Source organism: Triticum urartu, chromosome 1A (assembly GCF_056163025.1).
Source record: "Triticum urartu cultivar PI428250 chromosome 1A, HENAU_Tu73, whole genome shotgun sequence".
NCBI lineage: Eukaryota > Viridiplantae > Streptophyta > Magnoliopsida > Poales > Poaceae > Triticum > Triticum urartu.
This window is the reverse complement of record NC_141873.1, coordinates 324,830,170-324,902,258: the sequence shown is the minus strand read 5'-3', so window position 1 is coordinate 324,902,258 and position 72,089 is coordinate 324,830,170.

Sequence of the window (72,089 nt, the reverse complement as noted above, 5' to 3'; positions counted from 1 at the left end):
AGCGGTTCCCCAGATGACCACGGGTCCCCCGGCGACCACGGGTCCCCTGCAGGGGGCAGGCCTTGGGGCACCTCCCCGACAGGGGGCCTACCTCCTGAGAACGCCTTGCTCCGACCGCCGTGGTGACGAACCCGAATCTCGGCCCCTCTCCTGCAGCCCCCTGCGCCCTCCTCCTGAGGGGTATGAGGCTGCAGAATTGGGGCAGCCACCTGCTGCGGAGACCTGTATCTCCTGCGACCCATGGTTAGCATAAGCTTGCTCCTGAGGGATGAGTGGTACCCGATAGTTGCCGGCGACGGTGTGGTCGTCGAGGTTCTCCTGGGGTTCCTGAAAGAGCTCAGCTCCTGGCGTCTCCTCGCCCCAGCCTGGCCCGAGGAATGAGCCATGATCTTCTTCCAGTGCGCACCCTGATCCACCATGCGGGGCACATAAGCTTCTGGGGTCACCGCCCCGTGCGCCTCGCCGTAGCATCCCGTATGCCATGCAGCCTGGCTTGGAGCGCCGTCTTGGGGGTGATGGCGCGGTGGTCCGCCGAGGCCGAAGGCCGCAGCGTGCACCCCCTCGCCGGCCTGAGAGGGGGCTGGCGTGACTTGTCGCCCGGTGCCGGCGGAGGTGTTGGCGCTCGACGGGCCCTGGAAGGTGCGCGCATGCGCACGATGCCACCATGCGGCCCACCTTGGGTCTGGGGTGGCAGCTGGACGCAGAAAGGAGGTGTTCCTGAGGCGGCAGCGTCCAGGAGCTCGGCTACTCGCTCCAACAACACGTCGCGGCCGCCTTCCAGCAGTCGGCACCGTAGCAGCTCTCGGGCCACCGTGAGCGCGGCTCTGGAGTTTGCTTGCTCCCGTCGGGAGTACGGCGCTGCGGCCGCGACGTGGTCTGAGGCCCTTGCTGCGGCCCGCACCTGCCGTGGTGTGAGGGCAGGCGGCGTCTGGCCGCGTTACCCGTGCCCCGCAGCACCTTGCGGAGCACGGGCTGCATGCGGCGCAAGGTTGAGGTCGCCCTGGGCTGGTGCCACGGCGTGGACGGCCCACGCTGCCCAGCGGTCGGCGGTGGCAGTTGGGTCGCCTGACATCTGAACGGCGAGGCGACGGAACGTGATGCGGAGGAAGAAAGATTCCGGCGCACCCCTACCTGGCGCACCAAATGTCAGATTTCGGGTTCCGGTAGACCCTTGAGGTTCGAACACTGGGGTGCGCTTGGAGATCTCTCCCCTACCGATCTACGCCCAATCTCCTCGCGTGATTTGAGCTGGAAACAATGAACAACACAAGAGACACAAGGATTATACTGGTTCGAGCCACCGTTGTGGTGTAATACCCTACTCCAGTGTGTGGTGTGGTGGATTGCCTCGGGGGCTCATGAGGATCAGTACAAAGGAAGAACAGCCTCGCAAGAGGTGTTCTTGAGCTGGGGCGATGAACTGCTAGGGTGAGTTCAGTCGCCTCTCTTTCTCTCTGCTCGGGTTCTACCAGATTTCCAGCGATCTTCTCCCTAGATGTCCCTACTCTGTGGTGGCTAGCTCTATTTATAGAGGCCTTGGGCCTCTCCCCAAATAATGAGCGGGAAGGGTGCCAACAATTGGCCATTTTGAAGGGGAATAGGTAGTACAAGTTATCCTAAGCAAAGGTGGTCTTCGGCTGCCAAAAGTACTGGTGATGACGCCGTCTTGGGCTCCACGGTGACCTCCATCCTGCAGCTCTGCTGGTCTTGGTCTCGTTGCACCGGAATGGCAACCTTTGCCTGATGCCTTGGCCTGTGCCTGCCCCCTTTGCTCCAAAGGGGAAACAAGGACACTACGCAGGCCGGCGCCCGCCTGGTCTCGATCGTCATGGCTTGCGTCACGGGTTCCTCGCGAGGTACCCCTGCCTTGATCTCTCCGCCTCCTTGCGAGCCCGCCTGATGAGGCTGCCTCTGAGGAAGCTTCCTGTCGTTCGCCCCGCGAGGCTTGGCCCCTCGCGAGGGTCTTGAGCTTGAGCTAATGAAGATGGGCCGCGCTGGGCCCCCACTTGAGCCACGCCGCAGGCCGCAGGCAAGCAAGTCTGGGGACCCCCGTTCCCAGAACGCCGACAGTAGCCCATGGTTATTGTGGCCTAGTTTTAAAAAATAGGTTATTGCGGCCACTAGCAAACTACGGAAAAAGAACTGCACTGACTACAAGCAAACAAATAAACAAGACAACAAGGAAATAAATAAGCAAGCAACTTACGCTAGGCTATCACGGCTATTACACATATTACATCCACTGGGCATCAAAGTTCGCCACCAGTGCAAATATAGGGAACAAAACCGCATATCATATACACTGGTTGTCGAAGTTGGCAACGAGTGCAAAAAAACACCGCAGCAAAACAAGTCCAGAACTGAAACCACTTCAGAAGAGCTCAAGAAACAATATCTTGGGTACCCATAATGCTGGCAAGATGCTTAGCAAGCTTATTAACTTTCTCTTGTTTGGCGCTTAAATCCTCCAGCACATGTTGTTGCACCAGAAATTATGCATCTGAATTCTGCAGGGACTTCCTCAATCCTTCGGCTTCCTGTCGCATAACATCTGATCGATGTCTTTCAACTTGAAGTTGAGACTCAAGAAGCCGAACTGATTCAGGCAGCGAGTTAAGAGTTGGTGCCAGCAGTAGTAGCCAGTAACTTGAACACTACTTCAAGACAGGACTTTGTTGTCTCAGTGTCTTCAATATAGTTTTTATCAGCTTTCTTAGAGATCAACAGGGATGTCTCATGATACGTCTCCAACGCATCTATAATTTTTGATTGCTCCATGCTATTATATTATCTGTTTTGGATGTTAATGGGCTTTATTTTACACTTTTATATCATTTTTGGGACTAACCTATTAACCGGAGGCCCAGCCGATATTGCCGTTTTTTGCCTATTTCAGTGTTTCACAGAAAAGGAATATCAAACGAAGTCCAAACAGAATGAAACCTTCGGGAACGTGATTTTCTCAACAAACGTGATCCAGGAGACTTGGAGTGGGAGTCAAGAAACAATCAAGGAGGCCACGAGGCAGGGGGGCGCGCCCACCCCCTGGGCGCGCCCTCCACCCTCGTGGGCCCCTCGTTGCTCCACCGACCTACTTCTTCCTCCTATATATATCCACGTACACCCCAAACATCCAGGAGCACCACGAAAACCTAATTCCACTTTCGCAACCTTCTGTACCCAAGAGATCCCATCTTGGGGCCTTTTCCGGAGATCCACCGGATGGGGCATTGATCATGGAGGGCCTCTACATCAACTCCATGGCCTCTCCGGTGATGTGTGAGTAGTTTACTTCAGACCTTCGGGTTCATAGTTATTAGCTAGATGGCTTCTTCTCTCTCTTTGGATCTCAATACAAAGTTCTCCTCGATCTTCTTGGAGATCTATTCGATATAATCTTATTTTGCGGTGTGTTTGTCGAGATCTGATGAATTGTGGGTTTATGATCAAGTTTATCTATGAACAATATTTGAATCTCCTCTGAATTCTTTTATGTATGATTGGTTATCTTTGCAAGTCTCTTCGAATTATCAGTTTGGTTTGGCCTACTAGATTGATCTTTCTTGCAATGGGAGAAGTGCTTAGCTTTGGGTTCAATCTTGCGGTGTCCTTTCCTAGTGACAGCAGGGGCAGCAAGGCATGCATTGTATTGTTGCCATCGAGGATAAAAAGATGGGTTTTATATCATATTGCATGAGTTTATCCCTCTACATCATGTCATCTTACTTAAAGCATTACTTTGTTCTTATGAACTTAATACTCTAGATGCATGGTGGATAGCGGTCGATGTGTGGAGTAATAGTAGTAGATGCAGAATCGTTTCGACCTACTTGTCGCGGACGTGATGCCTATATACATGATCATACCTAGATATTCTTATAACTATGTTCAATTCTATCAATTGCTCGACAGTAATTCGTTTACCCACCGTAATACTTATGCTCTTGAGAGAAGCCACTAGTGAAACCTATGGCCCCCGGGTCTATTTCCCATCATATTAATCTTCCAAAACTTAGCTATTTCTATTTCCATTTATTTTACTTTGCGTCTTTATTTCTCTTTATCATAAAAATACCAAAAATATTATCTTACCATATCTATCAGATCTCACTCTTGTAAGTGACCGTGAAGGGATTGACAACCCCTTTATCGCGTTGGTTGCGATGTTCTTATTTGTTTGTGTAGGTGCGCGGGACTCGAGCGTGATCTCCTACTGGATTGATACCTTGTTTCTCAAAAACTGAGGGAAATACTTACGCTACTTTACTGCATCACCCTTTCCTCTTCAAGGGAAAACCAGCGCAGTGCTCAAGAGGTAGCAAGAAGGATTTCTGGCGCCGTTTCCGGGGAGATTCGTGCCAAGTTAAGTCAAGATTTGACTCCCGACAACGAGCCATTTCTGGCGCTGTTACCGAGGAGTCTACGCACAAGTCAAGACATACCAAGTACCCATCACAAACTCTTATCCCTCGCATTACATTATTTGCCATTTGCCTCTCGTTTTCCTCTCCCCCACTGCACCCTTGCCGTTTTATTCGCCCTCTCTTTTCTGTTCGTCGCTTTCTTGCTTGCCTTGTCATTATGGCTAGTCCTCTATCTTCTCCGTTGTCTCCCGAGAATGAAGTTCTTAATTTTAAGCAAAGGGATGGATAAAATCTAAAAGACGCTTGGTATAGAATTTGCAATGCTCAAAATCGATCTACCAGGAAGCAATCTACTTCCGTTCTTCTCCGCAATTTTTATGTAGGCGCTACTCCTTGGTAAAAATATATTCTTGATACCATTACCGGTGGGAATTTCTTGGGTAGCCATACTTTTGATTCTTATAACGCTATGATAGATTTGTTTGGCTCACCGCCTCTTTTGGTTAATGGAACTATGTTAACTTTGGAACATTTGATGCAAAGGCTTGAAAGTATTGAGAATAAAGTTGCTACTGTAGAGTTGATTGAGAATTTGGATAAAAAGATCCACAACCAAATTACCCAATATGGATCTAAGGTGGGAGTTATCTGAAAAGTTTTAAGGAAAAATAACCCATAGTTAATGAAAGAATAGATTAATATTCTACTAGAATCGATAAACTTGAGGGAATTGTCACCAACTTGGGGTCCACTTTTTCTTCTGTTAAAAGTACTCCAAATCCTCCTACCAAAATTGCCAAGCTTGTTTATGTTCCTAAAAATAAGGGTGAATCCTCTAGTAAGGAAACTGCGGATTTAAAGTCGATAAGCAATCTTTTTGCTATCATTAAGGAACCGTTTGCTACAAATGATTTTCTTGATTTTGTGCCTAGGAGTTTGATAATTAATAAAATGAAAGAAACTCCTAGGGGTTATAGGTGTCTTATTGAAGAATTGGCCACCAAAGATGACAATACCTAGATCTATCCTTGCTTTTACGCCTAGCACGGGGCATTAAACGATAGCGCTTGTTGGGAGGCAACCCAATTTTTTTTATTCCTTGCTTTTTGCTCCTGTTTAGTAATAAATAATTTATCTAGACTCTTTTTTGGTTCTGTTTTTTGTGTTTAATTAGTGTTTGTGCCAAGTAGAACCGTTGGGAAGACTTGGGGAAAGTCTTTTTGATCTTGCTGTAAAAAACAGAAACTTTAGCGCTCACGAGAATTGCTGCCTCTTTTATTTTGAGAGTGCTATTTAGTTAATTATTTTTGCATATGATTAATAGATAAATTCCTCACGTCCAGCAATTTATTTTAGAATTTTTTGGGGTCCAGAAGTTTGCGTTAGCTACAGATTACTACAGTCTGTTCTGTTTTTGACAGATTCTGTCTTTTTTGTGTTGTTTGCTTATTTTGATGAATCTATGGCTAGTAAAAGAGCTTATAAACCATAGAGAAGTTGGAATACAATAGATTTAACACCAATATAAATAAATAATGATTTCATTACATTACCTTGAAGTGGTGTTTTATTTTCTTTCGCTAACGGAGCTCACGAGATTTTCTATTTTGAGTTTTGTGTTGTGAAGTTTTCAAGTTTTGGGTAAAGTCTTGATGGATTATGGAACAAGGAGTGGAAAGAGCTTAAGCTTGGGTATGCCCATGGCACCCCAAGGTAAAATTCAAGGACACCAACAAGCCTAAGCTTGGGGATGCCCCGGAAGGCATCCCCTCTTTCATCTTCGTCTATCGGTAACTTTACTTGGAGCTATATTTTTATTCACCACATGATATGTGTTTTGCTTGTTGCGTCTTGTATGATTTGAGTCTTTGATTTTTAGTTTACCACAATCATCCTTGCTGTACACACCTTTTGAGAGAGACTCACATGATTTGAAATTTATTAGAATACTCTATGTGCTTCACTTATATCTTTTGAGCTATATAGTTTTTTGCTCTAGTTCTTCACTTATATCTTTTAGAGCACAGCGGTGGTTTTATTTTATAGAAATAATTGATCTCCCATGCTTCACTTATGTTATTTTGAGAGTCCTTTAGAACAACATGGAAATTTTCTTTTAGGAATAATATAAAAACTTTTATAGAAGTGCATTGAATACTATGAGAAGTTTGATACTTGATAATTGTTTTGAGATATGGAGATGGTGATATTAGAGTCATGCTAGTAGAGTAGTTGTGAATTTGAGAAATACTTGTGTTGAAATTTGTGATTCCCGTAGCATGCATGTATGGTGAACCGTTATGTGATGAAGTCGGAGCATGATTTATTTATTGATTGTCTTCCTTATGATAGGCGGTCGGGGACGAGCGATGGTCTTTTCCTACCAATCTATCCCCCGAGAAGCATGCGCGTAATACTTTGTTTTGATAACTAATATATTTTTGCAATAAGTATGTGAGTTCCTGATAACCCAGAAGTATAGGGGATCGCAACAGTTTTTGAGGGTAGAGTACTCAACCCAAATTTATTGATTCGACACAAGGGGAGCCAAAGAATATTCTCAAGTATTAGCAGCTGAGTTGTCAATTCAACCACACCTGGAAACTTAATATCTGAAACAAAGTATTTAGTAGCAAGGTAATATGATAATAGTGGTAACGGTAGCAAAGTAATATTTTTGGGTTTTGTAGTGATTGTAACAGTAGCAACGGAAAAGCAAATAAGCGAAGAAGAATATATGGAAAGCTCGTAGGCATTGGATCGGTGATGGAGAATTATGCCGGATATGGTTCATCATGTAACAGTCATAACATAGGGTGACACAGAACTAGCTCCGATTCATCAATGTAATGTAGGCATGTATTCCAAATATAGTCATACGTGCTTATGGAAAAGAACTTGCATGACATCTTTTGTCCTACCCTCCCGTGGCAGCGGGGTCCTAGCGGAAACTAAGGGATATTAAGGACTCCTTTTAATAGAGTACCGGACCAAAGCATTAACACATGGTGAATACATGAACTCCTCAAACTATGGTCATCACCGGAAGTGGTCCTGATTATTGTCACTTCAGGGTTGCCGGATCATAACACATAGTAGGTGACTATAGACTTGCAAGATAGGATCAAGAACTCACATATATTCATGAAAACATAATAGGTTTAGATATGAAATCATGGCACTCGGGCCCTAGTGACAAGCATTAAGCATAGCAAAGTCATAGCAACATCAATATCAGAACATAGTGGATACTAGGGATAAAACCCTAACAAAACTAACTCGATTACATGATAAATCTCATCCAACCCATCACCGTCCAGCAAGCCTACGATGGAATTACTCACGCACGGCGGTGAGCATCATGAAATTGGTGATGGAGGATGGTTGATGATGACGACGGTGATGGATTCCCCTCCGCGGATCCCCAAACAGACTCCAGATCAGCCCTCCCGAGAGAGTTTAGGGCTTGGTGGCGGCTCCGTATCGTAAAACGCGATGAATCCTTCTCCTTTATTTTTTCTCCCTGAACACGAATATATGTAGTTGGATTTGAGGTCGGTGGAGCTCCAGGGGGCCCACGAGGCAGGGGGCGCGCCCCCACCCTCGTGGCTAGGGTGTGGGCCCCCTGGCCTTGATTCTTTGCCAGTATTTTTTATTATTTCCAAAAATAATCTCCATGGAGTTTCAGGTCATTCCGAGAACTTTTGTTTCTGCACATAAATAACACCATGGCAATTCTTCTGAAAACATCGTCAGTATGGGTTAGTTCCATTCAAATCATGCAAGTTAGAGTCCAAAACAAGGGCAAAAGTGTTTGGAAAAGTAGATACGACGGAGACGTATCAACTCCCCCAAGCTTAAACCTTTGCTTGTCCTCAAGCAATTCAGTTAACAAACTAAAAGTGATAAAGAAAAACTTTTACAAACTCTGTTTGCTCTTGTTGTTGTAAATATGTAAAGCCAGCATTCAAGTTTTCAGCAAAGATTATGAACTAACCATATTCACAATAACTCTTAGGCCTCATGTTTACTCATTACAATAGCATAATCAACTAGCGAGCAATAATAATAAATCTTGGTTGACAACACTTTCTCAAAACAATCATAATATGATATAACAAGATGGTATCTCGCTAGCCCTTTCCGAGACCACAAAACATAAATGCAGAGCACCTTTAAAGATCAAGGATTGACTAGACATTGTAATTCATGGTAAAAGAGATCCAGTCAAGTCATACTCAATGTAAACTAACAGTAATGAATGCAAATGACAGCGGTGCTCTCCAACTGGTGTTTTTTAATAAGAGGATGATGACTCAACTTAAAGGTAAATAGATAGGCCCTTCGCAGAGGGAAGCATGGATTTGTAGAGGTGCCAGAGCTCGATTTTGAAATAGAGGTGGATAATATTTTGAGCGGTATACTTTCATTGTCAACATAACAACCAAGAGATGGCGATATCTTCCATGCTACACACATTATAGGTGGTTCCCAAACAGAATGATAAAGTTTATACTCCCCCTCCACCAACAAGCATCAATCCATGGCTTGCTCGAAACAACGAGTGCCTCCAACTAAGAACAGTCCCGGGGGAGTTTTGTTTGCAATTATTTTTATTTGAGTTGCATAAAGCATGGGACTAGGTATTCCGGTGACCAGCCATTTTCTTGTGAGTGAGGAGCGGAGTCCACTCCTCTTGAGAATAACCCGCCTAACATGGAAGATACGGACAACCCTAGTTGATACATGAGCTATTCGAGCATACAAAACAGAATGTGTATTTGAAGGTTTAGAGTTTGGCACATACAAATTTACTTGGAACGACAGGTAGATACCGTATATAGGTAGGTATGGTGGACTCATATGGAACAACTTTCGGGTTTATGGATTGGATGCACAAGCAGTATTCCCACTTAGTACAGGTGAAGGCTAGAAAAAGATTGGGAAGCGACCAGCTAGAGAGCGACAACAGTCATGAACATGCATTAAAATTAATCAACACCAAATGCAAGCATGAGTAGGATATAATGCACCATGAACATAAATATCATAGAGGCTATGTTGATTTTGTTTCAACTACATGCACGAAAATGTGCCAAGTCAAGCCACTCGAATCGTTCAAAAGAGGATACCACCCTATCATACCACATCACAACCATTTTAACAGCATGTTGGCACGCAAGGTAAACCATTATAAGCTCCTAGCTAATTAAGCATGGCATAAGCAACTATAATCTCTAATTGTCATTGCAAACATGTTTATTCATAGTAGGCTGAATCAGGAACGATGAACTAATCATATTTACAAAAACAAGAGAGGTCGAGTTCATACCAGCTTCTCCCATCTCAATCAGTCCATCATATATCGTCATAATTGCCTTTCACTTGCACGACCGAATGATGTGAATAATAATAACAGTGCACGTGCATTGGACTAAGCTGGAATCTGCAAGCATTCAATAAATAGGAGAAGACAAGGCAATATGGACTCTTGGTTAAATCAACAATAATGCATATAGGAGTCACTTCAACAATTTAATTATGGTCTTCTCCTATCGACCCCCAAAGAAAAGAAAAGAAAAGAAATAAAACTATTTACACGGGAAAGCTCCCAACAAGCAAAAGAAGAACATGAAATCTTTTTGGGTTTTCTTTTTAATTACTACTATAAGCATAGAAATTAAAACTAGCTAAAAGCTACAACTAATTTTTTGGTTTTTTCTTAAGGTTTATCAAACACACAAGAAGAAAGCATAAAAAGGAAATAAACTAGCATGGATATTACAATGAAAAAGTATGAGCACCGACATGTAGCAATGAGTGTGTGAACATAAATGTAATGTTAGTGGGAAATACGTACTCCCCCAAGCTTAGGCTTTTGGCCTAAGTTGGTCTATGGCCACGGCTGGCCTGGCGGATATCCAAAGTTGTAACTGGGGTCGTACTGTGATGGATACTCAGATTGCCACTGGCTGGCAATCACCTCCGGATCCCACTGGTAATCAGACTCTCGTGGAGGCTCAAATTGCGGTTCCGGCTCTGGCTATGCAACTGATGTAGGGTTCCGGTAGGCATGAATGGCCTCGAACGGAACAAGGTACTTGCCTGCAGATAAATCAAACAAGGAAGGAGCAGGCAGGGTAATAGTCTCAGGATGATGTTTATCAAAGAACAATTTGTATTTAAGCTCATTTTCCCTATTCTTAACAATAAAATCATGTGCTACCATACTCTTATAATCTAAATAAACAGTAGGCAGCAATTTTTCTTCCTTTTCGTAGTGCCTAATAGGTATGTTATAGTATGCAGCAAGGCATGAAGCATAGACACCTCCAAAGATGGGGCCCTTTGTACGGTTCAGGCTTAACCGTTTGGCAATAATACCGCCCATACTAACAGAGTTGTCACGGAATAAACCATGGAACAAAATAATAATATCAGGAACACTAAGGTTTCCACAATTTCCGCGGCCAATTAAGCAACGACTAGCAAATATTGCAAAGTAGCGTAAAATAGGAAAATGTATGCTAGTGGTTCTTGCATCAGAAACTTTCCTAGTTTACCTACAGTAATAGTGTCAATAAATCCGTCCACATCTCTACGATGTGGTTCCTCTAAGCTACCCTAGAAAGGTATTTTGCAAACCCTACAGAATTCATATAGTGACATCTTCTTAACCACATCATATAAATGAAACTCTACTGAAGGAGGTGATTCCCTAGGATAATAGTAGAAGTTTTGCACAAAAGTATTGGTGAGTAAGAGATACTGTTCGCGTTGGTCGCGGAGGAAGTCGGTGAGGCCTGCATTCTTAGCCAATTCATAAAAATCATCATAAATCCCGGCTGCTCTCAAGAAATCATCGGAAGGCCATTCACACGGCCAAACCTTCGCGGTGCGAGGCAGATTATATTGGGCCTCTCTGCTTCTTCATTTTCCTTTTTCCTTCGAGCTTCGACTCGATGAGCCCCTCAAAAATCTCTTCATTATTTTATGAAAAATTCTGAAATTTTTAGTAACTTCAAATAAAAGTAAACCAAGCTCAACAAAATTGATAGCAACTACTCCTACAAGTGCCTAGGACCTATATCATGCATTAGAACTAATTGGAACCATATAAATTTGACATGCAAGCTCAAGAACATGGTCACCTCAGCAGCACAAATTTGCAATGAATAAAGTACTAGAACAAAAACTAATTGGACCAATGGAGGAGAGTCACATACCAAGGAACAATCCCCCAAAGCAGTTTTGTGAGAGGTGCTTTGAGCAAGGAGATCGAAAATCGCAGCAAAATGAGCTAGAACTCGTGCTTGAGCTGGATGGTGATTTTTTGGGAGGAAGAAGAAGTGTGTGGGTGCAGGAATAAGTGGAGGGGAGCCACCGTGGGCCCACGAGGCAGGGGGCGCGCCCAGGGCGGTGGGCGCCGTGGACCCTCGTGGCCAGGTGCTTGCTCCCCTGCCGTGTTCTCAGTGCCAGATATTCTCAAATATTCCAGAAAAATCATATTAAATTGGCAGGGCATTTGGAGAACTTTTATTTTTGGGGTATTTTTATATTTCACGGATAATTCAGAAAAAAGAAAGAAATTATTATTTTTGCTTTATTTAATATAAATAATAGAAAGTAAAAATAGGGTACAGAGAGTTGTGTTTTCTAAATTCATCCATCTCATGCTCATCAAAAGGAATCCACTAACAAGGTTGATCAAGTCTTGTTAACAAACTCATTCCGAGTAACATGGAACCGGAGAATTTTCGAATAACACTAGGTTACCTCAACGGGGATATGCACATCCCCAACAATAAGAATATCATATTTCTTCTTGACAGTAGGAAGAGGAAATTCAAAATCTCCAAAAATAATCAATGGAATTTTTCCAATAGAATTGATACTGTGGACTTGAGGTTGTTTCCTCGGAAAGTGTACCGTATGCTCATTACCATTGACATGAAAATTGACATTGCCTTTGTTGTAATCAATAACATCCCCTGCAGTATTCAAAAAAGGTCTTCCAAGAATAATAGACATACTATCGTGCTCGGGAATGTCAAGAATAACAAAGTCTGTTAAAATAGTAACATTTGCAACCACAACAGGCACATCCTCACAAATACCGATAGGTATAACAGTTAATTTATCACCCATTTGCAAAGATATTTTAGTGGGTGTCAACTTATTCAAATCAAGTCTATGATATGGAGAGAGAGGCATAACACTAACACCGGCTCCAAGATCACATAAAGCAGTTTTAACATAGTTTCTTTTAATGGAGCATGGTATAGTTGGTACTCCCGGATCTCCTAGCTTCTTAGGTATTCCACCCTTAAAAGTATAATTAGCAAGCATGGTGGAAATTTCAGCTTTCGGTATCTTTCTTTTATTAGTAACGGTATCTTTCATGTACTTAGCATAAGGATTCAGTTTAAGCATATCAGTCAAATGCATACGCAAAAAGATAGGTCTAATCATGTCAGCAAAGCGCTCAAAATCCTCATCATCCTTTTTCTTGGATGGCTTAGGAGGAAAATGCATGGGTTTCTGAACCAAAGGCTCTCTTTCCTTACCATGTTTCCTAGCAACAAAGTCTCTTTTATCATGGCGTTGATTCTTTGATTGTGGGTTATCAAGATCAACAACAGGTTCAATCTCTACATCATTGTCATTACTAGGTTGAGCATCAACATGAACATCATTATTAAAATTATCACTAGTTTCATGTTCATTGCCAGATTGTGTTTCAGCATCAGAAATAGAGATATCATTGGGATTCTCAGGTGTGTCAATAACAGGTTCACTAGAAGCATGCAAAGTCCTATCATTTTTCTTTTTCTTCCTTTTAGAAGGACTAGGTGCATCTATATCATTTCTGTGAGAATCTTGCTCAATTCTCTTAGGATGGCCCTCAGGATACAAAGGTTCCTGGGTCATTTAACCACCTCTAGTCATAACTCTAACAACATAGTCATTTTTCTTACTATTTAATTCATTGAGCAAATCATTCTAAGCTTTAAGTACTTGTTCTACTTGAGTGGTAACCATAGAATCATGTTTACTAATGAGTTTAATTTCACCTTTAACTCTAGACATATAATCACCCAAGTGTTCAATCATATAAGCATTTTGTTTCAATTGTCTAACAAAGTAAGCATTGAAGTCTTCTTACCTAACCATAAAGCTATCAAACTCATCCAAACATTGGCTAGCAAACTTAGTAGGAGGGGTTTCAGCTTTATCATATCTATAGAGAGAATTTACCTTTACTACCTGTGTCGGGTTATCAAGACCATGTGTTTCTTCAATAGGTGATGGATTAAAACCATATATTTCTTCAACAGGCGGTAAATTAAGACCATGTATTTCTTCAATAGGAGGTAAATGTTTAACATCTTCAGTTTTAATACCCTTTTCTTTCATAGATTTCTTTGCCTCTTGCCTATCTTCAGGACTGAGAAATAGAACACCCCTTTTCTTCGGAGTTGGTTTAGGAATAGGCTCAGGAGTTGGCTCAGGAAGTGTCCAATTATTTTCATTTGTCAACATATTATTCAATAGAATTTCAGCTTCATCCGGTGTTCTTTCTCTGAAAACAGAACCATCACAACTATCTAGGTGGTCTCTGGAAGCATCGGTTAGTCCATTAAGATATCAAGTATTTCATTTTTCTTAAGAGGATGATCATGCAAAGCATTAAGTAATTGGAGAAGCCTCCCCCAAGCTTGGGGGAGACTCTCTTCTTCAATTTGCACAAAATTATATATATCCCTTAAGGTAGCTTGTTTCTTATGAGCAGGGAAATATTTAGGAGAGAAGTAATAAATCATATCCTGGGGACTACGCACACAACCAGGATCAAGAGAATTAAACCATATCTTAGCATCTCCCTTTAATGAGAACGAAAATATTTTAAGGATATAAAAGTAGCGAGTTCTCTCATCATTAGTGAACAGGGTGCCTATATCATTTAATTTAGTAAGATGTGCCACAATAGTTTCAGATTCATAGCCATAAAAAGGATCAGATTCAACCAAAGTAATTATATCAGGATCAATAGAGAATTCATAATCCTTATCAGTAACAAAGATAGGTGAAGTAGCATAAGAAGGATCATATTTCATTCTAGCATTCAGAGTTTTTTGTTTAAGCTTAGCTAATAATTTCTTAAGATCATTTCTATCATTGCATGCAAGAAAGTCTATTTTAGTTTCTTCATCCATAACATAGCCCTCAGGCACAACAGACAATTCATATTTATTAGGAGAGCCTTCATCATCACTTTCATCAATATTATCAGTTTGAATAATTTCATTCTCTCTAGCCCTAGCAAGTTGTTCATCAAGAAATTCACCAAGTGGCACAGTAGTATCAAGCATAGAGGTAGTTTCATCATAAGTATCATGCACAATAGAAGTGGCATCATCAATAATATGCGACATATCAGAATTAATAGCAGAAGCATGTTTAGGTGTCGCAAGCTTACTCAAAACAGAAGGTGAATCAAGTGCAGAGCTCGATGGCAGTTCCTTAACTCCCCTCGTAGTTGAGGGATAAATTTTTGTTTTCGCATCTTTCAAGTTCTTCATAGTGACCATCAGATATAAATACCAAGTGACTCAAAGAATAGAGCTATGCTCCCCGGCAATGGCGCCAGAAAATAGTCTTGATAACCCAGAAGTATAGGGGATCGTAACAGTTTTCGAGGGTAGAGTATTCAACCCAAATTTATTGATTCGACACAAGGGAGCCAAAGAATATTCTCAAGTATTAGTAGCTGATTTGTGACGCCCGAGTAATTAAGCTATAGTAACCCCCTTGTAATGATGCCATGTCACCTCGGTTACTGTGCATAAACTCGCGTTAATTCGAAACCCAGTTCAAAATTTCAAATTTAAAACAAAGGCAAACAATAAGAGTTTTCAAAAGTCAAAACTAAAATGTTCTAAATGTAGCAAGTAATTCATAATAAATATTGGTGGAGAAACCAAACCTTTAAAACATGTTTAAATGCTCAAAAGTAATTAATCGAGTGGCTAAAACAATTAAATAAATGACTTTCGTATTTTATAAATCCTAAACTAATTTATTTGGAAGTCAAGCTTTTATGGCAGAGGCTTAATTTACAACACTAATTTAGGCACTAATTATTTATCTTAATAGAGTTAAAATAAATTGGAATTAAAAGAAAACAGAAAAGAAAATAAATAAAAAGGTAAAAGACAAACAGAAAACAATAGAAAGAGAAAAGGAACCCCCCGACTCACCATGGGCCTCGGCCCACCCCACCCAACCAGCCCGTCGGCCCGCCTGCTCCCCACTGGCCTGTGACCTAACCCCTGTACCCCAAAAACCTAGCAACTACCCACTCCCCCACATGTTTCTCTCGCCCCCGCTGGATCTGGAACGAGCCACGATTCCCCCCACTCCTCCCGCACGAAGCCCCCTCTCCTCGCACTCCCTGCCCCCCCGCGACCGTTGCCGCGCCTCGCGCGCTCCGCCCCACGGCCGCTGGCCGCTCCGTTGGCCGCGCCCAGGCTCACCCTGGTCGCGCCCGCGACGCGCTCACCGCACCCCGACCTCCTCTCCCTCGCGTGGCGCCTGCCTGACGCCGCGGCCTCGCCGGCGCCTCGACGCCACCGCCGTCGCTGGACCTCCCAGCGCCTCTCCCTCGCCAGACCTCCCCGCGCCTCGCCGCCCTTCTTCGTCCTCCTCCATGACCGGAGCTCCTCTGCCTCGTCGCGCCTCGCCGACTCCACCTCACTGGCCTGCCTCCTCTTCGTCACCGTCGTCCCCGACGACCTCCTTGCCCCCGCTGCCCCGTCCCTACAAATCCTGGTGAGGCCACGACCTCCGCCCTCCTCCTTCCCCTGTCCCCGCACCGTCCGTGCCTCCCTCGGTGCGCCACCACGCGCACTCGCGCCCGCATGCCGGAGCTCACGCTCTGGGCAGCACGCGCTGACCCCGCGCACTCCGGCGCTCCGCTCGCTCCCAGCACTTCGGTCGGGGTCGAGCCCCGCCGCTGCCACTGTGCGCCCACACCCCCGCTCCCTTGGCCTCGTCCGCAGCCCCCCCGGTGCGCTGCCCAGCATCGCCGCCGTCCGCCGGTGCCGTCCGTGGCCGGGCTCCGGCGAGCCACCCGCCTACTGCCCACTGGCGCCCGTCGCCTGTTCGGGTGTTACCGATGCCCGCATGCCCGTTTGGCCCCTGGCGCTATGACAGCCAGGGCCCACGTCCCCTTAGAACGTTTTTATAAAAAAGAATTAAATATATATATAAAATAAAAATAAAAATAAAAATAATTAATTAATTAATTAAAGAAATAATTAACTTAATTAATTTTGATTAACTAAACTAAACCACTAACTAGACTAATTAAACTTTAGTTATCTAACTAACCTCGTTAGTTAATTAGCTAATTAATTAGTATGACCAGTGGGGCCCACCCCCTAATTAATACTAATTAGGTTAATTAAAATGTTAATTAAAATGAGTCACTAACCAGTGGGACCCACTGGTCAGGTTGGCTAGTCAACCCTGTTGACTGCTCATGTCAGCATGACCTCATGCTGATGTCATAAATCCATTTTCAAATTAAATTAAATAATTAATTAAATTCCAGAAATTAATAAAATCTTTAGAAAATCATATCTTTTAATCCGTAACTCGGATGAAAATGTTTTCTACATAAAAGTTGCTCAGAACGACGAGACAAACCCGGCTACGCAACCCGTTCGTCCGCCACACACCCTAACATATCAAACTCGCAACTTTCCCCCTCCGGCTCCTCTGCCTGAAAACGCGAAACACCGGGGATAATTTCCCGGATGTTCCCCCCTTCACCGGTACCACCTCGTACCATGTTAGGGCACACCTAGCATCACACTTTGTCATGTCATGCATCGTCATGCATTTGTTTGCATTATATTTATTGTTTCTTGCCCCTCTTCTCTCGCTACACCCCGAGACCGACGCCGCTGCTACCCAGTACGACTACGGTGTTGACGACCACTCTCTCTTGCCAGAGCAACCAGGAAAGCCCCCCCCCCCCTTGATCACCAAATCTCGCCTACTCTCCTCTATACTGCTTGCATTAGAGTAGTGTAGCATGTTAGTGCTTTCCGTTAATCCTATCCTGATGCATAGCCTGTCATTGATGCTCCAGGTGTTGATACCTTACCTGCAATCCTAAATGCTTAGTATAGGATGCTAGTTTACCATCAGTGGCCCTACATTCTTGTCTGTCTGCCATGCTATACTATCGGGCCGTGATCACTTGGGAGGTGGTCACGGGTATATACTTATACATAATATATGATACTTGTGGTGATTAAAGTCGGGTCGGCTCGTAGGAGTACCCGCGAGTGATTCCGATGTTGGGGGCTGAAGGGGCAGGTGGCTCCATCCCGGTAGAGGTGGGCCTGAGTTCCCGAAGGCCCCCGACTGTTACTTTGTGGCAGAGCAACAGGGCAGGTTGAGACCACCTAGGAGAGAGGTGGGCCTGGCCCTGGTCGGCATCCATGGTTATTTCATAATAACACACTTAACGAGATCTTGGTATTTGATCAGAGTCTGGCTACTGGCCTATATGCACTAACCATCTACGCGGGGACAGGGCACTCGACGTCGTGGTATCAGCCGAAGCCTTCGTGACGTCAGCAACTGAGCGGCGCGCGCCGGATTGGACTGGAACGCCTGCTAGGCTAGGTCTACTTCCGGCCACCCATGCAACGTGCAGGTGTGCTAAGGGCGATGGGCCCAGACCCCTGGGCGCTTAGGTTTAGACCGGCGTGCCAACCTCTCTGTTGGTCTAGGTGGGGCTGCGACGTGTTGATCTTCCAAGGCCGGGCATGACCCAGGAAAGTGTGTCCGGCCAAATGGGATCGAGCGTGTTGGGTTATGTGGTGCACCCCTGCAGGGAAGTTAATCTATTCGAATAGCCGCGATCTTCGGTAACATGACGACTTGGAGTTGTACCTTGACCTTATGACAACTAGAACCGGATACTTAATAAAACACACCCTTCCAAGTGCCAGATACAACCGGTGATCGCTCTCTCACAGGGCGACGAGGGGAGGATCATCGGTTAGGATTATGCTATGCGATGTTACTTGGTGAACTTACCATCTACTCTCTTCTCCTACTGCAAGATGGAGGTTACCAGAAGCGTAGTCTTCGAAAGGACTAGCTATCCCCCTCTTATTCCGGCATTCTGCAGTTCAATCCACATATGATAGCCTTATTCCAGTTGATACCAATGCATACATATGTAGTGTAGCTCCTTTCTTGCGAGTACTTTGGATGAGTACTCACGGTTGCTTTTGTTCCCCTTTTCCCCTTCCCTATATCCGATTGCTGCAACCAGACGATGGAGCCCAGGAGCCAGATGCCACTGTCGATGACGACTACTACTACTCGGGAGGTGCCTATTACTACGTGCAGCCCGCTGACGGTGACCAGGAGTAGTTTAGGAGGATCCCAGGCAGGAGGCCTGCGCCTCTTTCGATCTGTATCCCAGTTTGTGCTAGCCTTCTTAAGGCAAACTTGTTTAACTTATGTCTGTACTCAGATATTGTTGCTTCCGCTGCCTCGTCTATGATCGAGCTCTTGTATTCGAGCCCTCGAGGCCCCTGGCTTGTAATATGATGCTTGTATGACTTATTTTATTTGTAGAGTTGTGTTGTGATATCTTCCCATGAGTCCCTGATCTTGATCATACACATTTGCGTGTATGATTAGTGTACGATTGAATCGGGGGCGTCACAAGTTGGTATCAGAGCCAACTGCCTGTAGGAATCCCCCTTCCACACTCCTTGGCCGAAGTTGAGTCTAGTCGATGAAAATTGTTTTACTAACTTGGCTATGCGGCCCGTGGGCCCACATCGCCATTGGGTGGTATTAGGATCTTATATTCCTCGTCTATACTCTGGGACTCTGATCTCTCTTCTATTCGGGTTAAAATAAAATTTGCTAAATCTAACATTAGGATCTCGTTATCACTTTCACCCGGAGATCACCTTATTACTGATGATCGTCTGCTGCATGTGAAGACCCTGAAGATACTCTCCGCTGTTAACCCGAGAACTTGTGTTCATCGCGTTTGCAATTCCCCTTCCACCGTCAACCCTTATGGATAACTACATGCAGTTGTTATTCTTACAATCATCCCCAGTTGGTCTTGTTATTACAAGATACCCCGAAATACTCGTCGTTGTTTTGATAATCCTTTGAGCTTACTACCTTGCTGTTCTTTGTCACCTGAATACCCCTACGGATAATTCTCGCACTTATCGAGTATCCGCTCATCCCCTAGTTGTTCATGTGTTTCACAATGGTCTTCGAAATACTATTCGATCCTCCAAAAATCCTTAGTAGCTTATTGCTCTACAATACTTGTCTGGCAATATTCGTTAGTATCCTTAGGCAGCGTCATTTTGATCCTATTGATTCAACATGAGTGCGAATGCATGCAATCATCAGTTGACCCCTTTTATATTATCTTTCCATCTCAGACGTCATTTTAAACATGAGCTGGTTCTTAACCAATCCAATTGCCATCGATTGTACCCCTTAGGCTATTCAACTTATCCATCCCTGATCAGAGCGTCTGCTTCTGATCCTTCAATTTGGAAATCATAATTCCTTTTATATCTAAGCATCGAATCATTCAGATGTCTATAATCTGATGCCCTTGCATCCTTTCTTCAACTGGTTGTGTGCCGATGCTCACATCAGCTCCGCTATGGACCGTCAGACCATTTATTGGATTATTATTCGACTGTGTCCTCCTTATTCAATAACCTTGTGAGCCTTTCCTCAGATACACAATGCCTTTGGTAAATTGTATCCTCTGCTTTGGCAACCATGCTATACTTTCAATGCTAGTGATATTTACTATTGAAGCTTGTGGTATATATTTCCATGATACGCTGATGGGTTGAACCTATGCCTTCCTTAATATGTGCGAACTCGAAAGTTCTCACGAGTCATACTCTTCTGGTATTTTGCCAGATAAAATTTCAACACTACCACTTCTTCGAAAGTGAGGAGTGAATGAAAGATTATGCATTGAAGAAGTGGGAATCGACCTTGAACTTTATGTTCATGCCCATGGACCCGATGTAGATCTTATCATTAAAGCTTCTCTTAAATTAATTATTCCTTTGGTATAAGTTCATCTTATATCTGGGATCTGGCGTTTTGCAATCGTGGTTCCGGCCATATTCACCTTTAAATGCCATTTCTTGTGCAAGTTTAAACACTTGTCTTTTGCAGAGCAATACCCCAGTCCAACCTCTACTTTGATTCGTCGTCGAGTATTACCCCCCTGGTATCTCGAGATTATCTTGGAACTGCATAACTTCTTGTGATTTCCTCATCAAGTACTATATTCTCACTAAATACAGTTTTTCACGGGCTTCGAGTTATTTAACACTCAAGGACATCGATAACTGAATCGAGTCCGCGACGCGATTAAACAACTCTTAGTTAATCTTATTTACTTGCGAGTTTGTACTCGATCACGTCATTTCCAAGCCTTATCGGCTATATCATTATCGTGCAAACTTTTAACTGTGCTACCTGGTCCTTCTTCCTAGAGCAAAATTTCGAGGTGAGCTAATCTTACGTCAATCTTCCTCATCATAGCAATTGTCCTTGAATGACAAGCTTGATTTCAAGTTTGTGTCGTACCTATGGTTTCAATAACTTCTCGCTTCATCATTCCGTTGACTTGATGTCATCACCGATCGGTTACATCTTCTTGAAGCCTCTCGACAAATGTGTCATCATCATCATCAACATTTTGACCCCTTCCAGGATATCAATTGAATTCATGATGAGAAGTACCCTCCTTGCCCTCGATGATTTGTGTTATCATCGACCACTTTATTGCCTTCCGTTCAACACAAACTTGTTCGTGTTTCTAGCAACCCTATTGCTTTCAAGTTAATGGTCGATAATTCATTCTTAGACTATTGGTTGTTGAATCACCTTTCTAACATTGGTCATGCTACCTAAGGCCATATTTTGGGTGCACTTTTCAACCAATGCTTAATTGTGTATGTTTTCCTCGAGCATACATCCTTATATCATTTGATCCGACAAATGTTATCTCCTTGTTCACATAAGTGTGGAAATCCATCTTTTGAAAATCTCAATGAATTGTCGCTGAGTTCATCAGCCACCTCTTCATCCTCTCCTTGGTTTTAATGATGAACTCTTGTTTCGGAACTCGCTACCATAGTAAATTTCCCGAGAATCTTACAATGTCATCTCGTCAATTGTGTTGCACCTTTTCTTCTCAGGAATCCTGAGTCTGAGGTATCCTGACACCAATCAGATCTAAATCTCGGTCAGATATGATGGTTGGAACATTTTTCAAGAGACATATCATTGGTCCTTATATGACCCGGTAAGGTGATGTCATGCCTAGCCCACCTGACCGGAGGACCTAATGTTTTAGTTTCCTTTTTAGCAAGGTTAACCATTCTTCCATGAGGAAATGGAATGAATTTCTTTATAAATTGTTCCTGATGAATCCTTTGTATATCCAAAGCCCGACCTTTGTTTGAAGACCATGTCAGTGCTATCTCGAAGCATGTATGTGGTACTCCTATCATCGATAAGAACACTTGAAGCACAATGCTAAATTTTCTTAATCAAATTATCCAAACATCGTTGTATGGATAATGTCATGAAATTTCTCTCCCCTACCTAAAAGGTTTTCTACATTATATCCTGTCATGGATATCATGCTCTGCTTGTCCTTGGGAAGGGTATACCCCTGGTATATGTGTCAAACACATTATCCTTTCCATTGTTCTGTTTGATCTGATGATCACATTTTCCTTCCATTGGTTTGTTTAAACCTCCTTGTGATCTATAATATATAAGCAGTAATATTTCCCTGCTTATGTAAACACCTCGTTGTACCACTCTGTCCGCAAGACCCTGTTGCGATTGTTGATGACATTTCGGTAACCACCGATGGGCGAGAACTTTGCCTATTGGTCCGCCTCGTTTCAACGAGCAGGAGAATGGTTCTCTTCGTCCCTCGCCCTTAGTACCGATGTTGTTGTTGACATAACCGATGGACTATCCTCTGACATGCCTTGCTCACATGATCGTGCAAGATGTCCTCGCCCTTCATACTTTTAACCCACATGGTGGGCCCATAACCCATAGTTCCACAGGATCGAAACCTGACTCTCCTGTACAACCTATTGTCAAAGTTATTCCTCGTGCTTGACTTCATATGTACTTCACGGGCCACTTGCTTAGTGATCTATTATGGTATCAGACGCAATACTTATTCCCATTGCTCTGAACCCCTGTCACCCTTCATTTTAGGCAACGAACGAATGCCTATGCGCTTGAAACTTCTATTTTGCGCCTTCTTACTTTGCTCTCGATATTTTCTTAAGTTTCAATTCTAGAGTTACTATCCGGTATCCGCCACCTTTCCTGATGTTGTCGATTAGATAGTCGACCTTGCAGAGGTTTGTTCTCCCGGAATGCCCACCCTTTATCCTTTCGGAAGTACGATGGAGTTCCTGAAGAAAGGATGCCGACTTCATCATGATGACCTGAAGCAGAGAAATGAAGACATCAATGTATTGGACCGGCCTACTCAAGAAGAGCAAGCCAGGATGAGAAGACCCGCTAGATTCGTTACCAAACCTCCTCCTTTCACTACCTCTTAAATCTCGGGACGAGATTTCTTGTAGTGGAGGAGATTTGTGACGCTCGGGTAATTAAGCTACAGTAACCCCCTCGTAATGATGCCATGTCACCTCGGTTACTATGCATAAACTCGCGTCAATTCGAAACCCAGTTCAAAATTTCAAATTTAAAACAAAGGCAAACAATAAGAGTTTTCAAAAGTCAAAACTAAAATGTTCTAAATGTAGCAAGTAATTCATAATAAATATTGGTGGAGAAACCAAACCTTTAAAACATGTTTAAATGCTCAAAAGTAATTAATCTAGTGGCTAAAAAAACTAAATAAATGACTTTTGTATTTTATAAATCCTAAACTAATTTATTTGGAAGTCAAGCTTTTATGGCAGAGGCTTAATTTACAACACTAATTTAGGCACTAATTATTTATCTTAATAGAGTTAAAATAAATTGGAATTAAAAGAAAACAGAAAAGAAAATAAATAAAAAGGTAAAAGACAAACAGAAAACAATAGAAAGAGAAAAGGAACCCCCCGACTCACCATGGGCCTCGGCCCACCCCACCCAACCAGCCCGTCGGCCCGCCTGCTCCCCACTGGCCTGTGACCTAACCCCCGTACCCCGAAAACCTAGCAACTACCCACTCCCCCACATGTTTCTCTCGCCCCCGCTGGATCTGGATCGAGCCACGATTCCCCCCACTCCTCCCGCATGAAGCCCCCTCTCCTCGCACTCCCTTCCCCCCCTCGCGACTGTCACCGCGCCGCGCGCGCTCCGCCCCGCGCTCACCATGGCCCCGCGCCCGCTGGCCGCTCCGTTGGCCGCGCCCAGGCTCGCCCCTGGTCGCGCCTACGACGCGCTCACCGCACCCCGACCTCCTCTCCCTCGCGTGGCGCCTGCCTGACGCCGCGGCCTCGCCGGCGCCTCGACGCCACCGCCGTCGCCGGACCTCCCCGCGCCTCGCCGCCCGTCTTTGTCCTCCTCCACGACCGGAGCTCCTCCGCCTCGTCGCGCCTCGCCGACTCCACCTCACTGGCCTGCCTCCTCTTCATCACCGTCGTCCCCGACGACCTCCTCGCCCCCCGCTGCCCCGTCCCTACAAATCCCGATAAGGCCACGGCCTCCGCCCTCCTCCTTCCCTTGTCCCCGCGCCGTCCGTGCCTCCCTCGGTGCGCCACCACGCGCACTCACGCCCGTGTGCCGGAGCTCACGCTCTGGGCAGCACGCGCTCACCCCGCGCACTCCGGCGCTCCGCTCGCTCCCAACACTTCGGTCGGGGTCGAGCCCCACCGCTGCCACCATGCGCCCACGCCCCCGCTCCCTTGGCCTCGTCCGCAGCCCCCCCGGTGCGCTGCCCAGCATCGCCGCCGTCCGCCGGTGCCGTCCGTGGCCGAGCTCCGGCGAGCCACCCGCCCACTGCCCACCGGCGCCCGTCGCCTGTTCGGGTGTTACTGATGCCCGCATGCCCGTTTGGCCCCTGGCCCTATGACAGCCAGGGCCCACGTCCCCCTAGAACGTTTTTATAAAAAAAATTTAAAATATATATATATATATAATAAAAATAAAAATAATTAATTATTTAATTAATGAAAGAAATAATTAACTTAATTAATTTTCATTAACTAAACTAAACCACTAACTAGACTAATTAAACTTTAGTTATCTAACTAACCTAGTTAGTTAATTAGCTAATTAATTAGTATGACCAGTGGGGCCCACCCCCTAATTAATACTAATTAGGTTAATTAAAATGTTAATTAAAATGAGTCACTAACCAGTGGGACCCACTGGTCAGGTTGGCTAGTCAACCCTGTTGACTGCTGAAGTCAGCATGACCTCATGCTGATGTCATAAATCCATTTTCAAATTAAATTAAATAATTAATTAAATTCCAGAAATTAATAAAATCTTTAGAAAATCATATCTTTTAATCCGTAACTCGGATGAAAATGTTTTCTACATAAAAGTTGCTCAGAACGACGAGACGAACCCGGCTACGCAACCCGTTCGTCCGCCACACACCCCTAACATATCAAACTTGCAACTTTCCCCCTCCGGCTCCTCTGCCCGAAAACGCGAAACACCGGGGATAATTTCCCGGATGTTCCCCCCTTCACCGGTACCACCTCGTACCGCGTTAGGGCACACCTAGCATCACGCTTTGTCATGTCATGCATCATCATGCATTTGTTTGCATTATATTTATTGTTTCTTCCCCCTCTTCTCTCGCTAGACACCGAGACCGACGCCGCTGCTACCCAGTACGACTACGGTGTTGACGACCACTCTCTCTTGCCAGAGCAACCAGGCAACGCCCCCCCTTGATCACCAGATATCGCCTACTCTCCTCTATACTGCTTGCATTAGAGTAGTGTAGCATGTCACTGCTTTCCGTTAATCCTATCCTGATGCATAGCCTGTCATTGATGCTCCAGCTGTTGATACCTTACCTGCAATCCTAAATGCTTAGTATAGGATGCTAGTTTACCATCAGTGGCCCTACATTCTTGTCTGTCTGCCATGCTATACTATCGGGCCGTGATCACTTGGGAGGTGGTCACGGGTATATACTTATACATAATATATGATACTTGTGGTGATTAAAGTCGGGTCGGCTCGTAGGAGTACCCGCGAGTGATTCCGATGTTGGGGGCTGAAGGGGCAGGTGGCTCCATCCTGGTAGAGTTGGGCCTGAGTTCCCGAAGGCCCCCGACTGTTAGTTTGTGGTGGAGCGACATGGCAGGTTGAGACCACCTAGGAGAGAGGTGGGCCTAGCCCTGGTCGGCGTCCGTGGTTATTTCATAATAACACGCTTAACGAGATCTTGGTATTTGATCTGAGTCTGGCTACTGGCCTATACGCACTAACCATCTACGTGGGGAAAGTTATGGGCACTCGACGTCGTGGTATCGGCCGAAGCCTTCGTGACGTCAGCAACTGAGCGGCGCGCGCAGGATTGGACTGGAACGCCTGCTAGGCTAGGTCTGCTTCCGGCCGCCCACGCAACATGCAGGTGTGCTAAGGGCGATGGCCCCAGACCCCTGGGCGCTTAGGTTTAGACCAGCGTGCTGACCTCTCTGTTGGTCTAGGTGGGGCTGTGACGTGTTGATCTTCCGAGGCCGGGCATGACCCAGGAAAGTGTGTCCGGCCAAATGGGATCGAGCGTGTTGGGTTATGTGGTGCACCCCTGCAGGGAAGTTAATCTATTCGAATAGTCGTGATCTTCGATAACAGGACGACTTGGAGTTCTACCTTGACCTTATGACAACTAGAACCAGATACTTAATAAAACACACCCTTCCAAGTGCCAGATACAACCGGTGATCGCTCTCTCACAGGGCGACGAGGGGAGGATCATCGGTTAGGATTATGCTATGCGATGTTACTTGGTGAACTTACCATCTACTCTCTTCTCCTGCTGCAAGATGGAGGTTACCAGAAGCGTAGTCTTCGAAAGGACTAGCTATCCCCCTCTTATTCCGGCATTCTGCAGTTCAGTCCACATATGATAGCCTTATTCCAGTTGATACCAATGCATACATATGTAGTGTAGCTCCTTGCTTGCGAGTACTTTGGATGAGTACTCACGGTTGCTTTTCTTCCCCTTTTCCCCTTCCCTATATCTGATTGTTGCAACCAGACGATGGAGCCCAGGAGCCAGATGCCACTGTTGATGACGACTACTACTACTCGGGAGGTGCCTATTACTACGTGCAGCCCGCTGACGGCGACCAGGAGTAGTTTAGGAGGATCCCAGGCAGGAGGCCCGCGCCTCTTTCGATCTGTATCCTAGTTTGTGCTAGCCTTCTTAAGGCAAACTTGTTTAACTTATGTCTGTACTCAGATATTGTTGCTTCCGCTGACTCGTCTATGATCGAGCTCTTGTATTCGAGCCCTCGAGGCCCCTGGCTTGTAATATGATGCTTGTATGACTTATTTTATTTGTAGAGTTGTGTTGTGATATCTTCCCGTGAGTCCCTGATCTTGATCGTACACATTTGCGTGTATGATTAGTGTATGATTGAATCGGGGGCGTCACCTGATTTGTCAATTCAACCACACCTGGAAACTTAATATCTGCAGCAAAGTATTTAGTAGCAAGGTAATATGATAATAGTGGTAACGTAGCAAAGTAATATTTTTGGGTTTTGTAGTGATTGTAACAGTAGCAACGGAAAAGCAAATAAGCGAAGAACAATATATGGAAAGCTCGTAGGCATTGGATCGGTGATGGAGAATTATGCCGGATATGGTTCATCATGTAACAGTCATAACATAGGGTGACACAGAACTAGATCCAATTCATCAATGTAATTTAGGCATGTATTCCGAATATAGTTATACATGCTTATGGAAAAGAACTTGCATAACATCTTTTGTCCTACCCTCTCGTGGCAGCGGGGTCCTAGCGGAAACTAAGGGATATTAAGGCCTCCTTTTAATAGAGTATCGGACCAAAGCATTAACACATGGTGAATACATGAACTCCTCAAACTATGGTCATCACCGGGAGTGGTCCTGATTATTGTCACTTCGGGGTTGCCGGATCATAACACGTAGTAGGTGACTATGGACTTGCAAGATAGGATCAAGAACTCACATATATTCATGAAAACATAATAGGTTCAGATCTGAAATCATGGCACTCGGGCCCTAGTGACAAGCATTAAGCATAGCAAAGTCATAGAAACATCAATATCAGAACATAGTGGATACTAGGGATCAAACCCTAACAAAACTAACTCGATTACATGATAAATCTCATCCAACCCATCACCGTCCAGCAAGCCTATGATGGAATTACTCACGCACGGTGGTGAGCATCATGAAATTGGTGATGGAGGATGGTTGATGATGATGACGGTGACGGATTCCCCTCTCCGGAGCCCCGAACGGACTCCAGATCAGCCCTCCCGAGAGAGTTTAGGGCTTGGCGGCGGCTCCGTATCGTAAAACACAATGAATCCTTCTCCTTTATTTTTTTCTCCCCGAACACGAATATATGGAGTTGGAGTTGAGATCAGTGGAGCTCCAGGGGGCCCACGAGGCAGGGGGCGCGGCCCCCACCCTCGTGGCTAGGGTGTGGGCCCCCTGGCCTTGATTCTTTGCCAGTAGTTTTTATTATTTCCAAAAATAATCTCCGTGGAGTTTCAGGTCATTCCAAGAACTTTTGTTTCTGCACATAAATAACACCATGGCAATTCTGCTGAAAACAGCTTCAGTCCGGGTTAGTTCCATTCAAATCATGCAAGTTAGAGTCCAAAACAAGGGTAAAAGTGTTTGGAAAAGCAGATACGACGGAGACGTATCAGTTCTTTATGACTAATGTTGAGTCCATGGATTATACGCACTCTCAACCTTCCACCATTGCTAGCCTCTCTAGTATCGCACAACTTCCGCCGGTACCTTAAACCCACCATATACCTTCCTCAAAACAGCCACCATACGTACCTACTATGGCATTTTCATAGCCATCCCAAGATATATTGCCATGCAACTTTCCACCGTTCCGTTATTATGACCAGCTTCATCATTGTCATATTGTTTGCATGATCATGTAGTTGACATCATATTTGTGGCAAAGCCACCGTTCATAATTCTTCATACATGTCACTCATGCATCATTGCACATCCCGGTACACCGCCGGAGGCATTCACATAGAGTCATATTTTGTTCTAAGAATTGAGTTGTAATTCTTGAGTTGTAAGTAAATTAAAGTGTGATGATCATCATTATTAGAGCATTGTCCCAAGTGAGGAAAGGATGATGGAGACTATGATTCCCCCACAAGTAGGGATGAGACTCCGGACGAAAAAGAAAAAAAGAGGCCAAAAAAAGAAGAGAAAAAGCCCAAATAATAATAATAATAATAATAATAAATGAATGAGAGAAAAAGAGAGAAGGGACAATGCTACTATCCTTTTTCCACACTTGTGCTTCAAAGTAGCACCATGATCTTCATGATAGAGAGTCTCCTATGATATCACTTTCGTATACTAGTGGGAATTTTTCATTATAAAACTTGGCTTGTATATTCCAATGATGGGCTTCCTTAAAATGCCCTAGGTCTTCATGAGCAAGCGAGTTGGATGCACGCCCACTTAGTTTCTTTTGTTGAGCTTTCATATACTTATAGCTCTAGTGCATTCGTTGCATGGAAATCCCTACTCACTCACACCGATATCTATTGATGGGCATCTCCATAGCCCGTTGATACACCTAGTTGATGTGAGACTATCTTCTCCTTTTTTGTCTTCTTCACAACCACCATTCTATTCCACATATAGTGCTATATCCATGGCTCACGCTCATATATTGCATGAAGATTGAAAAAGTTTGAGAACATCAAACGTATGAAACAATTGCTTGGCTATTCATCGGGGTTGTGCATGATTTAAATATTTTGTGTGGTGAAGATAGAGCATACCCAGACTATATGATTTTGTAGGGATAACTTTCTTTGGCCATGTTATTTTGAGAAGACATGATTGCTTAGTTAGTATACTTGAAGTATTATTATTTTTATGTCAATATTAAACTTTTATCTTGAATCTTTCGGATCTGAACATTGATGCCACAATAAAGAAAAATTATATGGAGAAATATGTTAGAAAGCATTCCACATCAAAAATTCTTCTTTTATCATTTACCTACTCGAGGACGAGCAGGAATTAAGCTTGGGGATGCTTGATACGTCTCCAACGTATCTATAATTTTTGATTGCTCCATGCTATTATATTATCTGTTTTGGTTGTTAATGGGATTTATTTTACACTTTTATATCATTTTTGGGACTAACCTATTAACCGGAGGCCCAGCCCAAATTGTTGTTTTTTTTGCCTATTTCAGTGTTTCGCAGAAAAGGAATATGAAACGAAGTCCAAAAGGAATGAAACCTTCGAGAACCTGATTTTATCAACAAACGTGATCCAGGAGACTTGGAGTGGGAGTCAAGAAACAATCGAGGTGGCCACGAGGCAGGGGGCGCGCCCACCCCCTGGGCGTGCCCTCCACCCTTGTGGGCCCCTCGTTGCTCCACCGACCTAGTTCTTCCTCCTATATATATCCACGTACCCCCAAACATCCGGGAGCACCACGAAAACCTAATTCCACCACTGCAACCTTTTGTACCCGAGAGATCCCATCTTGGGGCCTTTTCAGGAGCTCCACCGGAGGGGGCATTGATCACGGAGGGCCTCTACATCAACTCCATGGCCTCTCCAGTGATGTGTGAGTAGTTTACTTCAGACCTTCGGGTCCATAGTTATTAGCTAGATGGCTTCTTCTATCTCTTTGGATCTCAATACAAAGTTCTCCTCGATCTTCCTGGAGATCTATTCGATGTAATCTTCTTTTGTGGTTTGTTTGTCGAGATCCGATGAATTGTGGGTTTATGATCAAGTTTATCTATGAACAATATTTGTATCTCCTCTGAATTCTTTTATGTATGATTGGTTATCTTTGCAAGTCTCTTCGAATTATCAGTTTGGTTTGGCCTACTAGATTGATCTTTCTTGCAATGGGAGAAGTGTTTAGCTTTGGGTTCAATCTTGCGGTGTCCTTTCCCAGTGACAGTAGGGGCATCAAGGCACGTATTGTATTGTTGCCATCGAGGATAAAACGATGGGGTTTATATCATATTGCATGAGTTTATCCCTCTACATCATGTCATCTTACTTAAAGCATTACTCTATTCTTGTGAACTTAATACTCTAGATGCATGCTGGATAGCGGTCGATGTGTGGAGTAATAGTAGTAGATGCAGAATCGTTTCTGTCTACTTGTCGCGGACATGATGCCTATATACATGATCATACCTAGATATTCTCATAACTATGCTCAATTCTATCAATTGCTCGATAGTAATTCGTTTACCCACTGTAATACTTATGCTCTTGAGAGAAGCCACTAGTGAAACCTATGGCCCCCGGGTCTATCTTCCATCATATTAATCTTCCAACACTTAGCTATTTCTATTGCTGTTTATTTTACTTTGCATCTTTATTTCTCTTTGTCATTAAAATACCAAAAATATTATCTTATCATATCTATCAGATCTCACTCTCGTAAGTGACCATGAAGGGATTGACAACCCCTTTATCGCGTTGGTTTAAAGCATTGACTTGGGGTTCGGAGTGGTGGTCCTCGTGCTTTGGGCACTGCAGTTGCATTACTAACTAATCGTGTTTGGGTGCTTTGTGGTGGAGATGGTGTTGTGTCAACTGGAACTGGGTTACTATCTGCTGGGGTTGGGGTTAGAAGGGGTGTAGCTGGTTCTCTGTCCAACTGGGTAGGGGTACAATCTGCGTGAGTCCGGGTTATGTGTGGTGGGGCTGGTTCTTGGGCAAGTACAACTGTGGTTCTATCTGCATCGATAGGTAGCATGATGTTTTCCGAAGACCGTGTTTTTACTCCCACAGATACTGCCATCACCCCCTCCAATTGAAATGGCTTATAAACAAGAAAAGTAATTGAATGTATTAGACATTGTAAGACATGTGCAATGGACAGTAGGGAAGAAAAAAAGGCATGAAATAATTCACATTTATGTTGTCTAACCAAACAGAATAGCAGGACATAGTTTCACATATATGATGGCTAATTAAATAGGATATCATGACACAATTTCACATGTATGATGGCTAACTAAACAGGATAGACTGACATACTTCAAAATATGATGACTATGTAAACAGGGTGACATGATATAACTATACGATGTGTCTATTAAAGTGGTTGGCATGCCATAAATCACAAACATGTCGTCGATGGAAACATGATGGCATGATATAATTCACGGATAGAATGACATAATTCAAAATATGATGACTATGTAAACAAGACGAGATGATATAACTATATTATGTCTTTAGAAAATGGGTTGGCATGCCATAATTCAGATACATGATGTCTATGTAAACATCATGGCATGATATAATTCAAATATATGATTTATATACTAAGCAAGTGAGCAGAGGGCAATCGCATATATGATGTGTCAACTAAGGAGATGGCATTCAATATTGTGTATATGATGTAAAAACTAAGCATTGCAATACAACATATGCATGATATGAGTAATGTAACCCTGCCAAGTTTGAGCATACACCTCAGGGGGATAATAGGACTGGTCATCTGCCTCTGAATCCTCCTCTGAAGAGCTATCTGTAACCAGCAAGATATCTGCTTCAACAGGTAGCATTGTCTGCTCTGAAGACCTTGTTTTCACTCCAGATTTCTCCATCACCAATTCAAAAGGCTGATGCATAGGAAGAGCAGTTGAATATACAAACATTGTCGACAAATGCAACAAGAAATACAAAAAAGGACGGCATGATATAATTCACATATATGACGCTTGGCTAAACTGTATGGCTGCATAATTCACATATATAATGCCTTGCAACAAGATAGCATTGCATAATTCACATATATGATGTCTTGCAACAAGATGGCATTGCATAATTCACATATATGGTAATTATACACTAAACATGTGGCATTCACACAAAGCATGTCTAAACTAAGCAAATGACATAGCAATGCAAGATACCATATGCACGATATGAGCAACATAACCCTGCCAAGTTGGAGCATGCATCTCGGGGGGGGGGGATAGGATTGGTCATCTGTCTCTGAATCCTCCTCTGAGGAGCTATCTGTAACCAGCCAGACATGTGCTTCGTCAGACAACATTGTCTGCTCTGAAGACCTTGTTTCCACTCCAGATTTTACCATGACCATGCCGAATGGCTGATGCACAGGAAGAGTAATTGAATGTACTAAAATTGTTGACAAATTTAACACGTAATAAAAATGATGGCATGATATAATTCACATATAAGATGACTGGCTAACCAGGGTGGCATTGCAAAATTCACATATATGATGCCTGGCTAAACAGGATGGCATTGCATGATTCACATATACGATAAAGAAACTAAACATATGGCATCGCACAAAGCATGTCTAAACTAAGTAGATGACATATTTGATGTATAAAGTAAGCAATGCAAGGCACCATATGCATGATATTACCAACATCAGCATGCCAAGTTAGAGCGAAGACCTCAGGGGGTAAATACGAGTGGTCTTCTCCTTCTGAACCCCCCTCAGAACAATTATCTTCCTCTTGATTACAATCCGAAATGGGTGGGGGGGCTGCCTTTTTGCCCACCATGGAGCGACGTCTGCATGAAATTTTATTGCCACGCAAGGCTCGTCTCTTTTGCTCTACATGTTTAGCTCCATTGTGTACAATAACTGACATGCATAGGAATAAAACATAGTGAGATTATGTAAGGAGTGCATGCACAAATCCAGAGTGATGGTAGCAAACTGTGGATAGACCCAAAACCAATGATAGCAGGCAGATAATAGCTTTAGTTAAAAAATACAGATAATGGCTCCTTTAATGTTTGTTTGCACCCAACATGAAACTCATAGTAGACACCCAATATTAACCAGATAGTAGACAGATAGTACTGATTTCTGCCCCAATATGTACCCGACAACCATTAAAAAAATCAAGTTTCAGCATTAATTTGGACCTGAATCGGAGTCTAATAGGTGAACACGACTATAAAGTAGCATGTCATCATATTAAGTGATGCATAACGTAAGCAGACACGGAAGAGTGCGACCTCTCTTGCGGACCCGTGTAGTCCTCAAGGTCATCTGCTCAGTTGATGATGGTAATGCAGTTGTCATGGCTGCCGGCGGCGGGGAAGAAGATCTGAGGCGGCGAAAGACAGTCTGGAGAGCGGATCCCTATTGTGGTGAACCCTTCCGCCGTTTGAGCAGATGAGCTCGGGTGGAACACAGCGCAGCAGGAGCAGGACAAACCACACAAGGTTTTCTTTAACAAATATCTGTAACAGAAGTAATTGTGTAAGGGATTGTTTGAATTTGAGGATTCTAACAATGCAGGGATAGGAAATAGACAAGAATAGGATAGGAATGCATGTGCAAAATAGAGAATTTAAAAACACAAGATTTCTGCCAATCTGGGTATTTGGTTCACAAGAATTGGAAGATCACACGATGCAAAGAAGCATGGTGAGATTAAGTCAAACCACAAGAAAATGTATGGTTATAATGCTATTATGCTACTATCTCTTAGTCTTGTGCTTCATGAATAGGACTTTGAAAAGGAGGACAAGTGGGAGTTAAAATCCCTATGGTTTTTCTTTCAAGGAGACACTAAAGGAACAAATCCTACAATTTTTCTCTGCTCCATTCCTTTGAACCAAATGCACGAATAGTAGTACCATAGGAAACTTTCCAATTCCTATGTTTTTCCTTCACTTTTCCTTTCAAGCACTGACGATTCTAGTAGGCAGGCTTGAGCAAAGAAAAGCCTACACTCAAAAAATGTTTTTGTGCTACTTCTACTACTTTGGACCTAGGCCACTGGCCTACTAGCTCAACTCCCAGGCCCATCGACAAATGCACAACTCAAACGCGTAGAGATAAATAATGATGGCGTCCAAGAGAGTCCATCACGGATAGCTAAGTTGCCTGGTACCTCACTGCTTGTCATAGAGTAGGATAAAATAATCATATTTCACGTTACTACGTGTGCTCAGTGGACAATATATATAACATGTAGAGTAAAAAAGAGATGCAACAAGTGTGCAACCTCTTTGGCGAAGTGTAACAACCACAATGCGGCTATATCTCCCACGTGTCGAGGCACGACTTAGAGGCATATCTGCATTGTAGGCTTGTCGCAAGAGGGGTAATCTTCACACATCCCATGTACTAAATAAGAAAGGGATAAAGAGTTGGCTTACAATTGCCACTTCACACAAATACAAGTTAAACATACATCATCCAGAGTACAAACAAGGTCCGACTACAGAACCAAAATAAAAGAAGACAACCCCAATTGCTAGATCCCTGATCGTCCCAACTGGGCTCCACTACTGATCAACAGGAAACGAAACAACACAACGAACACGATCTTCATTGAGCTCCCACTTGAGCTTAGTTGCGTCATCTACATTGGTATCATCGGCACCTGCAACTGTTTGGAAGTATCCGTGAGCCATGAGGACTCAGCAATCTCACACCCGCGAGATCAAGACTATTTAAGCTTATGGGTAGGAAAGAGGTAGTGAGGTGGAGCTGCAGCAAGCACTAAGCATATATGGTGGCTAACTTACGCAAATAAGAGCAAGAAGAGAAGCAACGCAACGGTCGAGAAGATAGAAATGATCAAGAAGTGATCCTGAAACTACTTATGTTCAAGCATAACACAAGAACCATGTTCACTTCCCGGACTCCGCCGGAAAGAGACCATCATGGCTAAACACGCGGTTGTTTCATTTTAATTAAGTTAAGTGTCAAGTTTTCTACAACCGGATATTAACAAATTCCCATCTGCCCATAACCGCGGGCACGGCTTTCGAAAGTTCAAAACCCTGCAGGGGTGTCCCAACTTAGCCCATCACAAGCTCTCACGGTCAATAGAGGATATTCCTTCTCCCAGGAAGACTCGATCAGACTCTGAGTCTCGGTTACAAGACATTTCGACAATGGCAAAATAAGACTAGCAAGACCGCCCGATGCGCCGACATCCCGATAGGAGCTGCACATATCTCATTCTCATGGCAACACCGGATGAGCACTCCGTACAACTAAAACCAGCCCTCAAGTTTCACCGAGGTGGCGCTGCAAAGGACTCTAGTTCGGACCAACACTTAGAGAAGCACTGGCCCGAGGGGGGGGGGTTAAAATAAAGATGACCCTCAGGAGCGCGACTCCCAAGGGAAAAAGGCTTAGGTGGCAAATGTTAAAACCAAAGTTGGGCCTTGCTGGAGGATTTTTATTCAAAGCAAACTATCAAGGGGTCCCCATAACACCCAACCGTGTAAGGAACACAAAATCAAGGAACATAACACCGGTATGATGGAAACTAGGGCGGCAAGAGTGGAACAAAACACCAGGCATAAGGCCGAGCCTTCCACCCTTTACCAAGTATATAGATGCATTAAAAACAAGATATAATAACAATATCCCAACAATATCCATGTTCCAACAAGGAACAAACTTCATCTTCACCTGCAACTAGCAACGCTATAAGAGGGGCTGAGCAAAAGAGGTAACATAGCCAAACAATGGTTTGCTAGGAAAGGCGGGCTAAAGGCTTGACATGGCAATATGGGAGGCATGATATAGAAAGTGGTAGGTAGCGCGGCATAGAAATAGAGCGAACAACTAGCAAGCAAAGATAGAAGTAATTTCGAGGGTATGGTCATCTTGCCTGGGATCCCGCAAGGAAGAAGAACGAGTCCATGAAGAAGACAAACGGACGTAGTCGAATGAATCCTCACAACTCCGGAACGGAACCGAAGCTAACGAGAGAAGCAACCCGGAAAGAAGCAAACAACATAGTAAACAACCATCACATAAGCATGGCATGATGCACAACCAAGTATGATGCATGTCCGGTTTTAAAGAGGCATGGCATGGCAAAGTGCACAAAAAACTACAAATTAAGTGGAGCTCAATATGCAACGAGTTGCATATTGACGAAACACCACGTTACTTATTTAGTTCACTCTCATTTCTGTACCCAACAATATTAAATGGTCTTAACCATGGCAAGAGTGTGAAGCATATGAAAACTAACTAACTAGGCAAATTTAAACGAGGTCGGAACAACAAACAACAATTCCAGAAAATCCCCATGTGCATATTGTGAATTTGGTACTATTCTGACCTAAACCATATTTTAGAGTTGTTAAACATGCAAGATGAGTGCACCATGTTAAACTAGGCATTTTTCTACCCCATTTACATATAAAGTTTGTTAAGTTTGGAGCTACGGTTATTTAGTTATGAAATAAATCATTTTAACAAGTTATTTAAGCAAATTTAAACAAACAACACTTTAAACATTTTAAACATGCATGAAAGTTGGAAATTATGAAACTAGACAATATTTTAAGCATTTTACATATAGAGATCATTTTAATCCGGTGCACGGTTGATGAGTTATTAGATGCATGAAGTCTAGGGGGCTTTCTGCAAAACTGTTTTACTGGAATAATTAGGAAATTTGTAGATCTGAAAAAGACGTGAACAGGCCGAAACAGAGGCCGGCCCAACAATGCACGGGGCGGGGGCTGCTCACCAGTCCTCATGGGCCGGTTGATGAAAGAGGCCCAACAAGGGGCGCAACTGGGTTAGATGCGATCTGGCGTTGGGCCGCCCGATCGCTGGCGCTCCAGACGAACAGGGACGCGGTCAACGGCGATGCGGTCCTTGCTCGGGCACAGGCGTGCGCTCGAGGCAGGTTGCGGCTCGACGCAGAGGAGGACACAGGCGGAGACGCAGCAGAGGGAACTTGGCGGGGCACCCCGGCGAGGGAGATGGACGACGCGAGCACTCAGGCATGGGGAGGCGACGCGAAACGATGAAGAGGGGCGCGAGGCAGGGGTCCAGGGCACGTCTCGTTCTCCTGCTCGAAGCAGAGGGTACAGGGGAAGCAGAGGCCTGCGGCGAGGGAATTAGGCGGGGCGACGGCTCCCGGGCGACGAGGCTCTGCAGAAGGGCAATAGTCATGGCAGGGACTTGAAGCGGGGCTCCCGGCGGCGACGGGGAGGCAGCAGCGGAGGGCGGCAACACCATGCGATGAGCTCGAGAGTTTTGCCATGGCGCCATTGCTCTCCTGTGGACATAGAAAAGAGAGTGACATGGTGAGGGAAGAAGCAGAGACAGAAGCGGCGGGGAGAGAAGAAGGGAACGAGGGGAGAAGGAGGAGGATGGGGATAGTGCTCATCTGCTGGTTCGGCAGCGCAGTCGTCAGAGTAGAGGCAGCAGCAAGAGGAGTCGACGCTTGTTGGAGGGGCTCGGGCCACAGTGGAGCTCAGGGTCGCGGATGAACTGGTTGCGCTCGAGAGCAGCAGATCGAGCAGGAGGAGCTCGGGAGCAGAGGATGGGAAGACAAGGAGAATAACGGGTCCGGCCTGGTGGTGAAGGACACCGACGAGCGATGAGGAACGCCGGCGAGCTTGCTTCTGGACGAGGCGGCTGCCATGCCTTTTCGACGGTGGAGCTGGTCGTCGGCAGGCGAGGTCGGACATCGGCCTGGGTCTGGGAGCAAAGGAGGAGTTCGGGCAAAGGAGGCCTGGGTCTGGCGGCGGCGAAGGATTTGATGGATGGGACAAACTGCCTAGGATCTAGGGTTGGTCTAGTTTATATAGTGAGTGGGTTAGATTAGGGGCTATCGGATCCCTCCGATCGTAATCGGACGATCGAGATAAAATAGGCTAGGAGAGTCAAAGAACAAACCGATGATATTTTAGGGATGTTTGGGGATGATTCGGACCCATCAGTGATGATTGCCTGATGTCTACTACACAACCTTCTTCTTGTAGACGTTGTTGGGCCTCCAAGTGCAGAGGTTTGTAGGACATTAGCAAATTTCCCTCAAGTGGATGACCTAAGGTTTATCAATCCATAGGAGGCGTAGGATGAAGATGGTCTCTCTCAAGCAACCCTGCAACCAAATAACAAAGAGTCTCTTGTGTCCCCAACACACCCAATACAATGATAAATTGTATAGGTGCACTAGTTCGGTGAAGAGATGGTGATACAAGTGGTATATGGATAGTAGATATAGGTTTTTGTAATCTGAAAATATAAAAACAGCAAGGTAACTAATGATAAAAGTGAGCACAAACAGTATTGCAATGCGTTGAAACAAGGCCTAGGGTTCATACTTTCACTAGTGCAGGTTCTCTCAACAATAATAACATAATTGGATCATATAACTATCCCTCAACATGAAACAAAGAGTCACTCCAAAGTCACTAATAGCGGAGAATGAACGAAGAGATTATGGTAGGGTACGAAACCACCTCAAAGTTATTCTTTCCAATCAATCCGTTGGGCTATTCCTATAAGTGTCACAAACAGCCCTAGAGTTCAACACAAGGAAGACAATCAAATAACACCTCATGTTTCAAATTTGTTACACGACGCTTACCATGCGTGCATGCTACGGGACTTGCAAACTTCAACACAAGTATTTCTCAAATTCACAACTACTCAACTAGCACGACTTTGATATTTACCTCCATATCTCAAAACAATCAGCAAGCATCAAACTTCTCTTAGTATTCAACACACTCATAAGAAAGTTTTTACTATTCTTGGATGCCTAGAATATTAGGATTATTTAAGAAAATTACCATGCTATTTAAGACTCTCAAAATAATATAAGTGAAGCACTAGAATTCATCTATTTCTTCAAAATAAAACCACCACCGTGCTCTAGAAGATATAAGTGAAGCACTAGAGCAAATGACAAACTACTCCGAAAGATATAAGTGAAGATCAATGAGCAGTCGAATAATTATGCAACTATGTGAAGACTCTCTAACATTTAAGAATTTCAGATCTTTATACTTTATTCAAACAGCAAGCAAAGTTAAATAAAATAAAATGACGCTCCAAGCAAAACACATATCATGTGGTAAATAAAAATATAGCTCCAAGTAAAGTTACCGATGAACGAAGAAGAAAGAGGGGATGCCTTCCAGGGCATCCCCAAGCTTAGACTTTTGGTTGTCCTTGAATATTACCTTGGGGTGCCTTGGGAATCCCAATCTTAGGCTCTTTCCACTCCTTATTCCATAGTCCATTGAATCTTTACCCAAAATTTGAAAACTTCACAACACAAAACTTAAAGTAGAAAACTCGTGAGCTCCGTTAGCAAAAGAAAACAAAACACCACTTCAAGGTACTGTAATGAACTCATTATTTATTTATATTGGTGTTAAACCTACTTTATTCCAACTTCTCTATGGTTTATAAACTATTTTACTAGCCATAAATTCATCAAAATAAGCAAACAACACACGAAAAACAGAATCTGTAAAAAACAGAACAGTCTGTAGTAATGTGGATCAAACGTATACTTATGGAACCCCAAAAATTTTAAAATAAATTTCTGGACGTCAGGAATTTATCTATTAATCATATTCAAAAATAATTAACTAAATTTCACTCTCCAATAAAAAATGGCAGCAATTCTCGTGAGCGCTAAAGTTTCTGTTTTTTACAGCATGATCGCAAAGACTTTCCCCAAGTCTTCCCAACGGTTCTACTTGGCACAAACACTAATTAAAACATAAAAACTCAATCATAACAGAGGCTAGATAAATTATTTATTACTAAACAGGAACAAAAAGCAAGAGACAAAAATAAAGTTGGGTTGCCTCCCAACAAGCGCTATCGTTTAACGCCCCTAGCTAGGCATGATGATTTCAATGATGCTCACATAAAAGGTAAGGATTGTAACATAAAGAGAGCATCATGAAGAATATGACTAGCACATTTAAGTCTAACCCACTTCCCATGCATAGGGATTTTGTGATTAAACAACTTATGGTAATGATAATCAACTAGCATAGGAAGGCAAAACAAGGATAACTTTAAAACTTTAAGCACATAGAGAGGAAACTTGATATTATTGCAATATGTAAAAGCATGTGTTCCTCTCTCAGAATAATTTTCAGTAGCATCATGAATGAATTCAACAATATTACTATCACATAAAGCATTCTTTTCATGATCTACAAGCATAGAAATTTTATTACTCTCCACATAAGCAGAATTCTTCTCATGAATAATAGTGGGAGAAAACTCAACAAAATAATTATCATGTGAGGCATAATCCAATTGAAAACTAAAATCATGATGACAAGTTTCCTGGATATCATTATTCTTTATAGCATACAAGTCACCACAATAATCATCATAGATAGCAACTTTGTTCTCATAATCAATTGGAACCTCTTCCGGAATAGTGGATTCATCACAAAATGAAGTCATGACCTCTCCAAATCCACTTTCATCAATATAATCATCATAAATAGGAGGCATGCTTTCATCATAATAAATTTGCTCATCAAAACTTGGGGGACAAAAAATATCATCTTCATCAAACATAGCTTCCCCAAGCTTGTGGCTTTGCATATCATTAGCATCATGGATATTCAAGGAATTCATACTAACAACATTGCAATCATGCTCATCATTCAAAAATTTAGTGCCAAACATTTTAATGCATTCTCCTTCTAGCAATTGAGCACAATTATCGGAATCCTTATTTTCACGGAAGACATTATAAAGATGAATCATAAGAGGTACCCTTAATTCCATTTTTTGTAGTTTTCTTTTATAAACTAAAATAGTGCTAAAACAAGAAACAAAAAGATTCGATTGCAAGATCTAAATATATACCTTCAAGCGCTAACCTCCCCGGCAACGGCGCCAGAAAAGAGCTTAATGTCTACTACACAACCTTCTTCTTGTAGACGTTGTTGGGCCTCCAAGTGCAGTGGTTTGTAGGATAGTAGCAAATTTCCCTCAAGTGGATGACCTAAGGTTTATCAATCTGTAGGAGGCGTAGGATGAAGATGGTCTCTCTCAAGCAACCCTGCAACCAAATAACAAAGAGTCTCTTGTGTCCCCAACACACCCAATACAATGATAAATTGTATAGGTGCACTAGTTTGGCGAAGAGATGGTGATACACGTGGTATATGGATAGTAGATATAGGTTTTTGTAATCTGAAAATATAAAAAACAGCAAGGTAACTAATGATAAAAGTGAGCACAAACAGTATTGCAATGCGTTGAAACAAGGCCTAGGGTTCATACTTTCACTAGTGCAAGTTCTCTCAACAATAATAACATAATTGGATCATATAACTATCCCTCAACATGCAACAAAGAGTCACTCCAAAGTCACTAATAGCGGAGAACGAACGAAGAGATTATGGTAGGGTACGAAACCACCTCAAAGTTATTATTTCCAATCAACCCGTTGGGCTATTCCTATAAGTGTCACAAACAGCCCTAGAGTTCATACTAGAATAACACCTTAAGACACAAATCAACCAAAACCCTAATGTCACCTAGATACTCCAATGTCACCTCAAGTATCCATGGGTATGATTATACGATATGCATCACACAATCTCAGATTCATCTATTCAACCAACACATAGAACCTCAAAGAGTGCCCCAAAGTTTCTACCGGAGAATCACGACGAAAATGTGTGCCAACCCCTATGCATAGGTTCATGGGCGGAACCCGCAAGTTGATCACCAAAACATACATCAAGTGAATCACGTGATATCCCATTGTCAACACAGATACGCACGGCAAGACATACATCAAGTGTTCTCAAATCTTTAAAGACTCAATCTGATAAGATAACTTCAAAGGGGAAACTCAATCCATTACAAGAGAGTAGAGGGGGGATAAAACATCATGAGATCCAACTATAATAGCAAATCTCGCGATACATCAAAATCGTATCACCTCAAGAACACGAGAGAGAGAGAGATCAAACACATAGCTACTGGTACATACCCTTAGCCCCGAGGGAGGACTACTCCCTCCTCGTCATGGAGAGCACCGGGATGATGAAGATGGCCACCGGAGAGGGATTGCCCCCTCCGACAGGGTGCCGGAACGTGTCTAGATTGGCTTTCAGTGGCTACGGAGGCTTCTGGCGGTGGAACTCCCGATCTATTGTGCTCCCCGATCGTTTTAGGGTATATGGATATATATAGGAGGAAGAAGTACGCCAGGGGAGCCACGAGGGGCCCACGAGGGTGGAGGGTGCGCCCCCTACCTCGTGGCTTCCTTGAAGCTCCCTTGACATGGAATCCAACTCTCCCGGGTTGCTTTCCTTCCAAGAATAAGTTCCGTGAAGTTTCAGGTCAATTGGACTCCGTTTGATTTTCCTTTTCCGCGATACTCTAAAACAAGGAAAAAACAAAATCTGGCACTGGGCTCTGGGTTAATAGGTTAGTCCCAAAAATAATATAAAAGTGTATAATAAAGCCCATAAACATCCAACCAAGGATAATATAACATGGAGCAATAAAAAATTACAGATACGTTGGAGATGTATCAGTGCCCGGGTCAGGTCCAGGACAGCTTTCGGACGCGCGCGCGAGGAGGGCCGTGGGGAGACGAGAGAGGTTAGATTGGGCCTGGCGGTAAGTGGTAGTGGGCTGTGCAGAAAGCCTTGGGCTGAGAGAAGAGAAGAGAGAGACCCGGCGGCTATTTCCGGAGACCGAAAACGTCCGACGTTTGACCGACTATGTTGTCGCTATAGTTATCCGTTGGGGCGTCAAACGAACTCCGAATGCGATGAAACTTGGTAGACGGTCTACCTACAAGATAACAACACCACACGCCAACTTTCAACCCATTCCGAGAACATTTTTCAGCCACTTATAAAATAATATTTCGGAGGTGCCGCGAGCGCGTGCGAGTGTGGTTGGGCTCAAAACGGACAACAGAGAGAACTGGGAGACCCGGACGGATGCAGGTTTTGAAAAACATGCAGATGCAATGCACATGATGACATGGCAAGATGCAACACGCAAACAAATGACAAGGCAACAACATCGAACAACTGGAAGATACCTGGCGCATCGGTCTCGGGGCATCACAACACTCCACCACTACAAGAGGATCTCGTCCCGAGATCTAGGGTGGCACCGGGGGAAACGGAAGAGGAAAGGGAAGAGGTAAAACTAAGTTGCTTCTTTGACAAACGAGTGAAACCACGAACCTTGAGAGGTTGAACAAATTGAAAGAAAGAAAAACAACATAGATGAACAAGTTGAAAACACTCCGTTAGAAAAGAGGGATAAGGAACCTTACTAGAGCCTTGTAGGTTGAAAGACATACAAAAAGGGTTGCAATGGACAAGAAGTACATGCAAGCACTCCGGATGAAAGGAGATGTACAAGGAACGATAAGGATCAATTACGACAGCACTTCGGTTGGAAATGGAAGGCATAGAAAATGAAATTGGCAAAAAGAAAGCACTTGGATGAGACTCCGGTTAGAAGAGGAATTATAGACACAACAGTTCGGTTAAAACTAGATAGAGAAGGAATAAGAATGATATAATTTGGACAGCACTCCGACTGTAAATGGAAGGAATTGAACATGATATTGACAAGATGAGAGGATACTTGATGAAATCAGCAACACACTGCCTCCGGAACTATTGAAATAATGGCACAATGTGTAAGAAAGATTTCAGACAGCACTCCGGTTGAGAAGGGAGGCAAAAACTAGATAAGATAAGAGAGCTCAAATGAAAACACGACACTCCGGTTAAATGGATAAACAAAGGAAAGAACACGGTCCTCACAATTGTATATGATGAGTGAAAAGAGCAACATCACAATGCCTCCGGGAGAAAGAATGGAAGATAGATCATTGAAATACAAGAATGGAGAAGAAAATGCCAACTTCTGCCACAAATGAGCTTGGAAAGCACCCTTCCGAGAAGGTTATAATGGAGTTGTTGGAAAACCAACAACGAAAGGATAAGCTTGATGTGGGCTTATGGAAAACATCTCAAAATCTTGAGGTGAAAATTCTGCCACTAACGGAAAACAATAGATTGGATTGATATCAACAAGGAGACGAGAAAACTTATTTCACCGGGAGGATAAATGAAGAACTTGGGTCATTTATAAGCACCATAAATAGCAAAAATCCTTAGGGAAAGCTTTAGGTGAAATATAACCCAAGATAACTCCAGTGAAGAGATTGGTGGGTTTAAATATCTCATTCTTAACAACTTGCAAATCATGAAACACGAAGGGAAATTGTCAATAATGATAGAACACCACCTGAAAAGATAAGGTAGAAGGAATTGCACTTCAGAATGCAAGATGAAGAATACTTGAGCTCCTTTGAAAAGAATCTTGATGAGCACTTAGAGAAGGAATTAAATCCTTGTTGAACCATCATGTAGAACCTCCATGAAGAACTCCGGTAATAAAAGAATGATCCAAAGAAGTGAAGGATGAAAAGAATAAGACTGAAGCCTAGCAATGATTAGAAGAAGCTTTGAAATGATATAACCGAGAAAACTTGGAACTCAGGAAAAGAATGATGAACAATTAAAATCAACAATTTTGATGAACCTCCGGAATAAGGAATTGAAACAATGGATATAATAGATATGAAAACAAAGGAAGAGAAATCTTTAACAAACCACCGTAAGAATTGAAAAAGAACATAGCAAAGGCACAATTCATCGGGAAGAATTGGAGAATGAATGAAGATACTTGAGGGGATTTGGATACGTGAGAACGAAGAGATCATGAACTGACTAGAGAATACTTGAGCGATGCACCGGTAAGATTGGAGAACGAGAGCTGAAAGCTGAGAATGAATAATTCTGAGATGATGGGCTCTGGAGAATCAAACTGAAAAGACTCTTGAATTGCACCGGATGGGTGAAAAGAATTCTCACAATCGAAAATAATTATGAGAGGATGGCATCAAGCTATAACCATGAATCTTTGGAAGAACAGGTAAGATTTTAAGAGGAACTCTCCTTCGGTCTTCAAAATTCAAGAATGACGATGAGAAACACCACCATGAATTTTTGAGACACTCCAGAATAATGTAGAATATAGAGGTCGAATCAACAATGAAAAGAATTTAAAAGATCTTGGAGAAAGATATAAGACTGATGACAATTCGTTCTTACGTCAAACTTTGCAATGAATTTGAGAATAACTCCGGAAAAAATAGAAGAGTCAGGTAAGATCCTGGGAAAAGACCTGTGGGTTAGGGCCCACTCAAAACAAAACACCATTAAACGTTTTAAAAGAGGGATTGCATCGGTTGATTTAAATGGCTTGAATGAGATAACATCCTCGAAAGAGCTTGAATGGATTAGGAAAGAAAACACACATCTCCTGAGATATCTTCAGCACTCCAGAACAAATGAATAGCGAGAAGTGAATGATTAAGAGGTGGACCGACATGAGAAAGCATTTGAACCGAGGAAAGGATATTATTGACAAAGCTTGAATTTACTCCACCGGAGAAGAATGAGAACGAAGAATGATGAACTTCAAGCTCTGTTAGTCTTCTTGAGAATCACCAGGTAAGAACTTTGAAGGAAAAGAATGAAGAGACCTCACATCGAAAAATATGGATACTTGATTAAGAAATCTTAGTCCTTGAAGAACAGGGTGGGAGGGAGGGAAAAACAAAGGCAACTTAGGACGGATGAAATAAATAATGTTGAGAAGACTTTGAGTTGATCTTGCGGTTGTGAAAAATGATACGATCAACTTGAAGAGAAACACGCCGGATGAAAAGGATTGACATGACAATCTCGATTATCATGAATGATTAGAATTCACAAAGAAATATGAGAACACCGCTTAGAAAAAGATATGGAATCACACTTGACATAGAAGCAACTCGAATACCACAAACCAAAACAAAAACAAAGGATTTGGCTTGGAGAATAAGCCGGAACAAACATATGATAGATCCCATATCGTATCATGTGTCTGTTGGAAACATATTCTAGGAGCTACTAGAATTCCCAGCTATAAACTCCTGAAACTTTTTGGTTATGCAATCAGGTGTTGGGGATACAGGGGAAGCATAATATCTCACCCAAACTAACAATCCCTACATCCAGCTGTATCCATCCTTCAACACATAACCAAGAAACCTTCGGAAATCGTTTACCTCAACCTTCGAAAAGTATCCGTTATACGAGTTATGGCAATACTCCCGAACTCCCGCCCTAGTACTGGGTGGCGTCGAGGTTATATCACCAACAACTGCATAAAAGAGATTTTCGATGTCGGCGAACTCAGGTATTCCAAAACTGGAACGATAAAATTGTGACGACAACACCTCGGAGCTCAACTCCCCGGGACACTGCCACAACCCCTAAATGTCAGGAGGCACCAAGAACAATGTTCTCATCACAAAACCATCGGAACGATTCCAAGATACCCGCGTGATCCTAAAAAAACGGTGAAATTTGGGGAGAGAAAAGTCAAAACTTCTACGTCGGGAGGCCTCACCAGAGCGACGAAGGGACCGAGGAGTAAAAAGAATCCTACTCTCTGATATATATAATCCTAAGACTCAAAACATTTTATTCTAGACTCCACAACATCAGCGATTCGATCAAGCAGGGGGCTCCTAAGTCGGGGATGGATCTGATACCAACTTGTAACACCCACAATGCGGCTATATCTCCCATGTGTCGAGGCATGACTTAGAGGCATAGCCGCATTGTGGGCTTGTCGCAAGAGGGGTAATCTTCACACATCCCATGTACTGAATAAGAAAGGGTAAAGAGTTGGCTTACAATCACCACTTCACACAAATACAAGTTAAACATACATCATCCAGAGTACAACACAAGGTCCAACTACGGAACCAAAATAAAAGAAGACAACCCCAATTGCTAGATCCCCGATCGTCCCAACTGGGCTCCACTACTGATCAATAGGAAACAAAAAAACACAAAGAACATGATCTTCATTGAGCTCCCACTTGAGCTCAGTTGCGTCATCTGCACTGGTATCATCGGCACCTGCAACTGTTTGGAAGTATCCGTGAGCCATGAGGACTCAGCAATCTCACACCCGCGAGATCAAGACTATTTAAGCTTATGGGTAGGAAAGAGGTAGTGAGGTGGAGCTGCAGCAAGCACTAAGCATATATGGTGGCTAACTTACGCAAATAAAGGCGAGAAGAGAAGCAACGCAACGGTCGAGAAGCTAGAAATGATCAAGAAGTGATCCTGAAACTACCTACGTTCAAGCATAACACAAGAACCGTGTTCACTTCCTGGAATCCGCCGGAAAGAGACCATCACGGCTACACACGCAGTTGTTTCATTTTAATTAAGTTAAGTGCCAATTTTTCTACAACCGTATATTAACAAATTCCCATCTGCCCATAACCGCGGGCACGGCTTTCGAAAGTTCAAAACCCTGCAGGGGTGTCCCAACTTAGCCCATCACAAGCTCTCACGGTCAACGGAGGATATTCCTTCTCCCAGGAAGACCCGATCAGACTCCGAGTCTCGGTTACAAGACATTTCGATAATGGCAAAACAAGACTAGCAATACCGCCCGATGCACCGACATCCCGATAGGAGCTGCACATATCTCGTTCTCAGGGCAACACCGGATGAGCACTCCATACAACTAAAACCATCCCTCAAGTTTCCTCGAGGTGGTGCTATAAAGGACTCTAGTTTGGACCAACACTTAGAGAAGCACTGGCCCGGGATGGGGGTTAAAATAAAGATGACCCTCGGGAGCGCGACTCCCAAGGGAAAAAAGCTTAGGTGGAAAATGTTAAAACCAAACTTGGGCCTTGCTGGAGGAGTTTTATTCAAAGCGAACTGTCAAGGGGTCCCCATAACACCCAACCGTATAAGGAACACAAAATCAAGGAACATAACACCGGTATGACGGAAACTAGGGCGGCAAGAGTGGAACAAAACACCAGGCATAAGGCCGAGCCTTCCACCCTTTACCAAGTATATAGATGCATTAAAGTAAACAAGATATAATAATGATATCACAACAATATCCATGTTCCAACAAGGAACAAACTTCATCTTCACCTGCAACTAGCAACACTATAAGAGGGGCTGAGCAAAAGCGGTAACATAGCCAAACAACGGTTTGCTAGGAAATGTGGGTTAGAGGCTTGATATGGCAATATGGGAGGCATGATATAGCAAGTGGTAGGTAGCGCGGCATAGCAATAGAGCGAACAACTAGCAAGCAAAGATAGAAGTGATTTCGAGGGTATGGTCATCTTGCCTAGGATCCCGCAAGGAATAAGAACAAGTCCATAAAGAAGACAAACAGACGTAGTCGAACGAATCCTCACAACTCCGGAACGGAACCGAAGCTAACGAGAAAAGCAACCCGGAAAGAAGAAAACAACATAGTAAACAACCATCACATAAGAATGGCATGATGCACACCCAATTATGATGCATGTCTGGTTTTAAAGAGGCATGGCATGACAAAGTGCACAAACAAAACTACAAATTAAGTGGAGCTCAATATGCAATGAGTTGCATATTGACGAAACACCACGTGACTTATTTAGTTCACTCTTGTTTATGTACCAAACAATATGAAATGTTGTTAACCAAGGCAAGAGGGTGAAGCATATGAAAACTAACTAACTAGGCAAATTCAAATGAGGCCGGAACAACAAACAATAATTCCGGAAAATCCCCATGTGCATATTGTAAATTTGGCACTATTCTATCGTAAACCATATTTTAAAGTTGTTAAACATGCAAGATGAGTGCACCATGTTAAACTAGGCATTTTTCTACCCCATTTACATATAAAGTTTGTTAAGTTTGGAGCTACGGTTAATTAGTTATGAAATAAATCATTTTAACAAGTTATTTAACAAAATTTAAACAAACATCACTTTAAACATTTTAAACATGCATGAAAGTTGGAAATTATGAAACTAGACAAGATTCTAAGCATTTTACATAGATAGATCATTTTAATCCGGTGCACGGTTGATGAGTTATTAAATGCATGAAGTCTAGGGGGCTTTGTGCAAAACTATTTTACTAGAATAATTAGGAAATTCGTAGATCTGAATAATTAGGTAACTCGTTCTCCTGCTCGACGCAGAGGGTGCAGGGGAAGCAGAGGCCTGCGGCGAGGGAATTAGGCGGGGCGACGGCTCCCGGGCGACAAGGCTCTGCAGAAGGGGAATAGTCATGGCAGGGACTTGAAGCGGGGCTCCCGGCGGCGACGGGGAGGCAGGAGCGGAGGGCGGCAACACCATGCGATGAGCTCGAGAGTTTTGCCATGGCGCCATTGCTCTCCTGTGGACATAGAAAAGAGAGTGACATGGTGAGGGAAGAAGCAGAGACAGAAGCGGCGGGGAGAGAAGAAGGGAACGAGGGGAGAAGGAGGAGGACGGGGATAGTGCTCATTTGCTGGTTCGGCAGCGCAGTCGTCAGAGTAGAGGCAGCAGCAAGAGGAGTCGACGCTTGTTGGAGGGGCTCGGGCCACGGAGGAGCTCAGGGTCGCGGATGAACTAGTTGCGCTCGAGAGCAGCAGATCGAGCAGGAGGAGTGCAGGAGCAGAGGATGGGAAGACAAGGAGAATAACGGGTCCGGCCTGGTGGTGAAGGACACCGACGAGCGATGAGGAACGCCGGCGAGCTTGCTTCGGGACGAGGCGGCTGCCATGCCTTTTCCACGGTGGAGCTGGTCGTCGGCAGGCGAGGTCGGACATCGGCCTGGGTCTGGGAGCAAAGGAGGAGTTCGGGCAGAGGAGGCTGGCAGCTGGCGATGCGGGATGCGGAGGCAAACTTGGCGCGTGAGGCGACCTGCGGGTGGAGTTGGTTGGTGGAGATGGACCTCAGTGGGGATTGGCCCACTGGTGAAAACGAGGAAGGAAGGAGGCGCAGGTTGGTGGATTGGCTGGTTGGTGCGAAGGGGATCCCGAGGTGGGAGAAAGACAGTGGCGGCGGCGAAGGATTTGATGGATGGGACAAACTGCCTAGGATCTAGGGTTGGTCTAGTTTATATAGTGAGTGGGTTAGATTAGGGGCTATCGGATCCCTCCGATCGTAATCGGACGATTGAGATAAAATAGGCTAGGAGAGTCAAAGAACAAACCGATGATATTTTAGGGATGTTTGGGGATGATTCGGACCCATCAGTGATGATTGCCTGATGTCTACTACACAACCTTCTTCTTGTAGACGTTGTTGGGCCTCCAAGTGCAGAGGTTTGTAGGACATTAGCAATTTTCCCTCAAGTGGATGACCTAAGGTTTATCAATCCATAGGAGGCGTAGGATGAAGATGGTCTCTCTCAAGCAACCATGCAACCAAATAACAAAGAGTCTCTTGTGTCCCCAACACACCCAATACAATGATAAATTGTATAGGTGCACTAGTTCGGTGAAGAGATGGTGATACAAGTGGTATATGGATAGTAGATATAGGTTTTTGTAATCTGAAAATATAAAAACAGCAAGGTAACTAATGATAAAAGTGAGCACAAACAGTATTGCAATGCGTTGAAACAAGGCCTAGGGTTCATACTTTCACTAGTGTAGGTTCTCTCAATAATAGTAACATAATTGGATCATATAACTATCCCTCAACATGAAACAAAGAGTCACTCCAAAGTCACTAATAGCGGAGAATGAACGAAGAGATTATGGTAGGGTACGAAACCACCTCAAAGTTACTCTTTCCAATCAATCCGTTGGGCTATTCCTATAAGTGTCACAAACAGCCCTAGAGTTCAACACAAGGAAGACAATCAAATAACACTTGATGTTTCAAATTTGTTACACGACGTTTGCCATGCGTGCATGCTACGGGACTTGCAAACTTCAACACAAGTATTTCTCAAATTCACAACTACTCAACTAGCACGACTTTGATATTTACCTCCGATCGTAATGGGATGATCGAGATAAAATAGCCTAGGAGAGTCAAAGAACAAACCGATGGTATTTTAGGGATGTTTGGGGATGATCCGGACCCATCGGTGACGACTACCCAGGTCGGATCCGGGACAACTTTCGGACGCGCGCGCGAGGAGGGCTGCGGGGAGACGAGAGAGGTTAGATTGGGCCTGGCGGTAAGTGGTAGTGGGCTGTGCATAAAGCCTTGGGCTGAGAGAAGAGAAGAGAGAGACCTGGCGGCTATTTCCGGAGACCGAAAACGTCCGATGTTTGACCGACTATATTGTCGCTATAGTTATCCGTTGGGGTGTCAAACGAACTCCGAATGCGATGAAACTTGGCAGACGGTACGCCTACAACATAACAGCAGCGCACTCCAACTTTCAACCCATTCCGAGAACATTTTTCGCCCACTTATAAAATAATATTTCGGAGGTGCCGCGGGCGCGTGCGAGTGTGGTTGGGCTCAGAACGGACAATGGAGAGAAGTGTGAGACATGGACGGATGCAGATTTTGAAAAACATGCAGATGCAATGCACATGACGACATGGCAAGATGCAACACTCAAACAAATGACAAGGCAACAACAGCGAATAACGGGAAGACACCTGGCGCATCGGTCTCGGGGCGTCACATGAAGCCATGTCTATCTCAGCGTGATTGGCTTGGTCGGTGAGGATGCTCCGGCTGACTTGGATGTCGGAGGAGGGGAAGAAGGTCTTAGGCATCTGGAGATGGAGCCTAGGGTACTGCTCGGCTGTGATGGAGGGTTTCATTGTTGGAGCAGCTCCGGTGAGTTACACGACGCCGATGCTGAAGCAGGACAAGAGAGACAGCGTTAACCTGAGTGGAATTCTAATAGCATCTCCAATAGATGACGTAAAATACATAACCACAAAGTGCTAGATGTAAAATACATTAGCCGCTCATCTCTGAACTTAACTGTCGAAACTGAATTTAATTGTCGAAACTGAACTTAACTGTCGAAACTGAATTTTGCCGTCGAAACTGAATGCACTAGTAGCAGAAAAACAGTAGCAGCAGCGCGTGCGAGAGCTAGGGCAGCTGGTTGGGTACCAGTTCATCTTCAACCTCCACCCCCTAAGCCGCCAGCCATCACCGGCCAAACCGCCGCCCCCCGCCGCGCGCGGCCGGCGGTGCACCGCCCCGCCCGCCCCGAAACCACTCCCCACCACCGATCCGCTGCCGCCCGGGCCATCCCTCTAGGCCCCCCGTGCTGAGCTTTTTCTCCTGCGATCCCGACGCCACCGCCCCACCACCGCCGGCGACCATCGCCCCACCCTGAACCCTAAGATAGATAGTGGGGTACCTCTCCGGTGAGCCCCCCTTCCTGCTGCGGTTGGTTCTTCCTTAACTCCGGCGAGCCCCCCCACCCCCCTGAAAATCGACTGACCCAAAAGTCGATTCAGTCGACTGAAGTGTAGCCAAATCGGAGCAGCATCGCAAGCAAGAGCAAGAGCGAGAGAAGCAGCGCGAGCAAGAGCAATAGCAAGAGCAGACCAGGCAAGGGACCGAGAGCAAGAGTAGAGAAGCAGCGCAAGCGAGAGCTAAAGCAGCAGCAGCTCCTACAGATGTGGACGTCGCCGTCGAGGGAGCGACACCGTGGAGGAAGTGGCCGTCGACACCGTCGTGGATGGAGCCGCACCATGTCGGCTCGGGACCAAGCGTCGGCAGCACCGTGAGATCGAATGAAGAAGGAAATGCGGTGATTAGTGTACAACCTCTTTGGTGGCGCCGATTAGGCCTCAGCTTCATCCGAGGAAATGGTGATGATGATGCTCTTCCGATGGTGCAGGTGAAGACGTCAGTGTGGGAATGGAGGTGGCGCGAAAGACGAGGGGAATGTCGAGGTAGCTCCTTGGAGGTGGAGGACGGGGTGGCTAAAATAGCGAGACGACGAGATCGACGACGGATCCTCATCCGGTACGGGGGATGAGGGACGTCGAGGTGTTGTTGTGGACGACGTCGTTGGGGAAGAGGCTCTAGCTGGGCAGCAGTGAGGTGGCGGACGGAGGAGGGTGGGGTTTCGCAGCTGGAGCAGAGAGGTTATGGCGTCCTGGGATTTCAAATGGCGAAAAGGAGGTGATGGGAGGGGGGAACCATGGCTTAGGGATGCGCTTGTCCGAAATGTGGGGTAAGTCACGAAAGTACCCCCACCGATTTGAGCTAGGCAGTTCTTTCAGTTCAGGGGTATCACATGCATTTCACGTGTCGGGATTTTGCAGGAGGTGGGAGTTTTCCACGCGTTGTAATTTTGGGATAGCAAGGCGCGGGTTGAGATGGAGGGAGTTTTCGGAGCACAACGAGACAAAGATATATCTTAAAAAGGCGCGGGTTGAAGAGGCGGGAGTTCCACAGAGATGCTAGCTTGAAATTTCGGCATAACAAGGCGCGACTTGAAATTTCGGGAGAACAAGCCTAACGTGTACCCCAAAAAAACAATTCGCACCTCATCACTAGAGAGAGCAATGTCCTGTTTTACAATATTACTAGAAATGCATTCAAATACAACAACAAAAACTAAAAGAATCGGGACAACAAACATAACGTGTACAGTACCAAAACAATTTGCATTTCCCTCAACAATGAAGAAACAATGTGTGTTGTGTAGCATATGGACTAATTAAATTTGAGTACATTTTCCCTGTTTGAATGGGATTGTACTCGGTTTAGTTATGCAACCATCTAAATATTATCTTCACAACACATGACATGAATATAGGAGAAGTAAATTCCTATATAAATACGAACTACATGTACATACGATCTCAAATTCAAATATATGTATCCATTTTATGTTGAATTGAAATCATAGTACATGTATGCTCTAGCTAGATGTTCAGAATCTAAACCATGTATGATACTACGTACAATGTTTTTAACATGCACAACACACACACAAACACCATTTAGACTGGTAAGGTACACGTGCATTGCAGGCATGAGATTTGGCAACCAAATTATGAATAAATACCACATTATAGCATGTAAGCTTTTGAGTCATATATGCATGATGTAGATGTTTGATTAATTCTTATAGTTCATTTCATTCAAAATCATCTAGTTTTTATAAGAAAGCTAATCTATTTTAAGATTCATGGAATTGTGCGTTGTAAAGCATAAAGTAAAAACAAATAATGGCAAATCATGTATAAAAACATTTGGGCAATTCTGATACAGAAGATTCTAGAACAAAGAAGAAGTGCTTGTGCTTTGAGGTTTGTGCATTATGCTTAAGTTCAACCATGGAGTCTTCTAGATTGTACACGTGGCAAAATCTGGTGGAATCTAGATGATATCCAACGACCAATAGTGCTCAAATTTGCCATCTCTGCACCATCGGATTGGCTTCATCCAACAACCATCTTTCAAAGTTAAAGTTATCCACACACTATATAAAAAATATAAAATATAAAATATAGGGGTATAGATATAGATATGTGATGCGAAAGCCAACCATCATCTCCAGTTAGAATAGTGTGTCCATGCACGGATGCAATGTGGCCAAACAATGTCTGCCATCGTATCTCAAATTCAAGCAGTCTGACCTTGTTCAATGTGTATACGGTACAACATGCTCGTTTCCAAACCACACCACACATATCTCAGTTATATTCATGCATGCATGGGTTTCAAACATCATGATATCTTATTCAAATATTTGAATTCAACTTTACATTGATTATGACCTCACCTAGGCTTTTACACCCACACAGTCATCTTCTCTTTATAATTTGTACTACTAACTTTCTCTGTGCATGCATGCACACACTCTACCAGTTGGCATTATCCATCGCACACATGCAATCTTTTTCTTCAGGTCGGTCTCCCATGCATGCACACACACACCTCCCCCTCTCCATCACATCGGGCATTCTTTATCTCTCACGTGCATGCGCAATGATCGATGTTCCTCTAAATGGTTTAAGTTGATGAATTGGCGCTCCTCGTAAAGGATTAGCAATGCTTGGCCCCTAGCTCATTTATTTTTCATGACTCCGCCACTGCGTGCAACAGCGCATGTTCTCGCCCCCTCTCTTTAAATACCGATCTCGCACATGTGCACTCCTTCATAGTCTCCCTCCACTTGGACCCTCACACCATCTTCTAGCCCCCACTGGATTTTGCCACATGTACAATCTAGCAGACTCCATGGTTGAGCTTAAGCATAATGCACAAACCTCAAAACACAAGTGCTTCTCCTTTGTTCTAGAATCTTTCGTATCATAACTGCCCAAACTTTTTTTCTAGTTGAATTGCCATTATTTGTTTTTTACTTTATGCTTTACAACACAATTCCATGAATCATAAAATAGATTAAGGGCTTCTTTGATTCAAATGATTCTTAAAGGAATTTTGGAGGATTCTAATCCTTAGGAATTTTTCCTATCTTGGTCATTTGATTCGAAGGATTGTAAACCATAGGATTTTTTCCATAGGATTCATTTGCACTAGATTTCATAGGAAACATCCCATCCACTCAAACTTGTTTGAAAGAATCCTGCGTTTTTTCTATGCACAATTAGACACTCGTACAATCCTATAGGATTCAAGACAACATTCCACTCAAATCCCATGTTTTTCCTATTCCCGCATTTTGGAAATCCTAGGAATCAAAGAGGCCCTAGCTTTTTTATAAAAACTAATTGATTTTGAATGAGTTGAACTACAAGAATTAAATGAATGTCTACATCAGGCATATATGACTCAAAGCTTACATGCTATAGTGTGGTATTTATTCATAATTTGGTTGCCAAATCTGATGCGTGCAATGCACGTGTACCTTACTAGTACTTCGAGTATGTGCGAAACACGTAAATTAGAATTCCAATGGCACGCTACATAGTGTCTCTCTTACAGTTCATGAAGCCACGTGGCACATGTGGAGGCGTTGTTGCAACCTCCTTGTGTGGATTGATCACAGTGACGTGCTGCTGGTTCCAGAAGAATGTACTTGTCCTCTCTAAGGCACACTGGTGGTACATGCACGAAGCAAAGATGGGCATGCACACCATGCATGCACTCATTCCCTCGCACGCACACGCGGGTACATGGGGGACGCAATTTTTACGAAGATCCACCCCATGTGATACTTTGACGCGTGTAAAGTCCTTCACTTCATTGATGGTCAATTAATACAACGCATGCAAATTGAGTGGACGTGAGGGAGGAAGGAAGACATTACTACTCCACTGCGTCCATGCGAGTAGTTAAATCATGGGTTGCTGTCGGATGTGGGGTTCTGGCAAACCCTTAAGGTTCGAACACTGCGGTGCGCACGAAGTCTCTCCCTCCTACCGACCTACGCTCTAGCTCGCTAAGATCTTGCGGACGAACTCGACGAACTCACAACACAGAAAGACACGGGGTTTATACTGGTTCGGGCCACCATTGTGGTGTAATACCCTACTCCAGTGTGGTGGTGGTGGATTGCCTCTTGGGCTGATGATGAACAGTACAAGGGAAGAATAGCCTCCTGAGGTTGGGGTGTTCTTGTGCGTATGAACTTGTGGTGTGTAGATTCCCTTAAGCTAAGATGAGATGCCATCCCCCCACTATGGTGGTGGCTAGTCCTATTTATAGAGGCCCTAGTCCTCTTCCCAAATATTGAGCAGGAAGGGAGCCAACAATGGCAGGCTAATTTGAAGGGGGACAACTAGTACAAGCTATCCTGACAAAAGGTAGTCTGCGCCTGTGAAAGGCTCTGGGGTGACGCCATCTTGGGCTCCACGATGACCTTCGTCTTGCAGTCCATGGTCTTGGTCTTGTTGCACCGAAATGGCAACCCTTGCCTGATGCCTCAGTACTCTGCGGCTGCGCTTGCCCCCTTTGCACCAAAGAGGAAACAAGGATGCTGCGTGCGCCGGCGCCCGCCTGGTGTCGATCGTCATGGCTCACGTCAAGAGAGCCTCGTGAGGTTTGCCTCGCCTTGATATCTCCTCCCCCCGCGAGCCTGCCTGACTAGGCCACTCGGGAGGAGGTCTTGCGTCGTCCACCTCGCGAGGCTTGGCCCCTCGCGAGGGTCTTGGGTGCCTCGTTGATGAAGATGGGCCGTATGGCCTGCTGCTTGGCCACGCCGCGGGCCGCAGGCAGGCAAGTCTGGGGACCCCTGTTCCCAGAAGCCGACAATAGCCCCCGGGCCCAAGGTGCGCTCGGGCTTGGCTTCGCGGTGAAGCCAAGGGTCAAGTTCGGAGCACCGCAGGCGCCAAAAGCTTGCGGCCTCGGTCGACGCGTGGCGGTTGATTGGACGTGGGCGTCTCCTCTTCCCCACGCTGCCTCGGCAACTGCTTGACCTGACAAAAGACTGGCGCGCGCGGCACTTGCCTTCATTGCTTCTTCCTTGCCTCGCTCTAGATCCCCTTCCCACTCTTCGCCGCCGCTACCTACAGATCTGCTCCGGCCTTGCTCTGCATCTGCCGCCCATGGCGCCGCGCAAGGTCAAGACTTCCTCGGCTCCGGCTTGGTACGAGCCCGCTCTTGAGGCGCCCACTGTCAGGAGAAGAGCCTTGCCTCCGTGCTCCTGCTGACGGCGGGAGAGAGCAACGAGTGGGGGAAGACGAAGCTCCGGCTTGCCTCCGATGAGCCGGAGCCTGAGGGGAGAACCTTCTTTCCTTTCTTTTTGAGCAGCGTTGCCGTCAAGTTGGTTCCTCCCTTCTCTGATTTCTTTTATGAAGTCCTCGACCACTATGGGCTGTAAGCATTGCATCTCCATCCCAACTCTGTCCTCCTCCTGTCCATCTTTGCCTACTACTGTGAGGCGTACCTGGGCGTGATGCCGTTCGTGGTGCTCCTGCGCCATTTCTTCTTCCTCTGCGTCAGCGAGGGTCACATCTCTGGATGCGCCAACTTCGTTGCGTCCGGCAAGGCCAACTCGATCTCGAGCACCAGGAAGAGGGCCGACAACATTCGATCCAAATGGGTCATGGTGGACGCCAAGCTCGCCCATCCGCGCCTGGTGTTGCCGACAGAGGCGCCCTGGCAAGGCAAGGAGTGGCGCAGGGCGGAGCTTGTCAATGAGCGGGCATCGTCAGTGTTGGGGCACATGATGACTGACCTGAAGCCGGGCAATGCGAGGGCGGCCAAAATAACGGGACTGATGCTCCTGACGGAGTTCTTGACGTTGCGGGTTGCCCCACTCCAGGCGCGCACGCCCCTTCTGGGAGCATGAAGGAGGGGAAAACAAGGCCCACCTAAGGCTGGGGGACCTACCTGACGACGAACTGGACGCCGTCCTGCGTCTCATAGTCGGAGACAACCAGGAGTACCCGCCTAGCGCCTTCATTCCCCTGTTTCAACGCAGGGACTGGGAGGAATTCGTCGCCTCCAGGCCGACTTTTGATGCGCGCGGGCTGGTGCCGCCGGTGTTTTCGGGAGCTCCTATGGCGCAGAAACCGGTGGAGGTGTCTTCTGGCGAGTCCCGCGGAGAGGGGGAAGAGGAGGTGGACCCGGAGGAGACCGCGGAAGAGGTGGGGGAGACCTCCCCTACGAGCAAGGACGAGATTCTCCGCGCCCTTCCTGATGATGCCAAGGCCGACGCCTACCAAGGAGGGAAGGAGCAACCCCTTGTCCCGACAAAGGGTAGGTCGTCGCTGGTGGACCGTGGTGCCGCCTCCACCCCAACACCTCCTGGGGCTGGATCCGGTTCTGCCTCCGCACCGCATGGTGCCGCCGGAGCCTGAACGCCTGCCCCTCAGGCCCCAGTGCTTTCAGGCCTCAAGCTTCACAAGAGGAAGGTGGAGTACTTCGCGGTGGACCGGTAGGTGTCTCGAGCTTCGCTTTATCCCTGCTGGTACTTATTATTTCCTGACGCTCGCCTTTGGTTGATCAGGCGACAACTTCGGCGAAGAAGAGGAAGGAGGGTATGGCAGCTGTGCCTCCCTCCGCAGAGCAAGGAGGCAACATCGCCCGTGTCTCCCCAGCCCGGTCGCCCTTGCGGGGCCAAGAGGAACATCACCGCATGGAATCAACCCCCATAGCCCCGCTGGCTCCGGAAGTGCCGGTGCTTGGCGCGGCTGACGAGGTCCCAGCTGCTCCGGGGCCCGCGGTCTCCCAAGCCCTGGTGACGGTGTCGCTTCATCCTACTGTTGCACCTCCACTCCTTGGTTCTTCTGCTCCTGCTGCCGTCTTGGAGCGTGCCCTTTCAGAGATGACCCAACTGCACGCGGATCTCCTGAGGGCTGACCCGCGCCTGGTGGCCGGGCGTCTGGAGTTGGCATCCGGCTGGCTTCATTCTGACTTGGCGGTACGCGCGGCGCTGGGCCAGGCTGTTGCGGCTTTTGAGAGGGAGAAGCAAGGAGCCACCGGCACTGCAGCCGATTGTGAGGCGGCGCTAAAAGACGCCAAGGCCGCCCGTGACCGCTGCCAAGTGCTGGAGGGCGAGTAGCAGAGCCTGCGCGACAAGCACGCCGAAGAGGTACACCGCCGCCAAGCATAAGAGAGGCAGATGAAGGCCCGGGAGGAAGCCATCAAGAACCGTGATGTTGAGCTAGCGGAGCTGGGGAAGAAGCAGGTTGCGGAGCGCAACCGGTTGGAAGAGTTGGAGCAGAAGATGGGGGCGAGGGAGGCCGATCTTGAAGCCAAGGCGCGAGTCCTGGCTGAAGACCGTGTGGCCTTCGCCGATCTTGAGAAGAGATCTCGCAAGGTGCTGAGGACGCTCTACGAGCATGGCCTGGAGAAGCCGCTGGACACTAACGAGGACGGCCCCACCCAGCTGCTTCCTCTCGTGGTGAAGGCGCTTGAGGAGGTCGTTGAGGGCCTCGGTCCCATGGCGGAGGCAGAAGCTCACGTTCTGTCTTCAACCGCACTGACTCGCGTCCTCAGCTATCTGCACCTCCGCGACCCCAACGCCCGCCTTGACTAGCTGCTAGAGCCTATGGCTGAAGACCTCTGCGAAGCCGCTGCCGCAGCTGTTCACGGTCAAGTGGAGGATTTGCTGGGGAAGTTCTGCGGCTTTGTCTCCGATCCTCTGTCTGGCGATGTCGCGGATCCTGCGGCTGGTGGTGAAGGTGAGAGCATCGTTGCCCACGGGGGAGCACCTTCCGCAGGCGACGGCGACATCCCAGGGTGACCTGCGGCTATTCCTCTCGTTTCATTCCTGCGACATACATCAGGCCTCGTGGAGGCGTTTAGACTTTTCATTTGGTATTTTAGAACAATATGCTTGTAATATTTGCTTCGAGGTTTTGCGTTTTCCTTGCTATTTGCTTCGTTCTGCGTTGACAGAGCCCGGCCCCGCGCATACCTCAACCGCCATTGGGCCGTCCGGAGACCAGGACAGTCCAAGGAGTGAGGGGCTACGTGACCAGTTAGGCTCCTGAGTCGCGATGCTCTCGAGTCCCCCGCCTTGACGTGCGAACAACATATAGGGAGAGTTCGTGAGGATAGATTAATATTCTACGTCGGCAGAGCCCGGCCCCGCGCATACCTCAACCGCCATTGGGCCGACCAGAGACCAGGACGGACCAAGGAGTAAGGGGCTACGTGGCCAGTTAGGCTCCTGAGTCACGATGCTCAGGAGTCTCCCTTGACGTTCAAACAATTTCCATACCTACCCTCGCCGAGGCCTCGGGAGGGGCGCGCGATGCCCAGGTCCGGGGGACCTGGTTGGGTGGCGTGCGCTTGGGTGTGACCCGAGCGCAACCCCTGTGCCCAACCCCCTCGCGTGACTCTCCCGAGGGGAGGCGTCGTGGTGAGGCTGGGCACTGAGCTCTGGGCTCCCTGAGGTTGGTGCGACTATGGGGTCGCCCTCAGTTGTTTATCACCAGCGCGGAGCATAGTGCTTCTTCTTGTGCATGGACATAGCCGCTCCTCGGCAGTGTCGACAGCCAGCGCGGAGCATGGAGCTTCCACTTGGGCGTGGGATGCCCCCCCCTCCAGGAGGAGCCCCCGGGGTGTGTACAGCCCCGCCCTGACACGTGGCTTGCACGGCAGGGCTGCGAGGTGTATCTGGGCACTCATGAGCCAGCGCGGGACTCACGAGGCCCTACCTCAAGGCAGGTTGCGCCTGGTCTTGAGTCTTGGCGACTGTATGTCCCTGCAAGGCGGTTAGATGCAAGCACTCTATGTCCTCAGGTCCCGGCCCTCGAGCAAGCTCAGCCGCCGCTGCTATGCCAGGTCGTGATGCCGTGGTCAAAGCCACGGGGTGTTGGCTGGAGAGCCAGTAAGAGCTCCTGAGTCGCGATGCTCAGGAGCCCCCCTTTTAACGTGCAAGCGGGTTGCATGGGATAAACAGACCCGCGGCGGGTGACAACCGAGCAGGCGATAGCCGTCGGCAGGTTAAGCATGAAGAGCATATCAACTGGGATAAATGCAGGAAGATACATGCCACTAGGTCTGGCCCGAGCGGCTTAGGGATGATGCAGCCCGAGGGGCGCCCCCAGCAAGGTAAGATAAATACATAGCAAAAGGGATATATGCCACAGGGACGGACCCGTGTGGCCTAGCAATAATGCAGCCCGAGGGGCGCTCCCAGCTTAAATGAACTTGGAAGATGTCACCTGGTTCTGTAGACGAAGCAGAGTTGGTGCAGCTGAAGCCACACATTGATGGAATGGCTCCTCATGAGCCACCGGGACCCTGAGACTCAGGAGGCTCTGGGGGCTCAGGAGGTTCCCTGAAGACCATCGCCATCTCCTACAGAACGGCATGGAACCTGGCCTCCTGAGCCGCCAGGACTTGCCGCACGTTGCGCTGATAGGCCGACGCCATGCTCGACAAGCCGAAGGGCATGCAAACGTAGCTGTGTGGTGGACCCTCACAGCAGCCCGCACGTGATGGCCAGAAGGGTTCCTGAGATGCGGCCCTGTTGAGGCCTGGGACGTCGATGCAGACGCGCAGCTCAGCACCCTCGCCTGGATGGTGAGCCGCACTCCGTGAGCGGCTATCGCCGCGCATGGCTCTTGCGTCTTGTAGCTCTTGGGTGGTCTCGGTGATGAACTCCTGAGCGGTGGGCACTCCTTGCCCTGTGCTCTCCTGAGGAAAGTGTGCCGTGAAGCACGCTTCCAAGTAGTTCCCAAGCGCCTCCCTCGGGAGGTTGACAAGGTCCGAGGCTCTCTAGAAGAGAGCCCCCGAGTCCTGCCTGAGGAGGGCGCCGGGTGCGCTTTCCTATGCGGTGGAGGGTGGCGCCCCTGGAGCAGGTGCTAATCCTGACGAGGCTCCTGACGCGACGCCATCTTCTTGGGGTCCTGCGCGGCGCGGCAGCTTCCTCTTGGGGATGGTCTTCGGAGGGCCTTCACTTCTGCTATCAGGGTTGTCGATTGCTGCGGCTTGGAAGGCGCACTCAAGGGAGCACACCGCATCCCTTTCTTCACACGGGACCGTGATGATTCCCCCGCTTCCTGGCATCTTGACAACATTGTAGCCGTGGTGAGTGACTGCCATGAACTTGGCCAGGGCTGGATACCCGAGGATGGCATTGTACGGCAGGCGGATGTGCTTGACGTCGAAGTCGATGAGCTCGGTGCGGTAGTTCTTGCACTCGCCGAAGGTGATGGGCAGGCGGACTTGCCCTATCGGTGTGGTGGAAACTTCAGTCACTCCTGAGAAAGGCTTGGTTGGCTGGAGCTGCTCATAGGGCACTTGGAGGTTCTCGAACGTGTTGACGTATATGACGTTGAGCCCTGCGCCGCTGTCGATGAGAGTCTTGGTGACTTGCACATTGCTGATGACTGGGGAGCACATCATAGGGAGTGCGCCAGCGGTGGCTGCACACTTGAGCTGGTCTACCGAGTCGAAGGTGATGGCGCATTGGGACCACCTGAGCGGGCGCGTGGCCTCGAGCTTGGGGAGCGCCGCGTTCACCTCGCGAGCGAACTGTTTGAAGATGCACTGAGAGGCTGGGGCCTGAGCACCGCCCAAGATGCAAGCGATCGCACGCGGCTCCTGGAAGCTCCTAGCCCCCTCGTCCTGGTGGTGGTCGTTCCTTCTTGGTGGCGGCAACGGGGGAAGACCGGCGTTGCCCAGGGGGCGATCCTCACGAGGCGGGTCCCTCTAGGCGCCCTCGCGAGGTTGGTCCTGCCAGCAGTCCTTACGAGGCCGGTCGTGCCACTCCTGGCGTAGGCCACGGTCGTCCCAGCGTCCGCCTCCGCGTCCTCCTCCATGGTGTAGCCCCGGTCATTGCGCTCGGGGCGTCGACCGTAGCGTCCTTCCCGTATGGCTCTGAGCTCTTGACAGTCGCTGGTGTTGCGGGTCTTCAGATTGTGGAAGGTGCAGAACGGCCGGCCGTTCTTGGACGACTCGGGCTGATCTCTGCCTCGCTTGGTGTCGGGCTCCGCTGTGAGCACTACTTCCTCTTTGCGCTTCACGTCCTTGGCCTTGGCCTTCTTCTCTTCCACTCCTGCAGCTGGCAGCTCAAGGAGAGAGAGGCGCCCCTCCTCAGCTCTTGCGCACTTGGTCGCCAGGTTGAACAGCTCCAGAGATGTGCAGAGCTCCTCATGGATAGCAAGCTCTTCCTTCATCCTGACGTCACGGACGCCGTTTGAGAACGTGGAGTTGATGGCTTCGTCCGTGACCTTGGGGATCTTGAGGCGGGTGTTGTTGAAGCGCTGGATGTACTTCTGGAGGGTCTCTCCTGGCTGTTGCTTGATGCGGCATAGATCGCCCGCGGCCGGTGGGCGGTCGCGAGTGCCCTGGAAGTTGGCGACGAAGCGGTCGCGCATCTCGTCCCAGGAGGAGATCAAGCCGTGCTGCAGGTTCAAGAGCCAGGAGCGGGCCCCATCCTTGAGAGCCATGGGAAACCAGTTCGCCATGACTTTTTTGTCGTTGTTGGCCGCTTCGATGCTCAACTCATAGAGCTGCAGGAACTCCGCGGGGTTGGCGGTGCCGTCGTATCGAGGAGGTAGATCTGGCTTGAACTTGCCTGGCCAGGCGACGCTACGCAGTTCGGGGGTGAAGGCGCGGCAGCCAGCCATGGTCGCCGGGGCCCGCTTCTGAGGCGGAGCTTGGTCTTGGTGAGGTCCGCGCTGCACCACTACAGGCGGCACGCGGTCTTGATGAGGTGGCGCGGGGAGCACCGGTGCAGCTTCTCGCGGCCGTGGGATTTCTTGGCAGCTTCTTTCTTCACGCGCGGGCGCCGGGCGCGGTGGATCACGCCGCGGAGGCGCGCGCCATGGTGCCAAGGCACCGTCTTGGGGGCGAGGCGGTGGAGGCATGCCATGAGCCCCGTCGCCCGCGGCTGGTTGAGGGGGAGGAAGAGAGTGGGACGGCGTCGGAGAGCCCCCTGCGGCACGGACGAGCTCGGCGACGCGGTCGAGCCACTCCTCATAGAGGTCATCGACGGGGCGATAACGTAGGAGCTCGTTTGCCGCGATGAGCGCGGCCCGTGCCTCCATGGGAGCACAGTGCGCGTGAGACGAAGAAACAGCAGGGGTGAGTGATGGAGTAGCGGTGCGGCCGTCCTGCCGCATTGAAGGATGCAGCGAGGATGCCTGCTGCTCGTTCCCCACCGGGCCAGTGGCAGCGTTGGCGGCGGAGGACGGAGAGCGACGAAGTGGCCCGCCGACGGGAGCCGTCTGAGCGATGCGGGCAGCGAGGGCAGCTCGACACTCAGCTCGAGCACGGCGAGCATCCGCCATGGAGACGACGGAGTGACGGAGCGACGAACCGACGAAGGGAAACTACGGCGCACCCCTACCTGGCGCGCCAAATGTCGGATGTGGGGTTCTGACAAACCGTTAAGGTTCGAACGTTGGGGTGCGCGCGAAGTCTCTCCCTCCTACCGGACTACGCTCTAGCTCGCTAAGATATTGCGGATGAACTCGACGAACTCACAACACAGAAAGACACGGGGTTTATACTGGTTCAGGCCACCGTTGTGGTGTAATACCCTACTCCAGTGTGGTGGTGGTGGATTCCCTCTTGGGCTGATGATGAACAATATAAGGGAAGAGCAACCTCCTGAGGTTGGGGTGTTCTTGTGTGTATGAACTTGTGGTGTGTAGATTCCCTTAAGCTAAGATGAGATGCCATCCCCCCACTATGGTGGTAGCTACTCCTATTTATAGAGGCCCTGGTCCTCTTGCCAAATATTGAGCGGGAAGGGAGCCAACAATGGCGGGCTAATTTGAAGGGGGACAGCTAGTACAAGCTATCCTGACAAAAGGTAGTATGCGCCTGTGAAAGGATCTGGGGTGACGCTGTCTTGGGATCCATGATGACCTCCGTCTTGCAGTCCATGGTCTTGGTCTTGTTGCACCGAAATGGCAATCCTTGCCTGATGCCTCGGTACTCCGCGGCTGCGCTTGCCCCCTTTGCACCAAAGAGGAAACAAGGACGTTGTGTGCGCTGGTACCCGCCTGGCGCCCGCCTGGTGTCGATCGTCATGGCTCACGTCACGAGAGCCTCGTGAGGTTTGCCCCGCCTTGATATCTCCTCCCCCCGCGAGCCCGCCTGACTAGGCCGCTCGGGAGGAGGTCTTGCGTCGTCCACCTCGCGAGGCTTGGCCCCTCGCGATTGTCTTGGGTGCCTTGTTGGTGAAGACGTACTTACGGCCTGCTGCTTGGTGATACGTCTCCAACGTATCTATAATTTTTGATTGTTCCATGCTATTATATTATCAACTTTGGATGTTTATGGGCTTTATTATGCACTTTTATATTATTTTTGGGACTAACCTATTAACCCAGAGCCCAGTGCCATTTTCTGTTTTTTCCTTGTTTTAGAATATTAGAGAAAAGGAAAATCAAACGGAGTCGAATTGGCCTAAAACTTCACGGAACTTATTTTTGGATCAGAAGAAGCCCAGAAGACTTGGAGTGCACGTCAGGGGATCAACGAGGAGGCCACGAGGCAGGGGGCACGCCCACCCCCTGGGCGCGCCCTCCACCCTCGTGGGCCCCTCGTGCCCCCCCCTGACACACTTCTTCCTCCTATATATCTCCATATACCCTAAAACGACCGGGGAGCGCAATACATTAGGAGTTCCACCGCCAGAAGCCTCCGTAGCCACCGAAAGCCAATCTAGACCCGTTCCGGCACCCTGCCGGAGGGGGCAATCCCTCTCCCGTGGCCATCTTCATCATCCCGGTGCTCTCCATGACGAGGAGGGAGTAGTTCTCCCTCGGGGCTGAGGGTATGTACCAGTAGCTATGTGTTTGATCTCTCTCTCTCTCTCGTGTTCTTGAGGTGATACGATCTTGATGTATCACAAGCTTTGCTATTATAGTTGGATCTTATGATGTTTTCTTCCCCCTCTACTCTCTTGTAATGGATTGAGTTTCCCCTTTGAAGTTATCTTATCGGATCGAGTCTTTAAAGATTTGAGAACACTTGATGTATGTCTTGCCGTGCGTATCTGTGGTGACAATGGGATATCACGCGATTCACTTGATGTATGTTTTGGTGATCAACTTGCGGGTTCTGCCCATGAACCTATGCATAGGGGTTGGCATACGTTTTCGTCGTGATTCTCCGGTAGAAACTTTGGGGCACTCTTTGAGGTTCCATGTGTTGGTTGAATAGATGAATATGAGATTGTGTGATGCATATCGTATAATCATACCCACGGATACTTGAGGTGACATTGGAGTATCTAGGTGACATTAGGGTTTTGGTTGATTTGTGTCTTAAGGTGTTATTCTAGTACGAACTCTAGGGCTGTTTGTGACACTTATAGGAATAGCCCAACGGATTGATTGGAAAGAATAACTTTGAGTTGGTTTCGTACCCTACCATAATCTCTTCGTTTGCTCTCCGCTATTAGTGACTTTGGAGTGACTCTTTGTTGCATGTTGAGGGATAGTTATGTGATCCAATTATGTTATTATTGTTGAGAGGACTTGCACTAGTGAAAGTATGAACCCTAGGCCTTGTTTCCTAGCATTGCAATACCTTTTACGCTCACTTCTATCATTCTTTACCTTGCTGTTTTTATATTTTCATATTACAAAAACTATTATCTACTATCCATATACCACTTGTATCATCATCTCTTCGCCGGACTAGTGCACCTATACAATTTACCATTGTATTGGGTGTGTTGGGGACACAAGAGACTCTTTGTTATTTGGTTGCAGGGTTGCTTGAGAGAGACCATCTTCATCCTATGCCTCCTACGGATTGATAAACCTTAGGTCATCCACTTGAGGGAAATTTGCTATTGTCCTACAAACCTCTGCACTTGGAGGCCCAACAACGTCTACAAGAAGAAGGTTGTGTAGTAGACATCAAGCTCTTTTCTGGCGCCGTTGCCGAGGAGGTTAGCGCTTGAAGGTATATCTTTATATCTTGCAATCGAGTCTTTTAGTTTCTTGTTTTATCACTAGTTTAGTTTATAGAAGAAAATTACAAAAAATGGAATTGAGTTTGTCTCATACGCTTCATCTTTTTAATATCTTTCGTGAGTATGATGGAAAGGAAAATTGTGCCAAAGTATTAGAAGAAGAATGCATTAAAATGTTTGGCACTAAATATTTGAATGATGAGCATGATTGCTGTTTTTAGTATGAACTCCTTGAATATCCATAGTACTAATTATGATTGCACTAGTTATGATGAAAATCTCTCCTATAAACATGTCAATTTTTGTGGAGTGCATTGGGTTTGCAAGAACACACCAAATAAGGAAGATAGATATTGCAAGAGGCATAAGTATTTAGAAACTAAATTGTTGCAAGAAAGTTGTGATGATTGTGCTGAAAAATTCAGTGTTTTCGCGCCCCTTGTGAACTGTGCAATGAACATGGTCATTTAAATCTCCAATGCAAATTGTTTCATGACCGAATCGTATCCAAAAATTGTGATAATTTGATTACCCTTGAGCATCATAAAGAGCTTAGTCTTATTTTGGGGTATGAGGAAATGAAACGTATAACTGAGGGTATTCCAAAGTTTAATCTTGATAGATTTCTTGATTTTGATCTAGAGAAGATTTATATGTATTGTGCGGTGAATTGCATTGAAAATCCTTATATTGCCAATTACACAAAGAAAAGAAAACAAATAGAAGATGAAGAGAATACTAATGAAAGGGAAGAGACTTCCCAATACCCTCCTATTATTTCTTATGATGAATCAGGTAACGAGGAGGAGCCTCCTATTCAACCAATCTCATTAATAAGGAGCTCCAAAAATAGGATTGAACCCACACATGATGTGGTGAAGAAGAAGAAAAGAAAAAGGAAGAGAGGTAAAAAGATATCTCTTCCAAATAATGCAGCTCCTATAACTATTGTGCCTCATGAAAATTTAATTGTGGAATATAATGATACTTCTTATGATCTTGAAAATCTTTTTGGCACTTGCTTGGAAGAATACGATAATTGCTATACTATTGGTGCTATCTATACTATTAATGATGAGAGTGATTATCTTATGATATGAAAAGGCCCTAGCTTGGGGATGCTATGTTTGATGAAGATGATGTTTTTGAGAATATATTTTCTGCAATTAATGTTTGTCCCAAGCTTGGGGATGCTACGCTTAATGAAGATGATATTTTTAGTCTCCCAAGTTTTGATATGCAAATTTATAATGATGATAGCATGCCTCCTACTTATGATAATTATTGTGATGATACATATGCTATAAAAAGAATTGATGATTATATTTATAAAACTTGTCATGATTATGATTACCCTTTTTCTGAACATTACTCTTTTTATATGGAAACAATTTATACTATTCAAGTCTCTTATGATACTCCCACTATTCTGAATGAGAAGAATCTTGCTTATGTGGAGAGTAATAAAATTTCTATGCTTGTAGATCATGAAAAGAATGATTTAGGTGCTGGTTATATTGTTGAATTCATTCATTATGCTACTGAAAATTATTATGAGGGAGGAACATATGCTTGTAGGAATTGCAATAATATCAAGTTTCCTCTCTATGTGCTCAAAGTTTTAAAGTTATGCTTGTTTACCTACCTATGCAAGTTGATTCTTGTTCCCACAAGTTGTTTGCTCGCAAAATCCCTATGCATAGGAAGTGGGTTATACTTAAATGTGCTAGTAATATTCTTCATGATGCTCTCTTTATGTTTCAATTCTTATCCTTTATGTGAGCATCATTGAAATCATCATGCCTAGCCAGGGGCGTTAAGCGATAGCGCTTGTTGGGAGGCAACCCAACTTTGTTTTTGTTCCTTTCTTTTTGTTCCAGATTAGAAATAAATAATTCATATATCCTCGGTTATGATTGAGTTTTTATGTTTTATTTAGTGGTTGTGCCAAGTATAACCATTGGGAAGACTTGGGGAAAGTCGTGTTGATCATGCTGTAAAAAACAGAAACTTTAGCGCTTACGAGAATTGCTGCCATTTTTTTATTGGAGAGTGATATTTAGTTAATTCTTTTTGAAGATGATTAATAGATAAATTCCTCACGTCCAGCAATTTATTTGAGAATTGTATGAGTTCCAGAAGTATACGTTTGATCCAGATTACTAAAGACTGTTCTGTTTTTAACAGATTCTGTTTTCGTCTGTTGTTTGCTTATTTCAATGAATCTATGGCTAGTAAAAGAGTTTATAAACCATAGAGAAGTTGGAATACAGTAGGTTTAACACCAATATAAATAAATAATGATTTAATTACAGTACCTAAGTGGTGATTTATTTTCTTATACTAACGGAGCTTACAAGTTTTCTGTTAAGTTTTGTGTTGTGAAGTTTTCAAGTTTTGGGTAAAGATTCGATGGACTATGGAATAAGGAGTGGCAAGAGCCTAATCTTGGGGATGCCCAAGGCACCCCAAGGTAATATTCAAGCACAACCAAAAGCCTAAGGTTGGGGATGCCCCGGAAGGCATCCCCTCTTTCGTCTACTTCCATCGGTAACTTTACTTGGAGCTATATTTTTATTCACCACATGATATGTGTTTTGCTTGGAGCGTCATTTTATTTTATTTAGTTTTGCTTGCTGATTGAATAAAATACCAAGATCTGAAATTATTAAATGTTAGAGAGTCTTCACATAGTTGCATAATTATTCGACTAACTCATTGATCTTCACTTATATCTTTCGGAGTAGTTTTTCATTTGCTCTAGTGCTTCACTTATATCTTTTTAGAGCACGGTGGTGGTTTTATTTTATAGAAATAGATGAAATCTCATGCTTCACTTATATTATTTTAAGAGTCCTAAATAGCATGGTAATTTGCTTTGGTTATGAAACTAGTCCTAATATGATGGGCATCCAAGAGGGATATAATAAAAACTTTCATATGAAGTGCATTGAATACTAAGAGAAGTTTGATACTTGATAATTGTTTTGAGATATGGAGATGGTGATATTAGAGTCATGCTAGTTGAGTAGTTGTGAATTTGAGAAATACTTGTGTTGAAGTTTGTGATTCCCGTAGCATGCACGTATGGTGAACCGTTATGTGATGAAGTCGGAGCATGATGTATTTATTGATTGTCCTCCTTATGAGTAGTGGTCGGGGACGAGCGATGGTATTTTCCTACCAATCTATCCCCTAGGAGCATGCGCATAGTAATTGGTTTCGATAATTAATAGATTTTTGCAATAAGTATGTGAGTTCTTTCTGACTAATGTTGAGTCCATGGATTATACGCACTCTCACCCTTCCATCATTGCTAGCCTCTCTAGTAACGCGCAACTTTCGCCAGTACCATAAACCCACCATATAATTTCCTCAAAACATTCACCATACCTACCTATTATGGCATTTCCATAGCCATTCTGAGATATATTGCCATGCAACTTTCCACCGTTCCGTTATTATGACACGCTTCATCATTGTCATATTGTTATGCATGATCATGTAGTTGACATTGTATTTTTGGCAAAGCCACCGTTCATAATTCTTTCATACATGTCACTCATGAGTCATTGCACATCCCGGTACACCGTCGGAGGCATTCATATAGAGTCATATCTTGTTCTAAGTATCGAGTTGTAATTCTTGAGTTGTAAGTAAATAAAAGTGTGATGATCATCATTATTAGAGGATTGTCCCAGTGAGGAAAGGATGATGGAGACTATGATTCCCCCACAAGTCGAGATGAGACTCTGGACGAAAAAAGAGAGGCCAAAGAAGCCCAAAAAATAGAGGCCATAAAAAAGAGAAGGCCCAAATAAAAAAATAAAAAATGAGAGAAAAAGAGAGAAGGGGAAATGCTACTATCCTTTTACCACACTTGTGCTTCAAAGTAGCACCATGATCTTCATGATAGAGAGTCTCCTATGTTTTCACTTTCATATACTAGTGGGAGTCTTTCATTAGAGAACTTGGCTTGTATATTCCAATGACGGGCTTCCTCAAAATGCCCTAGGTCTTCGTGAGCAAGCGAGTTGGATGCACACCCACTAGTTTCTTTTGTTGAGCTTTCATACATTTATAGCTCTAGTGCATCCATTGCGTGGCAATCCCTACTCACCCACATTGATATCTATTGATGGGCATCTCCATAGCCCGTTGATACGCCTAGTTGATGTGAGACTATCTTCCCCTTGTTGTCTTCTCCACAACCACCATTCTATTCCACCTATAGTGCTATGTCCATGGCTCACGCTCATGTATTGCGTGAAGATTGAAAAAGTTTGAGAACATCAAAAGTATGAAACAATTTCTTGGCTTGTCATCGGGGTTGCACATGATTTAAATATTTTGTGTGGTGAAGATAGAGCATAGCCAGACTATATGATTTTGTAGGGATAGCTTTCTTTGGCCATGTTATTTGAGAAGACATGATTACTTGGTTAGTATGCTTGAAGTATTATTATTTTCATGTCAATATTAAACCTTTGTCTTGAA